Source organism: Lipotes vexillifer, unplaced genomic scaffold, assembly GCF_000442215.2.
Source record: "Lipotes vexillifer unplaced genomic scaffold, Lipotes_vexillifer_v1.1 scaffold593, whole genome shotgun sequence".
Lineage (NCBI taxonomy): Eukaryota > Metazoa > Chordata > Mammalia > Artiodactyla > Lipotidae > Lipotes > Lipotes vexillifer.
In genome coordinates, this window is record NW_006773778.1 from 1,269,468 (window position 1) to 1,341,556 (window position 72,089).

Here is a 72,089-nt window from a genome sequence, read left to right on the forward strand (position 1 = left end):
CAACAAAAATAAAATACCTAGGAATAAACCTACCTAGGGAGACAAAAGACCTGTATGCAGAAAACTATAAGACACTGATGAAAGAAATTAAGGATGATACCAAGAGATGGAGAGATATACCATGTTCTTGGAATGGGAGAATCAACATTGTGAAAATGACTATACTACCCAAAGCAATCTACAGATTCAATGCATTCCCTATCAAATTACCAATGGCACTTTTTACGGAACTAGAACGAATAATTTTTAAATTTGTATGGAGACACAGAAGACCCCTAATAGCCAAAGCAGCCTTGAGGGAAAAAAACGGAGCTGGAGGAATCAGACTCCCTGACTTCACACTATACTACAAAGCTACAGTAATCAAGACAATATGGTACTGGCACAAAAACAGAAACATAGATCAATGGAAAAAGTTAGAAAGCCCAGAGATAAATCCACACACCTCTGGTCAACTAATCTATGACAAATGAGGCAAGGATATAAATGGAGAAAAGACAGTCTCTTCAATAAGTGGTGCTGGGAAAACTGGACAGCTACATGTAAAAGAATGAAATTAGTACACTCGGTGACACCATGCACAAAAATAAACTCAAAATGGATTCGAGACCTAAATGTAAGACCGGACACTATAAAACTCTTAGAGGAAAACATAGGAAGAACACTCTTTGACATAAATGACAGCAAGATCTTTTTTGATCCACCTCCTAGAGTAATGGAAATGAAAACAAAAATAAACAAATGGGACCCAATGAAACTTCAGTGCTTTTGCACAGCAAAGGAAACCATAAACACGACGTAAAGACATCCCTCAGAATGGGAGAAAAGATTTGTAAACGAACTAACAGACAGAGGATTAATCTCCAAAATATATAAACAGCTCATGCAGCTCAATATTAAAGAAACAACCCAATCCAAAAATGGGCAAAAGACCTAAATACATATTTCTCCAAAGAAGACATACAGATGGCCAAGAAGCACCTGCAAAGATGCTCAACATCACTAACCATTAGCAAAATGCAAGTCAAGACTATAATGAGGTATCACCTCACACCAGATAGAATGGGCATCATCAGAAATTCTCCAAACAACAAATGCTGGAGAGGGTTTGGAGAAAAGGGAACCCTCTTGCACTGTTGGTGGCAATGTAAATTGATACAGCCACTGTGGAGGATGGTATGGATGTTCCTTAAAAATCTAAAAGTAGAGTTACCATATGATCCAGCAATCCGACTACTGGGCGTATACCCAGAGAAAACCGTAATTCAAAAAGACACATGCAACCCCAATGTTCATTGCAGCACTATTTACAATAGCCAGGTCATGGAAGCAACCTAAATGCCCATCGACAGGCGAATAGATAAAGAAGATGTGGTACATATATACAATGGAATATTACTCAGCCAGAAAGAGGAATGAAATTGAGTCCTTTGTTGAGACATGGATGGATATAGATACTGTCATACAGAGTGAAGTAAATCAGAAAGAGAAAAACAGATATCGTATATTAATGCATGTATGTGGAACCGAGAAGAATGGTACAGATGAACCGGTTTGCAGGGCAGAAGTTGAGACACAGATGTAGAGAACAAACGTATGGATACCAAGGGGGGAAAACTGCGGGTGGTTGGGGATGGTTGTGTGCTGAATTGGGCAATTGGAATTGACATGTATACACTGATGTGTATAAAATTGATGACTAATAAGAACCTGCTGTATAAAAAAATAAAATAAAATTTTTAAAAAAGTATGTAATGTGACCAATTATGGTTAATTCTTAGGAATGCAAGGAGAAAATTCTATGTGAAAAGAATCTATTAATATAATTTCCCATACTAACAAATTAAAAAAGGAAATACATTTCAGCAGATGCAGAAAAAGCATTGTTTAAGGTTTTATACTTATGTATGATTTAAATTAGAAATAGAAAGGAACTTCCTTAATGTGATAGAAAGGTATTTATCTTTTTACCTGGAGAAACTTGAAAAGCATATGCCTTAAGATTAGGAACAATGCAAGGATATATGCTATCACAATGTTCTGCATAATGCTGGAGGTTCAGGCCAATGTTATAAGATAGGAGATAACACTAAGAAATACAAGATTGGATGGGAAGAGATAAAATTGTCATTTTCAAGTGTCATGATCATTTACATAGAAGACTAAAGAAAATCAACAGACTCTTAGAAGTAATAAGAGAGTTCAGTAAGTTTGCTGATTATAAGATCAGTATACCAAAACCACTAGCTTTCCTCAATACCAGCAATATTAATATCAAGAAGATAGTAGATAGTAAGATATCATCCAAAACAACAACAACAAAACTGGAAAATTTCAAGGACTTACTGGATAAAAACTCACAAGACCATTACAGAAGAACATTTAAAAACTCTACAAAAGGGCCTAAAGAAAGAGTTGAATAGTGAGGTGAATCATCTTCATGAATGAGAATGCAGTATTTAGACATAACAAGTTTCCCCAAATGTAATGCAGTTCCAAGCAAAGTCATAGCTGCCTTTGGGGAGATGCTACTCCTTTCATATTTTGAATGAACCATCAAATGATTCGTGATGGAGGGCAAGACTGTACCTCCCTCTATGAAGTAGAAGGGTCAGACACTCCTTCTCACTCTTTGGAAGCTAGCACATGAGTATGTGATCCCAGCTTGGACATAAAATTCTCCTTCCCAGGACTGAATCTTGAGTGAGTGTTACAGTAGTGCAGGGAGAGTTCAGAAGGCTTTTCATTGTGGTGGCATGGTGGCATCTTAACCAGGTGTCCCCTGCATTGTAGCCTTATCTGTCATGCTACTGCCAGGCCTCCCTTGGTTCTTGCCCATTTTTGAGGCTTCTTCTATAGCCTCCTTCCTGAGAACTTCTGTGAACTCACTGATATCTTCTCCAATAAATTTATTTTGCATTAAACTAGACAGAACCAGTTTCTTTTGCTTGCAATCAAGAACTTGGAACTGGGAAACTTGCCAAAATGATTCTGTAATTTATGTAGAAGAGTTCAAGTCAGTGAGTAACCTAGACCAGGGGTTAGCAAACTTTTTCTGTAAAAAAGCTAGATACTAAATATCTTAGGCTTTGGTGGCAGGATGCAGCTACTCATCTCTGCTGTTGTAGTGCTCAAAAGCAGGCGTAGATGGTATGTAAGCAAATGCATGTAGTTGTGTTCTAATAATGCTTTATTTACTAAAATAGTCAGCGGGCAGGGTTTGGCTCATGGGCTGCAGTTCCCTGATCCCTGATTAAGACAATCATGAAAAAGAAAAGCAAAGAAGAGACAGACTTATTCTACTAGATATTTAGACATATTACCCAGCCATCCTAGGTAAACAATGTGGTACTGGTATAGAAACATACAAATGCACTGTGGAACAGAATAGAACTCAGAAAAATGCACATGGGAATTTGGGTTATTTAGATATTTTGTAGGAAAATTTGGTTCGCTATATGAAAAAAATTGAACGATTCCTGCCTCAGGCAAAATATAAAAATAAACTCCAGAATATAAAAGTAAATAAGGTGCTAAATATGAAAGATTAAAATTGCTAGAAGAAAATATCAATTATCTTTAGGACTTTGGGGTAGGGAAGAATTATGATTGTTAGGCCAGTATTAAACTACTTTGCATTCTCGGAGGACACGTCACCAGTGAAATTGATTGTGTTATTAGGGCAAGTTACCCTGGAGCTGAAATATTCACGGTAAACTCAGGTGAGCATAGGCTCAATCAAAGAACCGAGGACTGGTGATGCGCTGGTGGCTGAACCATTGTCTGTGTTGTGAAAAGAAAGGAATGCCAGGCTGAATAAAGAATGATTGGTTTTTTTTTGGTCGACAGCAATGGTGGGAAAACCTGAAGGGGCAGACTTTGGAGGCAAAAAGCAATATGAGGCTCTGATTGATGATTAAATTGCAGGGACAAGAATAAAACAAGTGACCAAGTCCAGACACAGAATTAGATATACAGTAATTTTGTTTGTTTTTATTTTGTATGTATCCTTAGTGTTATCTTCTTGGAGAGGCAGTAAAAAAAGGCTGGAAATATACAAACATAGCTTCAAATCCAAGTGCCATTATTGGCTATGAGAATTTCCTCTTTTATGAAATGGAGAAAATAATACCTACTTTTCAGGGTTGCTCTAATTGTTAGAATGTAAGTATGTAGGGTGGATTGAAGATGGTTACAAATTTTTTGTTGTGTTCTCCCGTTGAGAAATGGAGTTTATTTTCCTTCACTTTGAATCTGGGCTGACTGGCACTGTGGCTGCTTTAACCAACAGCACTTGGAAGAAGTGATACTTCTACTTCTTCCTCCTTGGAAGTGGTAGGTCCGGGGATTCAGCCACTGCATACAGAAGAGACCATTTGTGGGGAGAGAGGTCCCAGCTCTCCAGCCATCCTGCTAAGGCACCAGACATGTGAATAAAGCCATCTTGGACATTCTAGCCCCGCCACCGTCTGCCTGAAGACTTATGAGAGACCCTAAACAAAACTAGCAGAACTACCTAGTCAAGCCACAGAATTATGTATTAGAAAATGGTTGTAGTAGTTTCAAGACACTAAGTTTGGGATTTATTTGCTATGTAGCAATAGACAACCCAAAGAATATATTCAACAACCACCAGAATGCTTGGAACAGTATTCCAAGTAATTCTTCTAAGCATTTACATGTTAGCAATTATTATTCCGGTAAGCCCGGCACATGGAGAAATCATTCAGGAAAAAGTCAATTTCAAGCCAGTGCTTTTCCAGGCCACTAATATATACATTAATTAATTCCTTCATTCAGAAAATATTAAATGGGTGCCCTACTCTTTGTCACATACTCTTCTGGGTACTAACAAAGCAGCTAAATTCCCTGCCTGAAAGTAATTAAGATGATATCCTTTAGTCTTTGTTTGTGATATTGATATAACCAGAATATTAGGGTTTAGCTAGAAAGGACTAATTATCTGATATGAACATATAAGAAATGAGGTTCAAAGGAAATTTGTCCTAAGGAAATTTGTCCTAGGTAAGTTATAATTAACATCTTCTAAGTATTAATCCTTAATAAGCTGAATAGAAACCATTAAAGTATTTCAAATTTAGCCTCCACCTTACCATTCTTGATTTATACCATCATCTTTTAGAAGATGTCTAAAATGAAAATTTTAATTGAGCAAGTTAATTCAAATACTGTATTCATTCAGTCATTCAACCATTCAACAAATAAATTATCAGACAACCTTTATGTGCCAGTGATGGTGCTAATCCTTAGGCTTCTAATTCAGAACAATGAACTCATAGACTCTGCCTTTTCTGTCAAGAACTACACTTTTCTTATCAATGTCATGGGGGAGAAGAAGTTTTTAAATAGATTAATCATGTTTTTATACCAGAATGATTCCTTAGATAGAGTTTGTAATCTACTTACTTTGAGGTAGATTCATCCCTGAATATGATCTAGTTATAGATAACCAAAAAAATAGGTATTCAGTTTGAATAGAAGTCCAATTCGTTATTTAAGTTTCCCCAAATTTTCTACATAGTTGCTTGTTTTTATTCAGGGCTAGGTGTATTTGCTAATTTGAGAGGCAAGAAAAAGAAGCCTGTCGAATGTATTTGCTCTGCTGCTGAGGTAGTTCTCAAGGCTTCTTCCATGTGAATGTTTAGCCCATACACATGCACGTAAAACAAATGACAATCATTACTATTAAAGTCTAGGAAAGCAAGTCCACCCTTACTTGGGTACTTTATATCCAAGGAGAATCATTGGTTCTTGGCCCTAAAGTCTATAATCCTCAGGAAAATGCTTCAGCAAAAGAAATCAGGGATGAAAGACTGTTGTTCCTTAAAATTTAACCCATTATCCTTTGGTATTCACAACACCATGCTTCTTTCTCACCAATTAAAGTTGCAGTAGTAGCTCACAGCTGTCGTTTAGCTGGAGTCAAGCCAAAGGGCAATTCACCATCCTCCTTATGCTTGCTGTAATGGGAATAACTCTTTCACACACTTAGCATGATCACTGAATAAGTGGGCAGGGGTCATCTTGCAGGACAGCCTTCAATACATGCAGAAAGTAAAAAAAATTAACCCCAAAGAAACAGTTGTGGTCACCAGGGTCATGATCTACAGGTCTACACCTCAAAAGTAAAGCACTCAGAATTCCCTTTTTGTTCATCGGGGTATTGACATCTGGGCTGTGATGGCAAACGAGGGTGCAAACTAAAACTTAATTCTGCTGATACATACAGCATTTTTATTGTAGCAAGTATACTTTCATTTAGAATTAATCTCCCCTGGTTTAAAGGATAGATGGTTTTGTAAGGGGAACGGTGACCCCATGTGGCAGTTTTTTTTTTTTTTTTTCTTGCGTTATGCGGGCCTCTCACTGTTGTGGCCTCTCCCATTTGCGGAGCACAGGCTCCAGACGCGCAGGCTCAGCGGCCATGGCTCACGAGCCCAGCCGCTCCGCGGCATGCGGGATCCCCCCGAAACGGGGCACGAACCCGCGTCTCCTGCATCGGCAGGCGGACTCTCAAGCACTGCGCCACCAGGGAAGCCCTATGTGGCAGTTTTAAAACATGACTGCAAATTCTTTGGCACCTGTATCAAAGTGGGAGGTGTTCCCCCTCATCTTTACTCTGGGTGGCCTGTGATTACTTTGACTACTAGGGTATAGCAGAAGTGATGCTATGTGTCTAAAAGGCTCTACAGCTTCTCTTTGTTTGTGGGAACACTTGCTCTTGGAGCCCTGAGCCACATGTGTGAAGTCTGACCACCTTAAGTTCTCCATGCTGGAGAGGGCACATTTGGGCCATATGGTTGACAGTGCCAGCTGAGCCCAGATTTCTAGCCATTTATACCAAAGTGGCAGACATATGAGTGCACCCATCTTGGACCCTCCAAACCAGCCCATCTGCCTGATGGAACAAAAGAATTACCCCGTGGAGCCTTGCCCGCATTCCTGACACACAAAATCATGAGATTTAATAAAATAATTGTTGTTTAAAGTGACGGTTTAGGGCAGTTTTAAATGCAATGATAGATAAACAGAACACCGCTTGTGTTACTTTGGGTCCTCCAAAGAGCAGATGCTAAGAGAGGATTAGACATGCCAGAGATTTTTTTTTCTTTCAGTATTATTGAAAGTATTATATGATTTCAGTATTATATGATTGACATACAACATTGTATAAATTTAAGATGTACAGCATCACTTGACATACGTATATATTGTGAAATGATTACCACAATAAGTTGACGTCCATCGCCTCATTTAGTTATGAAAAATTTTTTTCTTTGTGATGAGAACTTCAGGATCTACCCTGTTAGCAACTTTCAAATATACCATACAGCATTGTTAACTATAGTCATCATGTTGTACATTACATCCCCAGCACTTATTTATCTTATAATTGGAAGTTTTTACCTTTTGACCACCTTCACCCAATTCTCACACTCCCTACTCACTGCCTCTGGCAACCACAAATCTGATCTCTTTTTCTGTGAGTTTGGTTATTTTTTAGATTACACATGCAAGAGATTTATTCTTAGGTATCCTTCCTAGAGTTAGGAAGGATAAAGTGGGGAGGGAGTGGATTAGGTAGGGAGAGCCTTCAGACCATGATGCAGTTCTGGTATCTGTGAAGTCTTAGGATACATCACAGTTCTAGAAAAGTTTTGACCAGGCTGGTGGGAAGTCCCAGGCCTATCTGAGAAGTCCTACTTATCTGGAATACTTTATGATCAAACTGGAGTTTTGGTCTTGCATGTTATCTGTGGTATGCTAGAATTTGTTGAAAGTAGCTCAGAAATTCATTAAAATAACTCCTGGAATCTCACTATTAGGACTTTCTCCCTCACACATTGTAAAATGCTCTATTATGACACTAAAAATGTTGTATTATAAATATTTCTTGAGTAAATGCTTTATTAATTAGACTGACTTTGAGATTTTTGAAGGCAGGTTTTATGCATTTTTCACCTTTGTATAATTCTTTGACCCCCAAGTTCCTGACTCAATGAGTGTTTTTTGAATGGTTAACTGAGAATAATGGTCAAATCATGGTTTCTGTGTAGTTCTTAGAATAAGTTATAACTATCTGGTAAATACAGGGATTCATTGTTGATGAAATAGGTGAATGTTAATTACCTCTTTTAAAATGTGTTAAAAATTAATAGACTTGTAAATAATCTTGATGAAGAAAATCACATTTGACCTAGGAATATTTTTTTAAATTGTACTTTGCTGTTCCTACCATGGTAAATATTTTTTATAGTCTTGCCAACTAGTACTGGTCTCCTGCCCTTTTTTGACAGGGTTATAGATAGGAGAGTTCATAATTCATAAGGCTGACATTTTAATTGACATCTAGAAAACAAAGCTCATCTTGTGAGTTCCTTACTGAAAACCTTCCCTGTCTTTGTAGCCTGCTACAGTGATTTCCAGATTTTTGGATTTTATGGACTAGTATCATTTAAAAAATTAGGGGCACTGACATGTATTTATTTATTTATTTATTTATTTATTAACATCTTTATTGGAGTATACTTCCTGTACAGTGTTGTGTTAGTTGTACTGTATAACAAAATGAATCAGCTATATGCATACGTGTGTCCCCATATCCCCTCCATCTTGCGTCTCCCTCCCACTCTCCTTATCCCACCCCTCTAGGTGGTCGCAAAGCACCGAGCTGATCTCCCTGTGCCATGCAGCTACTTTCCACTAGCTATCTGTTTTACATTTGGTAGTGTATATATGTCAATGCTACTCTCTCACTTCGTCCCAGCTTACCCTTCCCTCTCCCCATGTCCTCAAATCCATTCTCTGTGTCTTTATTCCTAACCTGCCCCTAGGTTCATCAAAACGTTTTTTTTTTTTTAATTTTTTTAGATTCCATATATATGTGTTAGCCTATGGTATTTGTTTTTCTCTTTCTGACTTACTTTACACTGTATGACAGACTCTGGGTTCCTCCACCTCACTCCAAATAACTCAATTTCATTTCTTTTTATCGCTGAGTAATATTCCATTGTATATATGTGCCACATCTTCTTTATCCATTCATCTGGCTATTGTAAATAGTGCTGCAATGAACACTGTGGTCCATGTCTCCTTTTGAATTATGGTTTTCTCAGGGTATATGCCCAGTAGTGGGATTGCTGGGTCATATGGTAGTTCTATTTTGAGTTTTTTAAGGAACATCCATACTGTTCTCCATAGTGGCTGTATCAATTTACATTCCACCAACAGTGCAAGAAGGTTCCCTTTTCTCCACACCCTCTCCAGCATTTATTGTTTGTAGTTTTTTGATGATGGCCATTCTGACCAGTGTGAGGTTATACCTCATTGTAGTTTTGATTTGCATTTCTCTAATGATTAGTGATGTTGAGCATATTTGCATGTGTTTGTTAGCAATCTGTATATCTTCTTTGTAGAAATGTCTATTTAGGTCTTCTGCCTATTTTTGGATTGGTTTTGTTGTTGTTGTTGTTGTTATTGAGCTGCATGAGCTGCTTGTATATTAGGAGATTAATCCTTTGTCAGTTGCTTCATTTGCAAATATGCAAATATGCAAATATGCAAATTTTGTCAGTTGCTTCATTTGCAAATATGATTCTGAGGGTTGTCTTTTCGTCTTGTTTATGGTTTCCTTTGCTGTGCAAAAGCTTTGAAGTTTCATTAGGTCCCCTTTGTTTATTTTTGTTCTTATTTCCATTACTCTAGGAGGTGGATCAAAAAAGATCTTACTGTCATTTATGTCAAAGAGTGTTCTGCTTATGTTTTCCTCTAAGAGTTTTATAGTGTCTGGCCTTACATTTAGGTCTTTAATCCATTTTGAGTTTATTTTTGTGTATGGTGTTAGGGAGTGTTCTAATTTCATTCTTTTACATGTAGCTGTCCAGTTTTCCCAGTACCACTTATTGAAGAGACTGTCTTTTCTCCATTGTATATTCTTGCCTCCTTTATCAAAGATAAGGTGACCATAAGTGTGTGGGTTTATCTCTGGGCTTTCTATCCTCTTCCACTGATCTATATATTTCTGTTTTTGTGCCAGTACCATACTGTCTTGATTACTATAACTCTGTAGTATAGTCTGAAGTCAGGGAGCCTGATTCCTCCAGCTCCGTTTTTCTTTCTCAAGATTGCTTTAGCTATTTGGGGTCTTTTGTGTTTCCATACAAATTGTGAAATTTTTTGTTCTAGTTCTGTGAAAAATGTCGTTGGTAATTTGATAGGGATTGCATTGAATATGTAGATTGCTTTGGGTAATATAGTCATTTTCACAATGTTGATTCTTCCAATACAAGAACATAGTATATCTCTCCATCTGTTTGTATCATCTTTAATTTCTTTCATTAGTGTCTTGTAGTTTTCTGCATACAGGTCTTTTGTCTCCTTAGGTAGGTTTATTCCTAGGTATTTTATGCTTTTTGTTGCAATGGCAAATGGGAGTGTTTCCTTAATTTCTCTTTCTGATTTTTCATCATTAGTGTATAGGAATTCCAGAGATTTCTGTGAATTAATTTTTTATCCTTCTACTCTATCAAATTATTTGATTAGCTCTAGTAGTTTTCTGGTAGCATCTTTAGGATTCTCTATCAATAGTATCATGTCATCTGCAAACAGTGACAATTTTACTTCTTCTTTTCTGATTTGGATTCCTTTTATTTCTTTTCCTTCTCTGATTGCTGTGGCTAAGAGGTCCAAAACTATGTTGAATAATAGTGGTCAGAGTGGGGAACCTTGTCTTGTTGCTGAGAACAATGTTGGCTTTGGGTTTGTCATATATGGCCTTTATTATGTTGAGGTAGGTTCCCTCTATGCCTACTTTCTGGAGAGTTTTTATCATAAATGGGTATTGAATTTTGTCAAAAGCTTTTTCTGCATCTATTGAAATGATCATATGGTTTCTCTCCTTTAATTTGTTAATATGGTATATCACCTTGTTTGATTTGCATATATTGAAGAATCCTTTCATTCCTGGGATAAAAGCCACTTCATCATGGTGTATGCTCATTTTAATGTGCTGCTGGATTCTGTTTGCTAGTATTTTGTTGAGGATTTTTGCATCTATGTTCATCAGAGATATTGCCCTGTAATTTTGTTTCTTTGTGACATCTTTTTCTGGTTTTGGTATCAGGGTGATGGTGGCCTCGTCGAATAAGTTTGGGGGGTGTTCCTCCCTCTGCTATATTTTGGAAGAGTTTGAGAAGGATAGGTGTTAGCTGTTCTCTACATGTTTGATAGAATTTGCCTGTGAAGCCATCTGGTCCTGAGCTTTTGTTTGTTGGAAAATTTTAAATCACAGTTTCAATTTCAGTGCTTGTGATTGGTCTGTTTATATTTTCTATTTCTTCCTGGCTCAGTCTCCAAAGGTTGTGCTTTTCTAAGAATTTGTCCATTTCTTCCAGGTTTTCCATTGTATTGGCATACAGTTATTTGTAATAATCTCTCATGATCCTTTGTATTTCTTCAGTGTCAGTTGTTACTTCTCTTTTTTGCATTTCTAATTTTGTTGATTTGAGTCTTCTCTCATTTTTTCTTGATGAGTCTGGCTCATGGTTTATCAGTTTTGTTTATCTTCTCAAAGACCAGCTTTTAGTATTATTGATCTTTGCTATCATTTCCTTCACTTCTTTTACATTCATCTCCGATCTGATCTTTATGATTTCTTTCCTTCTGCTAACTTTGAGGTTTTTTGGTTCTTCTCTCTCTAATTGCTTTAGATGTAAGGTTAGGTTGTTGATTTGATGTTTCTTGTTTCTTGAGGTAGGATTCTATTGCTGTAAACTTCCCTCTTAGAACTGCTTTTGCTGCATCCGATAGGTTTTGGGTCATTGTGTTTTCATTGTCATTTGCTTCTAGATATTTTTTGATTTCTTCAGTGATCTCTTGGTTATTTAGTAATGTATTGTTTAGCCTCCATGTGTTTGTATTTCTTACAGTTTTTACCCTGTAATCGATATCTAGTCTCATAGCATTGTGGTCAGAAAAGATACTTGATATGATTTCAGTTCTCTTAAATTTACCAAGGTTTGATTTGTGACCCAAGATATGATCTATTCTGGAGAATATTCCATGAGCACTTGAGAAGAAAGTGTATTCTGTTTTTTTTTGGATGGAATGTCCTATATATATCAATTAAGTACATCTTGTTTAATGTATCATTGTGTTTCCTTATTTGTATTCATTTTGGATGATCTGTCCATTGGTGAAAGTGAGGTGTTAACATCCCCTACTATGATTGTGTTACTGTCTATTTCCCTTTTTATGGCTGTTAGCATTTGCCTTATGTATTGTGGTGCTCTCCTAAGTTGGGTACATAAATATTTACAATTGTTATATCTTCTTCTTGGATTGATCCCTTGATCATTATGTAGTGTCCTTCTTTGTCTCTTGTAATAATCCTTTTTTTAAAGTCTATTTTTTCTGATATGAGGATTGTTACTCCAGCTTTCTTTTGATTTACACTTGCATGGAATATCTTTTTCCATCCCCTCATTTTCAGTCTGTATGTGTCCCTAGGTCTGAAGTACGTCTCTTGTAGACAGCATATACATGGGTATTGTTTTTATAGCAATTCAGCCAGTTGATGTCTTTTGGTTGGAGCATTTAATCCATTTACACTTAAGGTACTTATCGATATATATGTTCCTATTACCATTTTCTTAATTTTGGGAGGTTTGTTATTGTAGGTCTTTTCCTTCTCTTGTATTTCCTGCCTGGAGAACTTCCTTTAGCTTTTGTTGTATAGCTGGTTTAGTGGTGCTGAATTCTCTTAGTTTTTGCTTGTCTGTAAAGGTTTTAATTTCTGCATTGAATCTGAATGAGATCCTTTCTGGGTAGAGTAATATTGGTTGTAGGTTTTTCCCTTTCGTCACTTTAAATATGTCCTGCCACTCCCTTCTGACTTGCAGAGTTTCTGCTGAAAGTTCAGCTGTTAACCTTATGGGGATTCCCTTGTATGTTATTTTTTGTTTTTCCCTTGCTGCTTTTAATATTTTTTCTTTGTATTTAATTTTTGATAGTTTGATTAATATGTGTCTTGGCATGTTTCTCCTTGGATTTATCCTGTATGGGACTCTGTGCACTTCCTGGACTTGACTGACTATTTCCTTTCCCATATTAGGGAAGTTTTCAACAATAATTTCTTCAAATATTTTCTCAGTCCCTTTCTTTTAGAATTCTTCTTCTGGGACCCCTATAATTCGAGTGTTGGTGTGTTTAATATTGTCCCAGAGGTCTCTAAGACTGTCCTCAATTCTTTTCATTCTTTTTTCCTTATTCTGGTCTGTGGTAGTATTTCCACTATTTTATCTTCCAGATCACTTATCCATTCTTCTGCCTCAATTATTCTGCTATTGATTCCTTCTAGAGAATTTAAAATTTTATTTATTTTGTTGTTCATCATTGTTTGTTTGCTCTTTAGTTCTTCTAGGTCCTTGTTAAACGTTTCTTGTATTTTCTCCATTCTATTTCCAAGATTTTGGATCATCTTTACGATCATTACTCTGAACTCTTTTTCAGGTAGACTGCCTATTTCCTCTTCATTTGTTTGGTCTGGTGGGTTTTCACCTTGCTCCTTCATCTGCCGTGTGTTTCTCTGTCTTCTCATTTTACTTAACTTACTGTGTTTGGGGTCTCCTTATCGCAGGCTGCAGGTTTGTAGTTCCCATTGTTTTTGGTGTCTGTCCCCAGTGGCTAAGGTTGGTTCAGTGAGTTGTGTAGACTTCCTGGTAGAGGGGACTAGTTCCTGTGTTGTGGTCAATGAGGCTGTATATTGTCTTTCTGGTGGGCAGGACCGCGTCTGGCGATATGTTTTGGGGTGTCTGTGACCTCTTTCTGATTTTAGGCAGCCTCTCTGCTAATGGATGGGGTTGTGTTCCTGTCTTGCTAGTTGTTTGGCATAGGGTGTCCAGCACTGTAGCTTGCTGTCTGTTGAGTGGAGCTGGGTGTTAATGTTGAGATGGAGATCTCTGGGAGAGCTTTCACCATTTGATATTACCTGGAGCTGGGAGGTCTCTGATGGACCAATATCCTAAGCTTGGCTCTCCCACCTCAGAGGCACAGGCCTGACACCTGGCTTGAGCACTTAGGCCCTGTCAGCCACATGGCTTTTGGGAAGTCTGGGGTATTCTGCCAGCGTTCAGTAGGTGTTCTGTAGGAGTTGTTCCACATGTAGATGTATTTCTGATATATTTGTGGGTAGTAAGGTGATCTCCACATCTTACTCCTCCACCATCTTGAAGGTCTCCCAGAAAGTTACTATTTTAATCATAGTTGTTTCACAAGCTAATGATTCAGGAGAAAGTTTAGATTGAATTAGGCCAAAAATACTTTACATTTCTTTTCCAGAAGGGAAACATTTCACTGAAATATTCCTATTTTATTTTGTAACTCAAAGTCAATGCCTTCGATTAAGGCAATTTATTGTTCTGGGTGTCAGTTTAGCTTGCACGGATATTTGTAAAATCAGCTTGTGGACAAAAATCACTACTTCCTTCTCAACCTCCTTCTGTTATCATAAAACAGAATAAAGGATTAGAGCCATAGCCTTTTGGTAAGTCAGCTCTTTCCCCAGTGTGAAAGGTCTTCCTCGGTTTTTGATTCCCTATTCAAGCAAAGGCAGCAGAGGTAGTTTCTAATTCAGCTCCAATGCTATCTGGGTTTTTAATCACAGCTGCTTTAAAATCCATGTTAGACATCTGTGTCATCTTGGTGTTGGTATCTATTGATTACCTTTTCTCAATCAAGTGGAGATCTTCCTGGTTCTTGGTATAAATTTTTATTGAAACTAGGATATTTTGAGTATTATATTATGAAATTCTGGATCTTATTTAAATCTTTTAGCAGGTCTTCTCTGACACAGCTTTGTAAAGGGAAGGGGGACATATATTACTCTGTCGTTGCTAGGTGGGGATGGAAGTTCAGGTTCTCCTCTTGACCTCAGTGCATACTGAAGGGTTACGGGGATGCCTGGCTCAGGTTTGCTGAAGCATGGACACCGGAGCGAGGTTCATTGTCTAAGGGAGGACCTGTTCCTGTTTCCACAGGAGACAGAAATGTGCTCACCACCCACGGTTTTCAGGATGTTCCGCTGCCCCCAGGACAGCCCTTCAGGGAACCTTGCTCAGGCCTAGGTGACACCCGGGGTGGGAGGGAGGGGTGGGTACAAGTCCCCATGGGTGTGGGTCTTGTGGGTCTCGGGGGTCTTGCGCTGTGGCCGGTGTGCATCTCTGTGGTACATATTTATTGAAAAAATCTGCATATAGCTGTACATTCATATTTGTTGTACAGCCATCTCCACAGTCCATCTCTAGAACTCTTTCATCTTGTAGAACTGAAGCTCTATACTCATTAAATAATAACTCCTCATTTCCTCCTCCTGCCAGCCCTTGGCAACCACTGTTATATTCTGTCTCTGTGATTTTGACTACTCTAAGAACCTCATATAAGTGGACTCATACAGTATTTGTCTTTTTGTGATTGCCTTTTTTCATTTGGCAAAATGGTCTCCATATTGTAGCATTTGTCAGAATTTCCTTCATTTGTAGGCTGAATAATATTCCATTGTGTGTATAGACCATATTTTCCTTATCTATTCATCCATCAATGGGCACTTGGGTTATTTCCATGTTTTAGTTATTATGAATAATGCTGCTATGAATATATGTGTACAAATATCTCTTCAAGACTCTACTTTCTTTTGAATATATACCTAGAAGTGGAGTTGTTGGATCATATGGTAATTCCACTTTAAAATTTTTTTTCTCCTCCTCTTCCTTCTTTTAAGCTAAATTATATAACAGTTGTTTAATTGAAGCAACCATTGGTAGTGGGCAATTTTTATTTTGTTTTTTTTTAAAATTTATTTTTAATTGTTTTATGCAGCAGGTTCTTATTAGTCATCCATTTTATACACATCAGGGTATACATGTCAATTCCAATCGTCCAATTCATCACACCCTCCCCCCCCACCCCATGCTGCTTTCCCCCCTTGGTGTCCATATGTTTGTTCTCTACATCTGTGTCTCAATTTCTGTCCTGCAAACCAGTTCATCTGTACCATTTTTCTAGGTTTCACATATATGCATTAATATACGATATTTGTTTTTCTCTTTCTGACTTACTTCACTCTGTATGACATTCTCTAGATCCAACCACGTCTCTAAAAGTGACCCAAATTTCTTTCTTTTTATGGCTGAGTAACATTCCATTGTATATATGTACCACATCTTCTTTATCCATTCATCTATTGATGGGCATTTAGGTTGCTTCCATGACCTGGCTATTGTAAATAGTGCTGCAATGAACTTTGGGGTGCATGTGTCTTTTTGAATTACGGTTTTCTCTGGGTATATGCCCAGTAGTCGGATTGGTGTGTCATATGGTAGTTCTATTTTTAGTTTTTTAAGGAACATCCATACCATCCTCCATAGTGGCTGTATCAATTTACATTGCCACCAACAGTGCAAGAGAGTTCCCTCCTCTTCACATCCTCACCAGCATTTGTTGTTTGTAGATTTTCTGATGATGCCCATTCTAACTGGTGTGAGGTGATACCTCACTGTAGTTTTGATTTGCATTTCTCTAATAATTAGTGATATTGAGCAGCTTTTCATGTGCTTCTTGGCCATCTGTATGTCTTCTTTGGAGAAATGTCTATTTAGGTCTTTTGCCCATTTTTGGATTGGGTTGTTTGTATTTTTAATATTGAGCTGCATGAGCTGTTTATATATTTTGGAGATTAATCCTTTGTCCGTTGGTTTGTTTGCAAATATTTTCTCCCATTCTGAGAGTTGCCTTTTCATCTTGCTTATGGTTTCCTATGCTGTGCAAAAGCTTTGAAGTTTCATTAGGTTCCATTTGTTTATTTTTGTTTTTATTTCCATTACTCTAGGAGGAGGATCAAAAAAGATCCTGCTGTGATTTATGTCAAAGTGTGTTCTTCCTATGTTTTCCTCTAAGAGTTTTATAGTGTCCAGTCTTACATTTAGGTCTTGAATCCATTTTGAGTTTATTTTTTTGTATGGTGTTACCAAGTGTTCTAATTTCATTCTTTTACATGTAGCTATCCAGTTTTCCCAGAAGCACTTATTGAAGACACTGTGTTTTCTCCGTTCTATATCCTTGTCTGCATTGTCATAGATTAGTTGACCATAGGTGCGTGGGTTTATCTCTGGGCTTTCTATCTTGTTCCGCTGATCTATATTTCTGTTTTTGTGCCAATACCATGCTGTCTTGATTACTGTAGCTTTGTAGTATAGTCTGAAGCCAGGGAGTCTAATTCCTCCAGCTCTGATTTTTTCTCTCAAGACTGCTTTGGCTATTTGGGGTCTTTTGTGTCTCCATACAAATTTTAATATTTTTGTTCTAGTTCTGTAAAAAATGCCATTGGTAATTTGATAGGGAATGCATTGAATCTGTAGATTGCTTTGGGTAGTATAGTCATTTTCACAATATTCTTCCAATCCAAGAACATGGTATATCTCTCCATCTGTTGATATCATCTTTAATTTCTTTCATCAGTGTCTTATAGTTTTCTGCATACAGGTCTTTGGTCTCCCTAGGTAGGTTTATGCTTGGTATTTTATTCTTTTGGTTGCAGTGGTAAATGGGAATGTTTCCTTAATTCTTCTTTCAGATTTTTCATAATTAGTATACAGGAATGCAAGAGATTTCTGTGCATTAATTTTATGTCCTGCCACTTTACCAAATTCATTGATTAGCTCTAGTAGTTTTCTGGTGGCATCTTTAGGATTCTCTATGTATGGTATCATGTCATCTGCAAACAGTGACAGTTTTACTTCTTCTTTTCCAATTTGTGTTCTTTTTATTTCTTTTTCTTCTCTGTTTGCCATGGCTAGGACTTCCAAATCTTTGTTGAATAATGGTGAGAGTGGACATCCTTGTGTTGTTCCTGATCTTAGAGGAAATGCTTTCAGTTTTTCACCATTGAGAATGATGTTTGCTGTGGGTTAGTCGTATATGGCCTTTATTATGTTGAGGTAGGTTCCCTGTATGCCTACTTTCTGGGGAGTTTTTATCATAAATGGGTGCTGAAATTTTTCATAAGCTTTTTCTGCATCTATTGAAATGATCATATGGGTTTTATTCTTCAATTTGTTAATATGCTGTATCACATTGATTGATTTGCATATATTGAAGAATCCTTGTATTCCTGGGATAAATCCCACTTGATCATGGTGTATGATCCTTTTAATGTGTTGTTGGATTCTGTTTGCTAGTATTTTGTTGAGGATTTTTGCATCTATGTTCATCAGTGATATTGGTCTGTAATTTTCTTTTTTTGTTGTATCTTTGTCTGGTTTTGGTATCAGAGTGATGGTGGCCTCATAGAATGAGTTTTGGGACTGTTCCTTTGTCTGAAATTTTTTGAAAGAGTTGTGAAGGATGGGTGTTAGCCCTTCTCTAAGTGTCTGAAAGAATTCACCTCTGAAGCCATCTCATCCTGGACTTTTCTTTGTTGGAAGATTTTTAATCACAGTTTCAATTTCAGTACTTGTCATTGGTCTGTATATATTTTCTATTTCTTCCTGGTTCAGTCTTGGTAGGTTATACCTTTCTAAGAATTTGTCCATTTCTTCCAGGTTGTCCACTTTATGGGCATAGAGTTGCTTAGTAGTCTCCTAGGATGCTTTGTATTTCTGCAGTGTCTGTTGTAACTTCTCCTTTTTCACTTCTAATTTTATTGCTTTGAGTCCTCTCCCTCTTTTTCTTCATGAGTCTGGCTAATGATTTATCAATTTTGTTTATCTTCTCAAAGAACCAGCTTTTAGTTTTATTGATATGGCTATTGTTTTCTTTGTTTCTGTTTCATTTATTTTTGCTCTGATCTTTATGATTTCATTCCTTCTGCTAACTTTGGGTTTTGTTTGTTCTTCTCTCTCTAGTTCCTTTAGGTGTAAGGTTAGATTGTTTATTTGAGATTTTTCTTGTTTCTTGAGGTAGGCTTGTATAGCTCTAAACTTCCCTCTTAGAACTGCTTTTGCTGCATCCCACAGGTTTTGGATCATCATGTTTTCATTGTCATTTGTCTCTAGGTATTTTTTGACTTCCTCTTTGATTTCTTCAGTGATCTCTTGGTTATTTAGTGATGTATTGTTTAGCCTCCATGTGTTTGTATTTGTTACACATTTTTTCCTGTAATTGATATCTAGTCTCATAGTGTTGTGTTTGGAAAAGATGCTTGATATGATTTCAATTTTCTTAAATTTACTGAGGCTTGATTTGTGACCCAAGATATGATCTATCCTGGGGAATGTTCCTTGCGCATGTGGGAAGAAAGTGTAATCTTCTGTTTTTGGATGGAATGTCGTATAAATATCAATTAAATATACCCGGTCTATTGTGTCATTTAAAGCTTGTTGTTCCTTATTAATTTTCTGTTTGGATGATCTGTCGATTGGTGTAAGTGTTGTGTTAAAGGTCCCCCACTATTATTGTGTTACTGTCATTTTCCTCTTTTGTAGCTGTTAGCAGTTGCCTTATGTATTGAGGTGCTCCTGTTTTGGGTGCATATATATTTATAATTGTTATATCTTCTTTTTTTTTTTTTTTTTTTGCGGTACGCGGGCCTCTCACTGTTGTGGCCTCTCCCGTTGCGGAGCACAGGCTCTGGACGCGCAGGCTCAGCAGCCATGGCTCACGGGCCCAGCTGCTCCGCAGCATGTGGGATCCTCCCGGACTGGGGCACGAACCCGCATCCCCTGCATCGGCAGGCGGACTCTCAACCACTGCGCCACCAGGGAAGCCCAGTTGTTATATCTTCTTCTTGGTTTTATCCCTTCATCATTTTATATTGTCCTTTCTTGTCTCTTGTAACATTCTTTATTTTAAAGTCTATTTTTTCTGATATGAGTATTGTTACTCCAGTTTTCTTTTTATTTCCATTTGCATGGAATATCTTTTTCTATCCCCTCACTTTCAGTCTTTATTTGTCCCTAGGTGTGAAGTGGGTCTCTTGTAGACAGCATATATATGGGTCTTGCTTTTGTATCCATGCAGAAAGCCTGTGTCTTTTGGTTGGATCATTTAATCCATTCATGTTTAAGGTAATTATCGATATGTATGTTCCTATGACCATTTTCTTAATTGTTTTGGGTTTGTTTTTGTAGGTCCTTTACTTCTCCTGTGTTTCTCACTTAGAGAAGTTCCTTTAGCATTTGTTATAGAGCTGGTTTGGTGGTGCTGAATTCTCTTAGCTTGTCTGTAAAGCTTTTGATTTCTCCATTGAATCTGAATGAGATCCTTGCTGGGTAGAGTAATCTTAGTTGTAGGTTCTTCCCTTCCATCACTTTAAGTATATCATGCCACTCCCTTCTGACTTGTAGAGTTTCTGCTGAGAAATCAGCTGTTAACCTTATGGGAGTTCCCTTGTATGTTATTTGTCATTTTTCCCTTGCTGCTTTCAATAATTTTTCTTTGTCTTTAATTTTTGTCAATATGATTACTATGTGTCTCAGCGTGTTTCTCCTTGGGTTTATCCAGTATGGGACTCGCTGTGCTTCCTGGACTTAGGTGGCTATTTCCTTTCCCATGTTGTTAGGGAAGTTTTCTACTATAGTCTCTTCAAATATTTTCTCTGGTCCTTTCTCTCTTCTTCTGGGACCTCTTTAATGAGAATGTTTTTGCGTTTAATGTTGTCCCAGAGGTCTCTTAGGCTGTCTTCATTTCTTTTCATTCTTTTTTGTTTATTCTGTTCCACAGCAGTGAATTCCACCATTCTGTCTTCCAAGTCACTTATCTGTTCTTCTACCTTAGTTATTCTGCTCTTGATTCCTTCTAGTGTAGTTTTCATTTCAGTTATTGTATTGTTTATCTCTGTTTGTTTGTTCTTTATTTCTTCTAGGTGTTTGTTCTTTAGTTCTTCTAGGTTTTTTTTAAACATTTGTTGCATCTTCTCAATCTTTGCCTCCATTCTTTTTCCGAGGTCCTGGATCATCTTCACTATCATTTTTATGAATTCTTTTTCTGGAAGGTTGCCTATCTCCACTTCATTTAGTTGTTTTTCTGGGGTTTTATCCTGTTCCTTCATCTGGTACATAGCCTTCTGCCTTTTCATCATGTCTTTCTTTCTGTGAATGTGGTTTTTGTTCCACAGGCTGCAGGATTGTAGTTCTTCTTGCTTCTGCTGTCTGCCCTCTGATGGATGAGACTATCTGAGATGCTTCTGCTAGTTTCCTGATGGGAGGGACTGGTGGTGGGTAGAGCTGGCTGTTGCTCTAGTGGGCAGAGCTCATAAAACTTTAATCTGTTTGACTGCTGTTGTGTGAGACTCGGTTCCCTCCTTTTTGGTTGCTTGGCCTTAGGCGACCCAACACTGGAGACTACCCAGGCTCTTTGCTCGTGCTAATGGCAGACTCTGGGATGGCTCACGCCAAGGAGTATGTCCCAGAACTTCTGCTTCTAGTTTCCTTGTCCTCACAGTGAGACAGAGCCACACCTGCCTCTGCAGGAGGCCCTCCAACACTAGCAGGGAGGTCTGCTTCAGTCTCCTATGGGGTCATTGCTCCTTCCCCTGGGTCCCAAGTCACACACTACTTTGTGTGTGCCCTCCAAAAGTGGAGTCTCTGTTTCCCCTAGTCCTGTCGAAGTTCTGCAATCAAATCCTGCTAGCCTTCGAAGTCTGATTGTCTAGGAATTCCTCCTCCCATTGCCGGACCCCCAGGTTCAGAACCTTCTCTCCAGTGGGTGGACTTCTGTGGTATAAGTATTGTCCAGTTTGTGAGTCACCCACCCAGCAGTTATGGGATTTGATTTTATTGGGATTGTGCCCCTCCTACCATCTTACTGTGACTTCTCCTTTGTCTTTGGATTTGGGGTATCTTTTTTGGTGAGTTCCAGTGTCTTCCTGTCAATGATTGTTCAGCATTTAGTTGTGATTCCAGTTTTCTTGTTGGAGGAAGTGAGAGCATGTCCTTCTAGTCCACCATCTTGAACCAATCTTCCCAATTTTAATTTTTTGAAGGACCACCCTACTGCTTTCCACAACAGCTGTGCCATTTTACATTCCCACCAACAGTGCACCAAGGGTTCCAGTTTCTCTGCATCCTTACCAACACTTGTCGTTCTGTTTTTTTGATAGTAGTCATCCTAAGGGGTGTGAGGTGGTATATCATTGTAGTTTTGATTTGTATTTCCCTAATGATTAGTGATGTTAAGCATCTTTTCAAGTGCTTATTGGCCATTTGTATATCTTCTTTGGAGAAATGTCTGTTCAAGTCCTTTGCCTATTTTTGAATCAGGTTGTTTGTTTTATTATTGAATTTTAGGAGTTCTCTGTGTATTTTGGATATTATTCTTTAATCAGATATGTGATTTGCCAATATTTTCTCCCATTTTGTGGATTGCCCTTTTACTCTGTTTGTAGTCTCTCTCTCTTTTTTTTTTTTGTGGTACCCGGGCCTCTCACTGTTGTGGCCTCTCCCGTTGTGGAGCACAGGCTCCAGACGCGCAGGCTTAGTGGCCATGGCTCACGGGCCTAGCCACTCCACGGCATGTGGGATCTTCCCGGACTGGGGCATGAACCTGTGTCCCCTGCATTGGCAGGAGGACTCTCAACCACTGTGCCACCAGGGAAGCCCGGTAGTCTCTTTTAATGCACAACATTTAAAATTTTTCATGAAGCCTAATTTGTTTATTTTGTTGTTTTTGTCTGTGTCTTTCATGTCATATTCAAAAAATCATTGCCAAATCCTGTGTTGTGAAACTTCTGTCCTTATGTTTTCTTCTAAAAGTTTTATATTTTAGGTCTTAACATTTAAACCATGGATCCATTTTGAGTTAATTTTTGTATATGATGTTAAGAAAGGGTCCAGCTTCATTCTTTTGCATGTGGATATTCAGTTTTACCAACATCATTTGTTGAGAACTGTATTCTTTCCATTGAATCATTTTGACACCCTTGTTGAAAATCATTTGATCACGTATGTGAAGGTTTATTTTTGGACTCTTTATTCTATTCCATTGGTCTCAATGGCTGTCTATATGCCAATGTCGCAGTTTTGATGACTGTAGCTTTGTAGTAAGTTTTTAAAAAAAATTTATTTATTTATTTTTTATACATCTTTATTGGAGTATAATTTCTTTACAATATTGTGTTAGTTTCTGCTGTACAACAAAAAGAATCAGCTATATGCATATATATATATCCCCATATCCCCTCCATCTTGAGCCTACCTCCCACTCTCCCTATCCCAACCCTCTAAGTCATCACAAAGCACCAAGCTGATCTCCCTGTGCTATGCAGCAGCTTCCCAGTAGATATCTGTTTTACATTTGGTAGTGTATATATGTCAATGCCACTCTCTCACTACATCCAGCCTCCCCTTCCCCCACTGTATCCTCTATCTAGTAAGTTTTGAAATTAGGAAATATGAGTTCCCTAGCTTTGTTATTCTTTTTCAGGATTGTTTTGGCTATTCAGAGTACCTTGAAATTTTATATGAATTTTAGGATGAGTTTTTCTATTCTTGCAAAAAATGTCATTGGAATTTTAATTGGGATTGTATTAAATATGTGGATCACTTTGGGTAGTACTGACATCTTAATATTAAGTCTTCCAATTCATGAACATGGGATCTTCCCATTTATTTATTTCTCTTCTTTAATTTCTTTCAGAAATTGTTTATAATTCTTATTGTACAACCCTTTCACTTCCTTGTTAATTCCCAAGTATTTTATCCTTTTTTAAAAAAATTAATTAATTTATTTATGTTTGGCTGTGTTGGGTCTTCGTTTCTGTGCGAGGGCTTTCTCTAGTTGTGGCAAACGGGGGCCACTCTTCATCTCGGTGCACGGGCCTCTCACTATCGCAGCCTCTCTTGTTGTGGAGCACAAGCTCCAGATGCGCAGGCTCAGTAGTTGTGGTTCATGAGCCTAGTTGCTCCGTGGCATGTGGGATCCTCCCAGACCAGGGCTTGAACCCTTGTCCCCTGCATTGGCAGGCAGACTCTCAATGACTGCACCACCGGGGAAGCCCTATTTTATCCTTTTTGATATTATTATTAAGGGAATTGTTTTCTTAATTTCGTTTTGGAATTGTTTATTGTTAATGTACAGAAATGCAACTGATTTTTGTGTGTTGACTTTGTATCCTGCTACTTTTCTGAATTTGTTTATTAGTTCTAACAGGTTTTTTTGGTGTGTGTGTGCATGTGTGTGTATATAAGCTTTAGGGTTTTTTGTATATAAGATTATATTATCTGTGAATAGAGATAATTCTGCTTATTCCTTTCCAATTTGATGGCTTTTATTTCTTTTTCTTGTCTAATTGCTCTGCTTAGGACTTCTAGTACCATTTGAATAGAAGTGGCAATAGCAGGAATTCTTACCTTGTTCTTGATTTTAGAGGAAAAGATCTAGGTCTTTCGCCATTGAGTATGACATTCACTGTGGATTTTTCATATATGGCTTTTATTATGTTGAGGTAGTTTCCTTCTATCCCTAGTGTGTTGAGTGCTTTTATCATAAAAATGTGTTAAATTTTTGTCATGTGCTTTTCATCGATTGAGATGATTATGTAGTTTTTTTCCTTTTTTCTGTTAATGTGGTGTATTACACTGATTTTCATATTGTTGCACCATCTTTGCATTCCAGAAATAAATCACACTTGGTCATGGTATATAATCCTTTTAATATGCTGCTAAATTTGGTTTATTAGTATTTTGCTGATAATTTTTGCATCAGTTTTATAAGGAATATTGGTCTGTAGTTTTTTTTTTTTTTTTTCTTGTAGTGTCTTTGTCTAGCTTTGATAGAAGGATAATGCTGATTTTATATAATGAGTTAAGGAGTGTTCCTTTTTCTTCAATTTTTGGAAAAGTTTGAGAAGGATCGATGTTAGTTCTTCTTTAAATGTTTGATAGAATTCACTGGTGAAGCCCTCAGGTCCAAGGCTTTTCTGTATCAGGAGATTTTTGATTAGTGATTTAATCTCCTTACTAGTTATAGTCTATCCAGATTTTCTATTTCTTCATGGTTTAATCTTGGTATGTTTTGCATTTCTAGGAATTTGTCCCTTTAGTCTAGGTTATACATTTTTTTTTGGTGTAGAATTACTTATAGCACTCTCTTATAATCCTTTTTATTTTTCTAGGATCAGTAGTAATGCCCCCACTTTTATTGCTCATTTTAGTAATTTGAGGCTTATTCCTTTTTTTCTTAGTCCATCTAGCTAAAGGTTTGTCAATTTTTTTATTTTAAACAGTCCAGATTGAATGTTATTTTATTTTCTTTTTGTAATGTTATTTTTAATCTATAGTTTTTTTTAATTAAGACTATTTTTAAGAGACATCTTAAGATCACAGCAAAATTGAGTGGAAGGTACAGAGATTTCCCACATACCTCTTATCCCCTTACACACATAGCATCCGCTGTTATCAACATCACCCACCAGAGTGGCACATTTGTTACGATTGATGAACTTTAACTGACACATCAAGATTACCCAGAGTCTATAGTTTACATTACAGTTAACATTACTTTAGTTGTTGTACATTCTATGGGTTTGGACAAGTATATAATTACATGTATCCATCATTATGGCATCGCACAAAGTATTTTCACTGCTCTAAAAAATCCCCTGTGCTCCACCAACATCTCTTGTCCTCCCCACATTCCTGGGAACCATTGATCTTTTTACTGTCTCCATAGTTTTGCCTTTTCCAGAATGTCATATAGCTGGAATAATACAGTATGTAGCCTTTTCATATTGACTTCTTTCACTTAGTAATAGGCATTTACATTTTCTCCATGTCTTTTCATGACTTGGTAGCTCATTTCTTTTTAGTGCTGAATAATATTCCATTGTCTGGATAAATCACAGTATATTCATTCACCCACTGAAGGACACCTTGGTTGCTTCTACATTTTGGCAATTATGAATAAAGCTGTTTTGAACATCCATATGCAAGTTTTCAGCTTTTTGGAGTAAATACCAAGGAGTGTGACTCCTGGATCGTATGGTAAGATTATGTTTAGTTTTGTAAGAAACCACGAAACTGTCTTCCAAGATGGCTCTACCACTTTACATTTGTTGATCATTTTCAAGAACCAACTTTTGGCTTCACTGATTTTCTGTATTATTCTTCTATTCTCTGTTTCACTTATCTCTGCTCTAACCTTTATTATATCTTTCATCCTGCTAGCTTTGGTTTAGTTCATTCTTCTTTATCTAGTTCCTTAAGTTGTAAAGTTAAGTTTTTGACTTGAGATATTTGTTGTTTTTTAATGTAAGCATTTATAGTTATAAATTTCCCCCTTAACACTCCTTTGGCTGCATCCCATAAGTTTTGGTATACTGTGTTTTCACTTTCATTAATATTTAAATATTTTCTAATTTCTCTTGTGATTTTGTCTTTGATTCATTGGCTTTTTAAAGGTGTGTTGCTTTATTTCCACAAATTTGTAAATTTTCCAGTTTTATTTCTGTTATTGATTTCTAACTGCATCCTGTTGTGGTCTGAGAAGATACTTTATATGATATCTATCTTTTAAAATTTGTTGAGACTTATTGTGACCTAGCATATGGTCACATGTCCTGGAAAATATCTCATGGCTCTTGAGAAGAATGCATCTTCTGTTGTTGTTTAGAGTGTTCTGAATATTTCTCTTAGATCTAGCTTTTTTATTGTGTTGTTCAAGTTCTGTCTCCTTACTTATCTTCTGCCTGGTTGTTTTATCCATTGTTGAGAGTGAGACATTAAAGTTTTCAACTATTATCGTAGAACTATCTATTTCTCCCTTCAATTCTGTCAATTTTTGTTTTGTATATTTTGATGATCTGTTATTAGATGTACAATATTTATAATTGTTATATAATCTTTTTTTTTTTTTTTGGCTGTGCCTTGTGGCTTGTGGGATCTTAGTTCCCCGACTAGGGATTGAACCTAGGCCATGGCAGTGAAAGTGTCGAATCCTAACCACTGGACCACTGGGGAACTCCCAAAGAATTTGGGTTTTTTTGGCTGTGCCACGTGGCTTGTGGGATCTCAGTTCCCTGACTAGGGATTGAACCCAGGCCATAGCAGTGAAAACTCCAAATCCTAACCACTAGACCACCAGGGAACTCCCTGTTATATAATCTTGCTGTATCAAACTTTTGTTAATATATAATATCCTTCTTTGACTCTTGTAAACTTTTTTTTTTTTTTTGCAGTGTGTGGGCCTCTCACTGTTGTGGCCTCTCCCGTTGCGGAGCACAGGCTCCGGATGCACAGGCTCAGCGGCCATGGCTCACGGGCCCAGCTGCTCCGCGGCATGTAGGATCTTCCCGCACCGGGGCACGAACCCGTGTCCACTGCATCGGCAGGCGGACTCTCAACCACTGCGCCACCAGGGAAGCCCTCTTGTAAACTTTTTTCATTTAAAGTATATTTTATCTGCTACTAGTATAGCCACCCCTGCTCTCTTTTGGTTAGTATTTGTGTAGAATATACTTTTCTATCTTTTCACTTTCAACATATTTGTGTCGTTGGATCTAAAGTGAGTCTCCTGTAGACAGTACATAGTTGTATCATATTTTTAAAAATCCATTCGGCTAATCTCTGTTTTTGATTGGAGAATTTGATCTGTTTACATTTAAAGTAATTACTGATGAGGAACTTACTTCTGCCATTTTGCTATTTTTTTTCTATATGCCTTATAATTTTTTGTCCCTCATTTCTTGCATTACTGTCTTCTTTTATGTTTAGTTGCTTTTTAGTAGTGAAATATTTAAATTCTCTTTTCATTTCCTTTGTGTGTATTATTGAGCTATTTTCTTTGTGGTTATCATGGGGATTACATTTAACATCCTAAAGTTATAACACTCTAATTTTAATTTATACTTGCTTAATTTCAATAACATACAAAAACTTTTCTCCTTTAACAGTTTTATCTCCACCGCTTTCAGTTGTTGATGTCACAATATTACATCTTTATACAATTGTGTGTCCTAAAATATAAACTAGTAATTTTAAAAATCTCTTAAGTTATGTAGAAAACAATGTGGAGTTACAAACCAAAGTTACAATAATCCTAGTTTTAGACTAATAATTAAAAAAAAAATTAGTCTCTTAAATCATGTAGAAAAAAAAAGTGGAGTTATACGTCATTATTACAATATATAATTGGCCATATATTTACATTACTGAGATCTCTATTTATCCATATGGCTTTGAATTACTGTCCTTTCACTTCAACCTATGGGACTCCTATAAGCATTTCTTGCAGGCAGGTCTAGTGGTTATGAATGCCTTCTGCTTTCATTTGGTAATGTCTTAATTTTTCCCTCACTTTTTTTTCTTTTGGCTGCACTGTGCAGCTTGCAGGATCTTAGTTCCCCGACCAGGGATTGAACCCGGGCCCACAGCAGTGAAAGAACTGACTCCTAATTACTGGACCTCCAGAGAATTCCCTTCCCTCATTTTTGAAGGACAGTTTCACCAGATATACAGTTCTTGGTTGACAGTATTTTTTCTTTTAGCACTTTGAATATATCAGGTTAATACATCTGATCTCCAAAATTTCTGATGAGAAATTTGCTTATAATCTGATTGAGGATCCCTTGTATGTGATGAGTTGCTTCTCTCTTGTTGCTTTCAAGAGTCCCTCTTTGTCTTTGCCTTTCAGTTTGATTGAAATGTGTCTTGGTGTGGGTTTCTTTAAATTTATCTACTTGGAATTTGTTGAATTTATTTGATATTTATATTCATGTCTTTCATCAAATTTGGGAAGTTGTTGGCCATTATTTCTTCAAGTATTTCCTACGTCCTTTTCTCTTGTCTCCTTCTGGGACTCCCACAGTGTGTATGTTGGTCTGCTTGATGGTCACTTTTCCTCAGTCTTTTTTCTTTCTGTTCCTATAATTTAATAATTTCCATTGTCCTATTTTCAAGTTTGCTGGTTCTTTCTTCTGCCTACTCAAATCTCTTTGAACTCCTTTAGTGAATTTTAAAATTTTAGTGATTTTACTTTACAGCTCCAGAATTTCTTTTTGGTTTCTTTTCAACATTTCTTTATTGATATTTCCATTTTGTTCATACATTGTTTTCTTGATTTTCCCCATGTCTTCTTTTGGTTGTTTGATCATCTTAAGATAGTTGCTTTAAAGATTTTTGTAGTAAGTCCACCATCAGGTATTTCTCAGGGATAGATTTTTTTTTTCCTTTGAATGAGTCATACTTTGTGGTTTCTTTGATTGCCTTGTGATTTTTTCTTTTTTCTTTGTTGTTGTTGAAAACTGGACAGCTGAATCTAATAATGTGGTAACTGGAAATCTGATTCTCTGTCTTTCACAGTGTTGGCTAATTCTTTGTTTTTGTTTATTTATTTTTTATTGTTATAGACTGTCTCTGTTCCAAGGATCTGCCTGTGGTGCAATATAAGATTTTCTTATGTCTTTTCTGAGCCTGCACCTTCTCCGGGGCATGTGTGGTAACTTTCTAATATTCCCTAGATATACAGTTGCTTTTGAATTTCCTAGTCTTCTATCTGACTCCCAATAGGGAAAAAAGACAAAAATGAGGGAGAAAAAAATTACTGATCCTTTAAAGCAGCTGGAAGTCACTTTGGCAGGAGTGAGAGGGACTTGCAATGATGGGAGGAATTGCAACCACAATGGCTGTTGCCTTTTTGTCTGCACCTGTGTGATGAGAAGCAGCAGTCAGTGATAAGATATCAGATCTCTAGTACTTGGAGGACACCCTCACTCCCACAGCTGTGTGCAAGCTGTGTACAGGCTGCTCCAGGAGGATGTGCACAGCTCCCTGCCATGGGGCTGAGAGGTGGGCAGCTACCAATATACTAAGAGCTGAAATTGACCAATATTGACTGTAATTTACTGTCCAAGCCTTCCCCTGGAAGTTTCACGCCTTCAATAGACTCCACAGTTCCAAACGAGTTGCATCAAACAGAGTTTGCCAGTGCATTTTTTTGTCTAGGTGGGGAGATACATTTCTGATGCTTCCTACTCCACCATCTTCCCAGAATCCTCCTCTGTGTTTCTTTGTAAAGTTTTGTTTTCTTTTTCATAATTTCTAGGGCATCAATCCAATTACATTCTAATGTATAGCTTGATCTTATGTCTTTTAGAAGTGTTTGAATGATTTATTAATTTGGACACAACCTAAATGAGAGGTTTCTGTGAGTGAACCTTTCATTGTGTTTCAGGAATAATTTTTCTTTACACAAAAACATATTCAGTTTCATCAAGGAGCTTCCAATCTAGTGGATATTGTCATAATTCATCAGAAGATTATAATTCAGTGAGATAAAAGATGACTGTGAGGGGTACCTGTTTGGTACCATGGAAAATCATAAGAGGGGAAGCTAGGCAGGTGTAGGGGAGTGTGAGGTCAAGTGGAGGTCTTTTGGGGATGGGAATGTCAAGGTTGAGGTGTGAAAAACTGTAGGATTGCCAGGTGAAGAAAAGGAGATGCCTATATATATATATATATATATATATATATGCAGTTCAGTTAACTACTTGATTTTGCTTGTGTATTTTAAAGTGATATATACATATATATATATATATTTGTATCTTCTTTGAGTGCTGTAAACTAGGGTTGTTTCCCTTGTAGAGCCTCAGTGAGTGATTCTGATGGCACACGTTTACCTTCATATCCTTGTTTTTCCTGATCAAATTGATAGGTAAATTTAGTCAAGAGTGAAACCTTAGTTGATCATTGAATTCTAGATCTTAAGTCCTGCTTTATGAAGTGAGAGAATTAAAACAAAGGATAGCACATAGCCAAGAGAAGATAAGGAAGCCCAAGGCTTCCTTACTATCTGTTAGAACATAGCCAGGATCAAAACAGAACTTCAGATACAGTTCAATACTCTTTTCATTACATATCATTATTTTTACATTATCAGCAATGGCAATGACAACAAAGTAAGAGAAGCTTTGGTTAGCTTCACACTGGGCTGGCACAGTCTACACCACTTCAGTCACTTTGATCTGATCTTTGTTCTGTATTGTTGGTGTCCATTTATCTGGAAGGTTTCATGGCAAAAAAGGTAGATGATGATAGTGAAGGGAGGAAGAAGATGCCTATATTATACTATTTCTCTTAATTGTTGGACTTGTTTGTTTTGGTATTAGCTTAGTTAAAAAGGAGATTTATTGGGAGGACATTAGACTGCCTATGGAATCCAGAAAACTATTGAACAACAAGGCCTTGGGAAATGAAAGCACTTCAGAATTTCTGACATCTTTAGCCACAGGAATTTATGGATCTTTCCTATAGAATCTCACCAGTAACAAGGCTCAGCTCAGAAATCCCAGTCTCTGGGTCTCTCTGTTCATTGTTTTTGGTGAGTTTGTGGGATCCATGGGCATAGTGATTTTCTTTGTTTGGAATTATATCCTCAAGGTTAAACAGTGCCTGGAACATGGTAAACACTCAATAAATATTATTGAATAAATAAGTGAGTGGAATCACAGTCCCCCTGGAGAAGATACCTAAAGGGCCTTACCTGAGGTGGGTGTCTGCCCTTGTTCCAGACACCTGTGGCAGGAGGTGGGATAGTACACACTTGCCGCCTGAGGTCCACTGTGGGTCGGTGGCACTTCTCAGAGAATAAGGACTGTCAGGGGAAGCAGTCAACATCCTGAAGGTGACTGTTATTTGTGTTTATCCCTAAAAAGACTGACAAGAAATCAACAGTTCTGGAAAAGTGACATTTAAAATAAGGGAAGATTACTGTACAAAGTTTTGTGTCTTTTCACATACTACATCTAAACTTCGTATTTCAATTAGCACATTTTGATGAATTAAAATGTCATCTATTGTAGGATGAAACCACCTCTTTGTGTACTATGAAAAAAGAAAAGATGTTCAAGAAGCAGATTCTAACAGGGGATCCTGACTTAAAGCTGGGAGACCAAATGGCTGGTCTTTCAGTGCAAGGATAAAAGAGAAATAAACCTGCAACACCAACAAGGCAGCAAGGGCACATGGCTTCCTCAGTCATAGTACTGAGAGGAAAAAGACATACTTTCTGAATATGTGGTCTCCAAGCTGGTACTCCTACAGATTTGCTGACTGAATTCACATGAACAGTGTAATCTGAACAACCCCAAGCAAATGATGTAATATAAAGTGATCTCAGGTTGATAGGGCTCCATGTGATTGGCAGAAGCAAACCCAAATCTTCTGGAGAACTGCCAGCCCCAGCTGCAAGATGTCATCTTATTTTTAACAATGTTAATATGTAAACATGTATGTTTTATAATATGTGAAATTGGCAATGTACTCCAACTTCCTACATTTTTACCTTGTCATGATTGATCAAATTTACATTTCATCCTGTAACCATAGTTAACTCCCATTTCCACCTGAGACCTCTTCATATATCCCAGGCTAAGTCTGATATGTTTCACCTATCAGCTGTGTTAGGTCGTCAGAAATTTATTGAAATTCCTTGTATATGGATAGACTTCTTCCGCCTATTCTGTTTTATTGCCCTACTACCAATTAAATGGAGACTCAGAGGGGAGTGAAGACAAATTCATGTGCTCAGCCCTTTATCTTAAACTGAAGTTTGACATTAAAATTAGAAAAGATAACAATATAAATAATTGACAGAATACAAACAAGTTTTGTGAACTTCTATAAATATACATCATCTTGGCTTTGGCATACAGTTGGTTTTATTCCTTAAATTATGACAGTCCTTTCCTCAAATAAGTGTCAAAAACAGACAAAGCCACATTAATCTTTTATTGGTTTTCCTTTCCCATGGGATGACACAGGATTACCAGATGGTAGGGATAAAGAAAGGTAAAAAGGGACATTGAGTATAATGCAGTGAAATAGGAATTTATTTTCTTTAGCTCCATGGATCTCAACTGGGGGCTATTTTGCCCCTCAGGGTTCATTTGGCAATGTCTGAAGACATCTTTGGTTTCCACAACTGAGGATGTTTTACTGGCATCTAGTGGGGAGAGGCCAGGGGATGCTGCTGAGCATCCTACAATGCACGGAATAGCCTCTAACAAAGAATTATTCAGTTGAACATGCTAATAATGCTAATGGTAAGAACATTTACCCTTGTACAACAATGTGAATATACTTAATACTGAACTATATACTTAAAAATGGTTAAGTTGATAAATTTTACGTTATGTGTATTTTACCACAATTTTAAAAAAAAGAACATGGTTCCTTATTTTCTAGGCAAAATTTCTCTTTAGAAGTCAGCTTTATGGTTTTTGGATAGGAATAAGAAAATTCAACTTCTATGCTCAGTTAGTGCTTAACTTCATAGAGTTAATATTGGAGTATGTGGTGAGATATATAACAGAGTCCATATATCAGATACCATAGGAGAGCCATTCAAGCTACTGTATCAGGGATTTGCAAGCAACAGATATAAACTGACTCTTGCTAACATAGCAAAAGACAAAATTTATTAGAAGGCAATGCAGTCAGCTGCAAAACCTGGAAGAGACGCCCTGTACCTAAGCTGTTTGTAGGACAGGACCCAAGGCAGCTTCAGAGATTTATCTGGGTGCAGGAATGAATAGGTGGTGTTTCCAAAACCCACTACCAGGGTGAATCAGTGTCTGTCTGGTGTTTTAAGAGGGAGTGTCTGATAGGCCAAACTTGGGTCCTGTACTCCCTTCCTTGGCAGCATGTGGCATATTAAAGTATGTCTCACTAAGATAATATGCAAAGGGGAAAGACTGTCCCTGTCCCAAAAATTAGGGTGAAGGGATGCTGGGCAGGTAAAAACAATATCCATTTCAGCTACAAGATAGATATTGCCTTCTGCTGCCCAAACCAAAATGCAAACAGGCAAACAAACAAAATGCTTTAATCACAGGACACGTTTGTTTACTGCAAAATTTATGGAAATTTAACCTCTCTTGATCTGTTTTATCATCTACAAAATGAAGAAATTAAAGTTAATGACTTCTTCCTTTTCATTTTTATTATAGACCTATTCCCTTATGTTTTAAGAGAGTCTTTAAATATATAACTCATTTTGCCTAGGTTGTAGATTCCCCCCTCATTTTATCTGTCCCTGGAATGGCTCCTTAATGGTTTTGGTGGTATTTCTGAGTTTTGGATTATTGATCCATTTTGGGTGAAAAAAAATCCTTAAATGAAATTTTTAAAAATGAATACATCTTTTCAGTGTGCTTATGTGTGGCATAATTTGTATCAGTAAGAAAGTAAATTACAATTATTTATCCCTCTATTTGTAGAGAAACCCATGCATGGGTGCAGGGAATATGGAGGAGGAACAGCTGAAATGGAAAAGCCTTTGCCAGCTCTGTGTCCTGCTAAAGGGTTAAGCCCCGCATAGAGAGTGTTTTTCCCACAGAAACACAGTAGCGAGTCTCTGTGCACGGAGAGGGAGAGCTACCTGAACCTCAGGAAATGAGTTTCTGAGGGAAGTCAGAAGGACTGGGGTTTAGAGATTTGAGGATTAGGGAGAGATGTGGTAGGAGGTTGGAGCCTGCAGAGGTAGGTGGCCAGTGGGAAATTCCTGGTGCTGGGATGGGTAAAGGATTTGAAGTGTGAGAATAATATCCAATTTGAGTTTAGTTCAGTTTCATTGTCCTTGTGCAGTGTAAAATCTCACCATTGATGCAAATCTTCAGCAGTGTCAACAATCTCACAAAAGCCTTGTAGGACTGGTTTGGAGAAAGTAAAAGAGAAGAGGGTGAGATTGATATTTGGGTTGTGATGGGGCAGAGGAAAGGGAACACAGAGCAGCTGTGGTCGGAGAGATGCCATGAAGTCAGTTCAGGGGCAGGAACTTGGTGCCAGAAGGGATTGTGAGAATGTAAATCCCTGGGAATTCACACACATTTTGTGGGAAGATTTGGACTTCCCAGAATACTCAGAGTGAGGGATTGGACCAAAGGATGAGAGGAATTTAAGGTACCTTTGGGTTATACTATCTTGGTTTATACTATACTGTACTATACTATACTATACTATACTATACTATACTATACCTTACCCAACTGGTGATAGGGTGAGGTGCAGCTGAAGTCCCAAAATAATGTGGTGGAGTTATTTAATTATTTTTTCTGGTCTTAGTCTTAGCATATCTTCTCTTGCCACAGAAACAGTACTTCCAAATAGAAATCATTTTACCATGGAATAAAAATTTTATTTATCTATGTATTTAACATTTATTGACATCCACCAAGTGCATGTTGCTTGAGGAGAGTCATAGATGAGTAAGACATAGTAATGTCATAGTAGGGTTTATCCCCGGAGGGGGAGAGAGATGTACAAAAACCAACCACAATACAAGGGTGGAGGCAGCAAGGGGTAAATGGAGTGCAGCAACAGTGTTCTTTAATTCTGGTTGGGAACAACTATATAGAATCCAATGAATGAATGTGTGTTCTCCCTGAAGTTTCTAATTTTTTCTTGAAACATTTCTCTTTCCTGTGAAGAGACAAAATAAGAACATTCTGACAACGTATAAAACATATTTAAAAATCCTAAGACTATAAAAACACAAGAAATGTCACTGCATGTACAGTCCGTCATTCACCCAGCCCAGTTTCTGTGCCTGGGACAACGGTTCTGAAGAACAACATCCAAAGGCTAAAAAGGCAACACTGTATGGAGTGTAGTCCCTGGGTGGTCAGATATCTTTGCACCCTGTCTTTTCACTCTATAATTTTACCAGCCATGTGATCTTGGGTAAGTTATTACTTAGCTTCTCTTCATGTTAGATTACTAGCCTGTAAAATGAGGACAGTAACAACTCATTGGATTGTTGAATTAAATAAGCTATTGCACATGAAATGCCTGGTACACTATAAAAACTTGATGCATTTTAGCTATTATTTTTATTATTCTGAAAGGAACATTGGGAATTTTATATCCATGAGTTTAACCACATTCTTTTGAATTTATATTTTCTGCTCACATCACTTCTTGTATTAATAAACTACCTACATTAAAAACCTATGTAGGGCTTCCCTGGTGGTGCAGTGGTTGAGAGTCCGCCTGCCGATGCAGGGGACACGGGTTCGTGCCCCGGTCTGAGAGGATCCCACGTGCCGCGGAGCGGCTGGGCCCATGAGCCATGGCCGCTGGGCCTGCGCGTTCAGAGCCTGTCTCTGCAGCGGGAGAGGCCACAACAGTGAGCAGGCCCGCGTACCGCAAAAAACAAAAAAAACAAAAAAAACAAAAAAAAACCTATGTAATTAAATCTTACTTTCATTTGTCCAGAAGCTACCTCTTTCCAACTTTGACTAGAGGCACTTCACTGTCTAATACTTAAGGATTTAATGCACTAATCCATCTTCTTTATGTTAAATCTAATCAGTCTGCCGAAGAACATTTTTCAGGCCCTTTCTAATTTTCTTAAGGTTCAAAGATAGTTATACATGCCATAGAGTATTCTGTAAGTTCCATAGTTTTATATAAGGGGAGGTACTATTTTCTGTTTTGTTGGTGTTGACTTTACCAACAATTGTCAGTGTTCCGTGAACTTTTTTGGACAGCAGCAGCTCCTTAAGTCAGAACTTTGTGGTACAGTTAATGGTATTTTCCAAATTTCTCTGAAATGCTATTCTGAGAGGGCTCAATGGGTGTGCCACAAAAAGGATTATAATTTGGGAAGCACTGAGTTAAATGACAGTTTGTTAGATCCCTTTTAACATCCTGTGCACTTTAAATACAGTAGGTAGTGGTTTTTGAACTTGTATCTCCAAAGCATCTTTTTTTGGGGAATTGTCTGGTAGGACCAGTGTTCTGGGAACACAGTTTGGGAGATGCTGATGGATAGTAAGTTATAGGTTCAACGGACAGCTTAAATCCATTATCCTACAGGAGTAATTTCCCCCTGAGGACATTACATTATTTATTATGTGGAAGCACTTTCATTGCTCTTCTGAACATTCAGAGACTCTTATGTTATCTTTTTGCCTAATATTCTTATCATCCTGGTAATTTGCTGGAAAGGTTTAATTATATCTGTGTACTTAAAGATATCATTCTGTATGTATTTTCTTTTCCAAATTGCTTTTAGAAGCATATTAAGTAGTGATAGGCTGAAATATGAAGTAGAAAGAATGTGAAATCATGCAGCCCTGGCTTGGAATCTTTGTTCAAGAACTCAGCAGCCTCTTGTCCTTGGACGATTTATTTAGCTTCTTTGACTCTTACTATTCTCATATTTATCTAGAGACATGGCTTTTTATCCTTGTCCTTTGATTCCTTTCTCACATTACTCTTTCTGACTTGATCAAGCAAATACAAATCAGTTTATTCTTTTAAACTGAATTTGGAACTTGATTAAAACAAAAAAGTGTAGATTGGGACATGGTATATTCATACCCGTCATGACCAGCAATAATAAGAAGTCACTGTCTATGGTTAACCCATTTCCCTATGCATATATACAGGCAGGAAAAATTGGGTAACTTTTAAGCACTTAGGGCCAAACCCTTGGGAGCGGGAAGCTACGGGGGAAGGTGTTATGTTCCTCTGTCCGTCCCTATGGGGGAGGCTCCCTAAAATATTTGAACCAAGTAAGAAAGAAGAGTGAGTGGCAGCTTACAAAAAACGTTTGAAAGCGTCATTTTCATGATTTCACCAAATGATACTGTATTACTTAAAACTTAAGATCAATATCCTCATAGTATAAAATAGCATGATTAAATTTCAAGTATCTAATGTCTCAAATTTCTCCCCTCAATAGGCTTTTAGATATAAAAATTCCAGTGTGTTTTTCCAAGTAAATACCTATTTCCCAGCCTTTCTCATTCAAGCCTACCCAAAGGAGGCAATGTCTTAAGGAGACATTGGAAATATGGAAATCATAAATATTACCATATAATTTCTGAATTCCATTGATATCATCCTGTGAAAGTTTGAAATTCTTGTAATCGCCTTCTCCATAAGTTGGATACATCACAGCATTAGGATCAGATGAATGATCCAGACCCAAGGAATGGCCAAGTTCATGAGTTGCAGCATACAGGAAATTAATTCCTGCAGCAAAAGAGACATACAGTAACTGTAAAAAAAATAGCTATATATATAATAAAATCAAAATAGATAATAATAAAAATAACTATAAAATACCTAACTGTTTAAATTCTCCATAGTTTGCTTATTTGTTTCCAGGCCTTCACAAGGGCGGAAGGTTTAGAAGAGGAATCAGAATAGTAGTGCTTTCCTCAATACATAAGGCAAATGCTAACAGCCATGAAAGGGGAAATCAACAGTAACACAGTCATGGTAGGGGACTTTAACACCTCACTTTCACCAATGGACAGATCATCCAAAATGAAAATAAATAAGGAAACACAAGCTTTCAATGATACATTAAACAAGATGGACTTAATTGATATTTATAGGACATTCCATCCAAAAAAAAACAGAATACACTTTCTTCTCAAGTGCTCATGGAACATTCTCTAGGTAAGATCATATCTTGGGTCACAAATCAAGCCTTGGTAAATTTAAGAAAATTGAAATCATATCAAGTATCTTTTCCAACCACAACATTATGAGACTAGATATCAATTTCAGGAAAAAATCTGTAAAAAATACAAACACATGGAGGCTAAACAATACACTACTAAATAACCAAGAGATCACTGAAGAAATCAAAGAGGAAATCAAAAAATACCTAGAAACATATGAAAATGAAAACACGATGACCCAGAACCTATGGGATGCAGCAAAAGCAGTTCTAAGAGGGAAGTTTATAGGAATACAATCCTACCTCAAGAAACAAGAAACATCTCAAATCGACAACCTAACCTTACACCTAAAGCAATTAGAGAAAGAAGAACAAAAAAAACCCCAAAGTTAGCAGAAGGAAAGAAATCATAAAGATCAGATCAGAAATAAATGAAGGAAACAATAGCAAAGATCAATAAAACTAACAGCTGGTTCTTTGAGAGATAAACAAAATTGATAAACCATGAGCCAGACTCATCAAGACAAAAGGGAAGACTCAAATCAACAGAATTAGAAATGAAAAAGTAACAACTGAAACTGAAGAAATGCAAAAGATCATGAGAGATTACTACAAGCAACTCTATGCCAATACAGTGGACAACCTGGAAGAAATGGACAAATTCTTAGAAAAGCACAACCTTCTGGGACTGAACCAGGAAGAAATAGAAAATATAAACAGACCAATCACAAGCACTGAAATTGAAATTATGATTAAAAATCTTCCAACAAACAAAAGCTCAGGACCAGATGGCTTCATAAGCAAATTCTATCAAACATTTAGAGAAGAGCTAGCACCTATCCTTCTCAAACTATTCCAAAATATAGCAGAGGGAGGAACACTCCTAAACTCATTCTACGAGGCCACCATCATCTTGATACCAAAACCAGACAAGGATATCACAAAGAAAGAAAACTACAGGCCAATATCACTGATGAACATAGATGCAAAAATCCTCAACAAAATACTAGCAAACAAAATCCAACAGCACATTAAAAGGATCATACACCATGATTGAGTGGGGTTTATCCCAGGAATGCAAGGATTCTTCAATATACTCAAATCAATCAGTGAGATACACCATATTAACAATCTGAAGAATAAAAACCATATGATCATCTCAATAGATGCAGAAAAAGCTTTTGACAAACTTCAACACCCATTTATGATAAAAACCCTCCAGAAGGTAGTCATAGAGGGAACTTATGTCAACATTATAAAGGCCATATATGACAAACCCACAGCCAACATCGTTCTCAATGGTGAAAAACTGAACCCATTTCCACTAAGATCAGGAAGAAGACAAGGTTGCCCACTCTCACCACTATTATTCAACATAGTTTTGGAAGTTTTAGCCACAGCAATCAGAGAAGAAAAAGAAATAAAAAGAATCTAAATTGGAAAAGAAGAAGTAAAACTGTCACTGTTTGCAGATGACATAATACTATACATAGAGAATCCTAACGATGCTACCAGAAAACTACTAATGCTAATCAATGAATGTGGTAGAGTAGCAAGATACAAAATTAATGCACAGAAATCTCTTGCATTCCTATACAATAATGAAGAAAAATCTGAAAGAGAAATTGAGGAAACACTCCCATTTACTGCTGCAACAGAAAGAATAAAATATCTAGGAATAAACCTACCTAAGAAGACAAAAGACCTGTATGCAGAAAACTATAGGACCCTTATGAAAGAAATGAAAAAGGATACAAGCAGATGGAGGGATATACAATGTTCTTGGATTGGAAGAATCAACATTGTGAAAATGACTATACTCCCCAAAGCAATCTACAGATTCAATGCAATCCCTATCAAATTACCAATGACATTTTTCACAAACTAGAACAAATAATTTCACATTTTTACGGAAACACAAAAGACCCCAAATAGCCAAAGCAATATTGAGAAAGAAAAATGGAGCTGGAGAAATCAGCCTCCTTGACTTCAGACTACAGTACAAAGCTATAGTAATCAAGACAGTATGGTACTGGCACAAAAATAGAAATATAGACCAATAGAACAGGATAGAAAGCCCAGAGATAAACCCACGCACCTATGGTCGCCTTATCTTTGACAAAGGAGGTAAGAATATACAATGGAGAAAAGACATCCTCTTCAATAAGTGGTGCTGGGAAAACTGGACAACTACATGTAAAAGAATGAAATTAGAACACTCCATAACACCATACACAAAAATAAACTCCAAATGGATTAAAGACCTAAATGTAAGGCCAGAAACTATAAAACTCTTAGAGGAAAACCTAGAGGCAGAACACTCTATGACATACATCACAGCAAGATCCTTTTTGACCCACCTCCTAGAGAAATGGAAATAAAAACGAAAATAAACAAGTGGGACATAATGAAACTTAAAAGCTTTTGCACAGCAAAGGAAACCATAAACAAGACCAAAAGACAACCCTCAGAATGGGAGAAAATATTTGCAAATGAAGCAACTGACAAAAGATTAATCTCCAAAATATACAAGCAGCTCATGCAGCTCAATATCAAAAAATCAAACAACCCAGTACAAAAATGGGCAGAAGACCTAAACAGACATTTCTCCAAAGAAGATATACAGATTGCCAACAAACACATAAAAGGATGTTCAACATCACTAATCATTAGAGAAATGCAAATCAAAACTACAATGATGTATCACCTCACACCAGTCAGAATGACCATCATCAAAAAATCTGGAAACAATAAATGCTGGAGAGGGTGTGGAGAAAAGGGAACACTCTTGCACTGTTGACGGGAATGTAAATTGATACAGCCACTACAGAGAACACTATGGAGGTTCCTTAAACAACTAAAAATAGAACTACCCACTGCTGGGCATCCCACTGCTGGGCATATATCCAGAGAGCCGTAATTCAAAAAGAGCCATGTACCCAGTATTCATTGCAGCACTATTTACAGTAGCCAGGAAGCAACCTAAGTGTCCATCGACAGATGAATGGGTAAAAAGATGTGGCACTTATATACAATGGAATATTACTCAGCCATAAAAAGAAACGAAATTGAGTTATTTGTAGCGAGGTGGATGGACCTATATTCTGTCATACAGAATGAAATAAGTCAGAAAGAGAAAAACAAATACCGTATGCTAACACATATATATGGAATCTTAAAAAAAAAAAAGTGTTCTGAAGAACCTCGGAGTAGGACAGGAATAAAGATGCAGACATAGAGAATGGACTTGAGGACATGGGGGGGAGGACAAGGGTAAGTGAGAGAGTGGCATGGCCATATATACCCTACCAAATGTAAAATAGAGAGCTATTGGAAAGCAGCCACATAGAACAGGGAGATCAGCTCAGTGCTTTTAACCACCTAGAGGGGTGAGATAGGGAGGGTAGGAGGGAGACGCAAGAAGGAGGAGATATGGGGTTATATGTATATGTATAGCTGATTCATTTTGTTATACATCAGAAACTAGCACACCATTGTAAAGCAATTATACTCCAATAAAGATGTTAAAAAAACCCCACAGATGTGGTACATTTATATGATGGAATACTACTCAGCCATAGAAAATAACGAAATAATGCCATTAGCAGCAACATGGATGGACCTGAGATATCATACTAAGTGAAATAAGAAAAAGACAAATGCCATCTGATATCACTTATATGTGGAATCTAAAATATGACACAAATGAACATATCTATGAAACAAAAACAGACTCACAGACATTGAGAGCAGACTCATGGTTGCCAAGGGGGTGGGGCTGTGGAAGGGAAGGATTGGGAGTTTGGGATTAGCAGATGCAAACCATTATATATAGAATGGATAAACAACAAGCTCCTACTGTAAAGCACAGGGAACTCTATTCAATACCCTGTGATAAACCATAATGGAAAAGTATATGAAAAAGAATATGTGTATAACTGAATGACTTTGCAGTACAGCAGAAATTAACACAACACTGTAAATCAACTATACTTCAATAAAGTTTTAAAGAAAAGAACAGTAGTGCTTTAATCTCATCACCTTTTTTTTTTTTAATATGTTTTTCTGCCTATTTGCTTCTTATGTAATCACTCAGATAGCAGTATTCTGTAGAGGAAAGCAAAGGCTTATAAGTATTATATAAAGACCTGGTTTTGAAACCCAGCTCTGATACTTACTAGCTGGACAACTTTGCACAAATTAATGGGTATTTCTGAGTCTCAGTTCCTCATCTGTTAAATGGAGATAATAATTCCTACCTTGTCGATTTGTCATAATGAGTTTCCCAATATCTGGAAAATAATAATGGCTATTCAATAAATGATAGTGACTTTGACTAGCAGGAGAGAGAAAGTTGGCTTTGAGAAAGCATGACCATAAGGCAGGAACTCCAGGTGATGCTGGGATGTGCTTTTGATTTGTTAAAGTGTATTATGTATGAGCTCTCTCTCCCTCAGACTCATAGAAAGTCTTTGCAAATAAGGGGGAAGGTGTGAATGTGTTTGAGTGGCCAGAGTTCCAATTGTGGTGCATTAGATTGAAGGACGCTGTCTTTAGCTTACCTTGAGTGGGAAGAAGGAAGAATGAAAAAGGTATGCAAGATGTGAAACGGAAACAGTGTCATAATTTTACATAGGTTAGATTTTCATGGCAAGGCATCACTGTAGTGGTGAATTCCCATTGCCAAACACAAGTACTCATTTCACTTTCAGGGCCAGTAACCAGTAGCCACCTTTTAAAAAATGTACAGTGGAGAAAGGACAGCCTCTTCAATAAGTGGTACTGGGAAAACTGGACAGGTATATGTAAAAGTATGAGATTAGCTCACTCCCTAACACCATACACAAAAATAAACTCAAAATGGATTAAAGACCTAAATGCAAGTCCAGAAACTATAAAACTCTTAGAGGAAAACATAGGCAGAACACTCTATGACATAAATCACAGCAAGATCCTTTTTGACCCACCTCCGAGAGAAATGGAAATAAAAACAAAAATAAACAAATAGGACCTAATGAAACTTCAAAGCTTTTGCACAGCAAAGGAAACCATAAACAAGACCAAAAGACAACCCTCAAAATGGGAGAAGATATTTGCAAATGAAGCAGCTGACAAAGGATTAATCTCCAAAATTTACAAGCAGCTCATGCAGCTCAATAACAAAAAACAAACAACCCAGTCCCAAAATGGGCAGAAGACCTAAATAGACATTTCTCCAAAGAAGATATACAGACTGCCAACAAACACATGAAAGAATGCTCAACATCATTAATCATTAGAGAAATGCAAATCAAAACTACAATGAGATATCATCTCACACCAGTCAGAATGGCCATCATCAAAAAATCTGGAAACAATAAATGCTGGAGAGGGTGTGGAGAAAAGGGAACACTCTTGCACTGCTGGTGGGAATGTGAGTTGGTACAGTCACTATGGAGAACAGTATGGAGGTTCCTTAAAAAACTACAAATAGAACTACCATATGACTCAGCAATCCCACTACTGGGCATATACCCTGAGAAAACCATAATTCAAAAAGAGTCATGTACCAAAATGTTCATTGCAGCTCTATTTACAATAGCCCGGAGATGGAAACAACCTAAGTGTCCATCATCGGATGAATGTGTAAAGAAGATGTGGCACGTATATACAATGGAATAATAGCCATAAAAAGAAACAAAATTGAGCTATTTGTAATGAGGTGGATGGACCTAGAGTCTGTCATACAGAGTGAAGTAAGTCAGAAAGAGAAAGACAAATACCGTATGTATGCTAACACATATATATGGAATTTAAGAAAAAAAAATGTTATGAAGAACCTAGGGGTAAAACAGGAATAAAGACAGAGACCTACTGGAGAACAGACTTGAGGATATGGGGAGGGGGAAGGGTGAGCTGTGTTAGGGCGAGAGAGAGACATGGACATATATATACTAACAAACGTAAGGTAGATAGCCAGTGGGAAGCAGCCGCATGGCACAGGGAAACCGGCTCGGTTCTTTGTGGCTGTCTGGAGGGGTGGGATTTGATTCACTTTTATAAAGCAGAAACTAACACACCATTGTAAAACAATTATACTCCAATAAAGATGTAAAAAAAAAAGAAAAAAAGCATTGTCTCCAGTTAGGATTATTTCTCTAGAGCTCCTCTTCATTAGTTTTTTGTTTTGTCTATGATCTTCTACTTTGTAAAGTGATGAATATGATAGGCTGGGTTATGGTGTGGGTTCTTTCTGAAAAACAGTGAATAATATCAGAACTGTATATACTTCTCAAATATCATAGTCTCTGCTCCTCTTTCACCTTCAATTAAAAAACTTATTTTGGAGTTATATATAGAAGAGCTATAATTTATTGAATTATTAATATATACCAAGCACTGTGCTAAGCACTGCATAAGCATTATCTCATTTAATTCCAACAGCAATCCTGTGAGGTAGGAATTATTTATAGTCCCATTTCATAGATAAGGAAACTGAGGCTCAGAGAAATTAAATAACTTGCCCAAAGACACAAAGTGAGTAATTGGTAGAGGTAAAGCAAATTGAACCCAACATTTGTTGACTCTGTAGCCTGAGTGTCTGTCTTCTATATATGGAGCATTATGAGCATATTAAATGCAATAATGCATTTAAAGCACAGAGGTGGCAGTTAGAAAGCGCTCAATAACTATTATTAATTGCTTTCAATTGTCAAATTAAAGATAGTTAAATATAAAAAGTTCAGGATTTTAAAAAGGATATGTAGTGGAAGAGATTTAGGATGCTGTACCTATATTGCTAGCATCAGTCCAGCGTTCATCCTCATCAAAGTGAGCATCTCCTCCCAGGCCTGGCCCAGGTGCAAAGGCATGAGCCAGTGTGTTTCCTGGCCCATCAAATGGGTCGGGGTCCCCGTGAGCTGAAAGAAAAAGTGGTAATTGCCTTTAGTGACTGAATTTATCTCCAGTCATTTCATCTTTTAGTTTACAGTACATGATTATCGAGGTTAGAAAGATTAGCCCCAAGCAGTCAGCTGCATACACAGGGTAGTTTGGGTGTTTATTTGTCACAGGGACTTTTTCTTTCACAGAACCACTGCTCATCCCTGATAACCACCACATGTTGAAAGCTTACTGATATGGACTTTAAATACATTCACATCCTACTTATGGTGGCATCTAAGTGTTATATTTGATCATTTTCCTTAGCTGGATGGTGGCAGAGTGGACAATGAGTTTGAGTACTGGATTCAGCAGGTAATTGCATACCATTTAATATACATTTTCTTAAAAACCCAGCTTTTTCTTTGTGGATGTAGTAGACGGTCTCTTGAAGAACTGTGCTCAAGGTGTCTTAAAATAGATTTTGATAGTGCTTTTATTTGTGATGCAGAGACATTTATTTTCAAATTGGTGTCAGGCCATATCCAGTTTATCCTGTTCTTGAAAAACATGGAGTGCCATGATCAGTGCTTTTCTGTAAGGTTTTCTTCAGTCTTGTTGATATTGTGGTTGAAGCTCAAATTTCGGCTAAATTCACAGCACCCAGGAAGTTTAACATTAAAGCAGGCCAAAAAGACCAACATTTTCCTCTAAATTTGCATCATGAAACACCAGCAATTAATAGCAGTTCATGTATATGGGTTATATCTCCTTAAGCCCTTTAATGTGAAAATTCTCTATTTTCTACTTTTTACTACATGAAGGGTGTTGGCAATAAGCCACAGGGACTGTTCACTTCTTGGAGACCACTTAAGGCCTTTGGAAGTTGTAACCTCTTCTTTTGGTTTAATGTTGATGTTAGTTAGATATATTTTAAACTGTCCCATAAATATATATGTATATCATGGTTCATGTTACAAAACAGAGGTTGGCAAACATTTTCTGTGAAGGACCAGATTTGTGGGCTTGAAGACCTCTGTCGGAATTGCTGAAGTCTGCCGTTGTAGCCCCAAAGCTCTCATAGACAATAGGTAAATGAAGGACCATGGCTGTGTTCTAATAACTACTTACAGATTTGGCTCATGGGCCATAGTTTGCCATCTTCTGCTATAAAAAGTGGCTCTAAGTTAATGGACTAGAAAAAGTGTAAGAACATTGATCTTTAGTGAGATGATCTATCTATCATCTATCTATCTATCTATCTATCATCTATCATCTATCTATATCTCTTTAAAGATTTTATATCCCAGAAAGAGGAGGGCACTGGTATAAACAACAAGCAAAATAGCACACAGGATCAGCCTGCAGGAATCTTCCTTACCTCCTCTTGCAAAGCCAATCATGATATCAGCAATTCCCCAGCTAACTCTCTTGAAGCTCAGTGGGATCTCTTTGCTCCACACGTTGAAGGCCTTTGCCACTAATTAATTCACTATGACATGTGGTAAGTCTCGAGTATATGACACGATCCTGGTAGAAAACAAGAAAACAATGTTTGACCTTTTAGGAAATAGGCTTTACTGTTTTTGCTAAAATGAGCCAAAGCAAAACAAACCTGTAGGTGACTACTTTGGAAGTCCATTTTGGGCGATCTGGAAATAGGGAATATTCTGCAACATCTGGCACTCCACATCTGGGCTTCCGTATGATTTCTATAATATGGGAGCTTAATGTTGCAGTTATGGGCAGGTGAAAGAATTTTTGCATCTGCTTGAGTTCGACTTCTAAACAATTGGGGTCCCTTATTTTTGACTCAGATGGATAAAATCTCTTCAGATAGTCCTATTGGAAAGAGAGTAATTGATCTATAATTCTTGTTTATTTTCTTCTTTTAGTTCAGAAGTCTGCATATCTTTGCTTCTGACTCCTGTGGACCCAAATAGTAGTGTGAAGGCAGAATACTTACATAGTAACCAAGTAAAACAAGAGTGCATTAATGAAAAGAAAACTTAATATTGATGATGAAGCACTGCCATTTCATTTCATGAGCAAGAGTCCCTCCACTTTTCTTTTATCCCATTAAATGTTTTGAAGAGAAACACACTGTATACTTTATAAAACATAGACTTGTTTGTAATAGCCAATCAGGAAAAGTGCCCAGTGTGCCCTCAAGAGGCACAGCTGAGACCTCCCCTTGGCATCAGAGACCCTATGGGGCGAATCAAAGTCACCCAGCCCTTTCTAAAATTCTCTGGAGATCAGGTCCCAGCTGAGGTTAAAGGTCTTAACATTTTAGTCCTGGGAAAGGTTATTATGACATTATTTTGTTTTATATACGTATTCTCCAGGTGAAGAAATCAGAACTCTTAGTAACTAAATGATTTGCCCTGGGGTCACATGTTAAGTTAGTATAAGAACTGGCTCTGAGTTTCTTGACTACCAGGCCAGTGCTCTTTCCATGGCTAACTCCTTAGTAAAACCCTCTTTGTGAGACTGCAGGATAAAGCAGGTCTCTCAGGTGTATTCCATGGGCAATCGGGTCCCTGGGAATTTCTTAAAGGACACTAGTGAATGGGTATGAGGATGGCAGTCCAGCAGCCTAAATAGGAAAAAATAGAAAGTGAATGAAATAACAACAGCAGCAAAGGACTTATATTAAGCACTTACTAGTGCCAGGGACTATACCAGGAGCTTTACATTACTTACCTCATTTAAACCTCATAACCACCCTGTGAAGTAAGGTATGGCATTATTTTCCTATATCACATTTGAAGAATCATGGCTCAGAAGAGTGAAATAAGATGCATGAGGTCACCCCATGAGTAACCAAAGGAGCTGGTATTTGAACTTGTGTTCTGATTCCAAAGCCCATTTCATCAAAAAAATGTATAGTGTTATATAATGTGTGATAATATCTTTGAAATGATTTAAACATTGGATCACTCATTTGCAATCTAATTTGGAGTAGGTGGTAATATTTACTTGTCTGAGAACGCTTAGGAGTATGCACTTTATATAAGTAACCTTAGCAATATTGTGCTCTGTCTTCCTGTTACCAATGACTGTATTTCATTCAATACAACAAACACTTATTATTCACCCATGACAATTAGCAATTAATCCCTGATTTGAAAACAAATAGCTCATTTTTTTCCCTTCCAGGGCTACAGGCTTTACAAAGACACCCTTTGTAAGAAATCTCTCTGCATCCTTAAGATGAATTTTCCTGCCTTCCTTTAAACCTAGAGAACCTCCCTCTGGTTTATTGACAACGTGCACCATGCGTAAAGGGACTCAATACTCTTGCAAGTGTACTCCTCCTGTAGAGTCCATTAGGTGGACCCATATGAAATTGCTCCTTTGGAGAAAAAAAAAAAACTGTCAAATATCACTGATTTCATATGGTTCAGTCCAATGTATTACATGGACTTATAAAAAGTCAAAGTTAGTGTGAAATAAAACACAACTTTTCTTATGCTTAAGGCTTAAATTTATAAACAATACTTAGGAGTAGATGTCCCATTATTTTACCAGGTAATAATTACTTACACTTATTAGGCTACTTATTAAGTAGTATATTGGAAAGAACATGATTTTTGAACCAGAACTTGTCCTTGACTCTTTTTTTTTTTTTAACATCTTTATTGGGGTATAATTGCTTTACAATGGTGTGTTAGTTTCTGCTTTATAACAGAGTGAATCAGTTATACATATACATATGTTCCCATATCTCTTCCCTCTTTGTCTCCCTCCCTCCCACCCTCCCTATCCCACCCCTCCAGACAGCCACAAAGAACCGAGCCGGTTTCCCTGTGCCATGCGGCTGCTTCCCACTGGCTATCTACCTTACGTTTGTTAGTATATATATGTCCATGTCTCTCTCTCGCCCTAACACACCTCACCCTTCCCCCTCCCCATATCCTCAAGTCTGTTCTCCAGTAGGTCTCTGTCTTTATTCCTGTTTTACCCCTAGGTTCTTCATAACATTTTTTTTTCTTAAATTCCATATATATGTGTTAGCATACGGTATTTGTCCTTCTCTTTCTGACTTACTTCACTCTGTATGACAGACTCTAGATCTATCCACCTCATTACAAATAGCTCAATTTCGTTTCTTTTTATGGCTGAGTAATATTCCATTGTATATATGTGCCACATCTTCTTTATCCATTCATCCGACGACGGGCACTTAGGTTGTTTCCATCTCCGGGCTATTGTAAATAGAGCTGCAATGAACATTTTGGTACATGACTCTTTCTGAATTCTGGTTTCCTCAGGGTATATACCTAGTAGTGGGATTGCTGGGTCATATGGTAGTTCTATTTGTAGTTTTTTAAGGAACCTCCATACTGTTCTCCATAGTGGCTGAACCAATTCACATTCCCACCAGCAGTGCAAGAGTGTTCCCTTTTCTCCACACCCTCTCCAGCATTTATTGTTTCTAGATTTTTTGATGATGGCCATTCTGACTGGTGTGAGATGATATCTCATTGTAGTTTTGATTTGCATTTCTCTAATGATTAATGATGTTGAGCATTCTTTCATGTGTTTGTTGGCAGTCTGTATATCTTCTTTGGAGAAATGTCTATTTAGGTCTTCTGCCCATTTTTGGATTGGGTTGTTTATTTTTTTGTTATTGAGCTGCATGAGCTGCCTGTAAATTTTAGAGATTAATCCTTTGTCAGTTGATTCATTTGCAAATATTTTCTCCCATTCTGAGGGCTGTCTTTTGGTCTTGTTTATGGTTTCCTTTGCTGTGCAAAAGCTTTGAAGTTTCATTAGGTCCCATTTGTTTATTTTTGTTTTTATCTCCATTACTCTAGGAGATGGGTCAAGAAGGATCTTGCTGTGATTTATGTCATGGAGTGTTCTGCCTATGTTTTCCTCTAAGAGTTTGATAGTTTCTGGCCTTACATTTAGGTCTTTAATCCATTTTGAGCTTATTTTTGTGTATGGTGTTAGGGAGTGATCTAATCTCATACTTTTACATGTACCTGTCCAGTTTTCCCAGCACCACTTATTGAAGAAGCTGTCCTTTCTCCACTGTATGTTCCTGCCACCTTTATCAAAGATAAGGTGTCCATATGTGCGTGGGTTTATCTCTGGGCTTTCTATCCTATTCCATTGTCCTTGACTCTTATATCTACAGTTAGTAAGTATGTGAATTTATCTTACTTTGGTTTCTTCTTTTTCCCAGAATAGAGCTAAGGATTCAATGACACAATGTATATGAAGTACTTTATAGTCTGTAATTGTTACATACATGATAATTGCTATTGTTACCACTTCCTTTATTCACTAGAATAATCCTGTGAGGTATAAAACACAGTATTATTGTCTCTATTAGATATATGAGATAACAAAGTCAGAAGTTCATGCCTTGCCCATCATCACTGGCTTGTTAGTGGGAGGACTGTGACTTATACCCTCATTTTTTCTTTTCAAGTCTCTCCATCACAAGCAGTCCTCATCTTAAGAGGCAACACTTTGCTCTTTATGAGAAAAATCTCGAGTTACAATAAATAATAGTAGCAATAAGGACTTCAATTTATTGAATATGTCTCAGGTACTCTGTGAAGTGCTTCACAACACCCCCATTTGGTTGATATCATTATATTATCCAACTTCCAAATTAGAAAACTGAAGGTCAGAGAAGTTTAATAACATTCCTGTGTTCATCTACACAGTTGAGTGGAGGAGTTGGAACTTGAATCCGCTTTGGGCAGGCTCCAAAGCTTGCTCTTAACAGCTACTTGATTAAAACATATATTACCTATATAATCAGAAAAATTATTAAAATTGAAAAACATACTTCCTAATGCTGATGGTGAGCCTGTGGAGGCCCAGGTGAGTGGGCCAGTGACCTACCTGAGCCTGTTCCCACGGCAGCTCACTCATGCCTCCTGCCTTCTGGGGAAGCTGCAGGGCCAGGGTGCCAGGCAGCATACTCACAGCGTACAGCACAGTCAGCACGGCCAGCTGCATAGCTGCTGTCCAGAGATGATTGCTCTCGGACTTATGGTTGGTTTGGTGTTTTCTGCCAGAGGCTGGAGGAATTTATATAGCTTCTTAGACTTGAATATGGAAATAGGTGACGCATTTGAGTGTTTTCTTTCTTTTTAGTGTCTACAGAACTTTGAAAGTGTGTATTATCTTTTATTAATGACAATGAGGAAGTATTACATTCTTATTGGCAAGAAGCACACAATGTGTTTGTCTTTCAAAGAATTTTTCTCCCACCTGTCTTCTGTATAAATTTGACCCATGAAATTTTAAATTTAACACACTTTATTTGCCAGAATCAAATTGCTACTTAGACATGTCTTCTCAGTTTAAAAATTTGGGGAGCATTATTCAGGACATATTTTATCTTAACATAATTTTTGAAAAATTTGAAATGCTTGGAAAAGTACATAAAAGATACAAATACTCAAATAACTATTAAGCAAACATTTTGTAACAGTCTCCAAAGTCATAGAGGGGACTGATGGGAGGAGTGGCAAGTGGAAATGCTCTGCTGTGATTGGGTCAGTGACCACCATAAAGCCTGTGCTCCACTCCCTCACCTTCCAGGCACCTTAGTGGAGCCCTGAGAATTCCCTCTTCAAATCTCCCTTTAATCAGATTATTTCTCTTCTTAGTGGTCAACATCACTTGCATTCCTCTTGAATTACATGAAAAAATATTAAACAAAAAAAACCTTCAGGCATGGGCTTGCCTGTTCATCTACCATACTTACCATGCTTCACCTTCTGTAGTTGCAGGTTTCTCCAAAGCTGGCCTTCAACTTGGAAATCACTTTCTCCAATCTTTCTCTTCCAATCACCCTGACATTGGCTGCTGACCAGCCACCACTTGGGCTAGTTTGGTCCTCAGCACACATAATGGTTATTCTACATATAGCAATTAAAGACCCATGACCTAGAGATTCTAGTCCATTTACTTCAATTTTCCTGAAGATGAAACTGAAGCCAAGACAACAGGTTCACTTATTTCTCCAAGGCTCACACAGCCAGTTAATAGTAGTCCTGACTCCCAGTCCAGTGCTTTTTGTGTCATATTACACTACCTATTCATTTGTCATTATATAGAATACACATTTCTTGAGAGAGCACGTGGCTTTTTTACTATAATAAGTCATGGGAAACTCCCTAAATATGCTGGAGCTGAAAAATATAATAGAGGTCTTTGGCCTACTTAGGTAGGTTTATTCCAGGTATTTTATTCTTTTTGTTGCAGTGGTAAATGGGAGTGTTTCCTTAATTTCTCTTTCAGATTTTTCATCATTAGTGTATAGGAATGCAAGAGATTTCTGTGCATTAACTTTGTATCCTGCTACTTTACCAAATTCATTGATTAGCTCTAGTAGTTTTCTGTTAGCATCTTTAGGATTCTCTATGTATAGTATGATGTTATCTGCAAACAGTGACAGTTTCACTTCTTTTCCGATTTGGATTGCTTTTACTTCTTTTTATTCTCTGATTGCTGTGGCTAAAACTTCCAAAACTATGTTGAATAAGTGGTGAGAGTGGGCAACCTTGTCTTGTTCCTGATCTTAGTGGAGATGGTTTGAGTTTTTCACCATTGAGAACGATGTTGGCTGTGCGTTTGTCATATATGGTCTTTATTATGTTGATGTAATTTCCCTCTATGTCTACTTTCTGGAGAGTTTTTGTCATAAATGAGTGTTGAATTTTGCTAAAAGCTTTTCCTGCATTATTGAGATGATCATATGGTTTTTCTCCTTCAATTTGTTAATATGGTTTATCACATTGATTGATTTGCATATAGTGAAGAATCCTTGCATTCCTGGGAAAAAATCCCCTCGATCATGCTGTATGATCCTTTTAATGTGCTGTTGGATTCTGTTTGTTAGTATTTTGTTGAACATTTTCGCGTCTATGTTCATCAGTGATATTGGCCTGTAGTTTTCTTTTTTTGTGACCTCTTTGCCTGGTTTTGGTATCAGGGTGATGGTGGTCTCTTAGAATGAGTTTAGGAGTGTTCCTCCCTTTGCTATATTTTGGAAGAGTTTGAGAAAGATAGGTGTTAGCTCTTCTCTAAATGTTTGCTAGAATTCGCCTGTGAAGCCATCTGGTCCTGGGCTTTTGTTTGTTGGAAGGTTTTTAATCATGTTTCAATTTCAGTTCTTGTGATTGGTCTGTTTATATTTTCTATTTCTTCCTGGTTCAGTCTTGGAAGCTTGTGCTTTTCTAAGAATTTGTCCATTTCTTCCAGGTTATCCATTGTATTGACATATAGTTGCTTGTAGTAATCTCTCATGATCGTTTGTATTTCTGCAGTGTCAGTTGTTACTTCTCCTTTTTCATTTCTAATTCTGTTGATTTGAGTCTTCTCCCTTTTTTTCATGGTAAGTCTGGCTAATGGTTTATCAATTTTGTTTATCTTCTCAAAGAACCAGATTTTAGTTTTATTGATCTTTGCTATCATTTCCTTCATTTCTTTTCCATTTATTTCTGATCTGATCTTTATGATTTCTTTCCTTCTGCTAATTTTGGGGATTTTTTTGTTCTTTTTTCTCTAATAGCTTTAGGTGTAAGGTTAGGTTGTTTATTTCAGATATTTCTTATTTCTTGAGTTAGGATTTTCTTGCTATAAACTTCCCTCTTAGAACTGCTTTTGCTGCATCCCATAGGTTTTGGGTCATCGTGTTTTCATTGTCATATGTTTCTAGGTATTTTTTGATTTCCTCTTTGATTTCTTCAGTGACCTCTTGGTTATTTAGTAGCATATTGTTTAGCCTCCATGGTTTTTTTGTGTTTTTTACAGTTTATTTTCCTGTAATTTATATCTATTCTCATAGCGTTGTGGTCAGAAAAGATACTTGATACGATTTCAATTTTATTAAATTTACCAAGGCTTGATTTCTGACCCAAGATATGATCTATCCTGGAGAATGTTCCATGAGCACTTGAGAAGAAAGAGTATTCTGTTGGTTTTGGATGGGATGTCCTATAGATATCAATTAAGTCCATCTTGTTTAATGTGTCATTTAAAGGATGTGTTTCCTTATTTATTTTCATTTTTGTTGATCTGTCCATTGGTGAAAGTGGGGTGTTAAAGTACCCTGCTATGATTGTGTTACTGTTGATTTCCCCTTTTATGGCTGTTAGCAATTGCCTTATGTATTGAGGTGCTCCTATGTTGGGTGCATAAATATTTACAATTGTTATATCTTCTTCTTGGATTGATCCCTTGACCATTATGTAGTGTCCTTCTTTGTCCTTTGTAATAGTCTTTATTTTAAAGTTTATTTTGTCTGATATGAGTATTGCTACTCCAGCTTTCTTTTGATCTCCATTTGCATGGAATATCTTTTTCCATCCCCTCACTTTCAGTCTGTATGTGTCACTAGGTCTCAAGTGGGTTTCTTGTAGACAGCATATATATGGATCTTGTTTTTGTATCCATTCAGCAAGCCTCTGTCTTTTGGTTGGAGTATTTAATCTATTTATATTTAAGGTAATTATTGATATGTGTGTTCCTATTACCATTTTTGTAATTGTTTTGGTTTTGTTATTGTAGGTCTTTTCCTTCTCTTGTATTTCCTGCCTAGAGAAGTTCCTTTTGCACTTGTTGTAAAGCTGGTTTAGTGGTGCTGAATTCTCTTAGCTTTTACTTGTTTGTAAAGGTTTTAATTTCTCTGTCAAATCTGAATGATATCCTTGCTGGGTAGAGTAATCTTGGTTGTAGGTTTTTCCCTTTCATCACTTTAAAGATGTCCTGCCACTCCCTTCTGGCTTGCAGAGTTTCTGCTGAAAGATCAGCTGTTAACCTTATGGGGATTCCCTTATATGTTATTTGCTGCTTTTCCCTTGCTGCTTTTAATTTTTTTCTTTGTATTTAATTTTTGATAATTTGATTAATATGTGTCTTGGTGTGTTTCTCCTTGGATTTATGCTGTATGGGACTCTCTGTGCTTCCTGTACTTGATTGACTATTTCCTTTCTCATATTAGGGAAGTTTTCAACTGTAATCTCTTCAAATATTTTCTCATACTCTTTCTTTTTCTCTTCCTTTGGGGACTCCTATAATTAGAATGTTGGTGTGTTTAATATTATCCCAGAGGTCTCTGAGACTGTCCTCTATTCTTTTCATTCTTTTTCCTTTATTCTGGTCTGTGGTAGTTATTTCCAGTATTTTATCTTCCAAGTCACTTGTCTGTTCTTCTGCCTCAGTTATTCTGCTATTGATTCCTTCTAGAGAATTTTTAATTTCATTTATTGTGTTGTTTAGCATAGTTTGTTTGCTCTTTAGTTCTTCTAGGTCCTTGTTAAATGTTTCTTGTATTTTCTCCATTCTATTTCTAAGGTTTTGGATCATCTTTACTATCATTACTCTGAATTCTTTTTCAGGTAGATTACCTAGTTCCTCTTCATTTGTTTGGTCTGGTGGGTTTTTACCTTGCTCCTTCAACAGCTGTGTATTTCTCTGTCTCTCATTTTGCTTAACTTACTGTGTTTGGTGTCTCCTTGTCACAGGCTTCAGGTTTGTAGTTCCTGTTGTTTTTGGTGTCTGCCCCCAGTGGCTAAGGTTGGTTCAGTGGGTTGGGCTGAACCCCCAGTGGAGGGGACTAGTGCCTGTGTTCTGGTGGATGAGGCTGGATCTTGTTTTCTGGTAGGCAGGACCAAGTCTGGTGGTGTGTTTTGGGGTGTCTGTGCACTTGTTATGCTTTTAGACAGCCTCTCTGCTAATTGGTGGGGTTGTGTTCCTTTCTTGCTAGTTGTTTGGCATGGGGTGTCCAGCACTGGAGCTTTCTGGTTGGAGTGGAGCTGGGTCTTAGTGTTGAGACGTATATCTCTGGGAGAGGTCTTGCTGATTGATATTATGTGGGGCCAGGAGGTCTCTGGTGATCCAATGTCCTGAACTCTGCTCTTCCATCTCTAAGGCTCAGGCTTGACACCCGGCTGGAGCACCAGGTCCCTGTCAGCCACACAGTTCAGAAGAAAAGGGAGAGTAAAAATAAATTTAAAAAATAAAGTTATTAAGTTAAAACATTAAAAAATAATTATTAAAATTAAAAAATAATTAAAAAAATAAAAAGAAGAGAGCAACCAAACCAGTAAACAAATCTACCAATGATAATGTTATAAATACTGAACTAAGATAAACATAAAACCAGAAACAAATCAGTTGCAGTCAGCAAACCCCAAGTCTACAGTTTCTCCCAAAGTCCACTGCCTCAATTTGGGGATGATTCATTGTCTATTCAGGTATTCCACAGATGCAGGATACATCAAGTTGATTGTGGAAATTTAATCTGCTGCTCCTGAGGCTACACGGGGAAATTTCCATTTCTTTTCTCTGCATAGCTCCTGGGGTTCAGCTTTGGATTTGGCCCCGCCTCTGCATGTAGGTCACCTGAGGGCGTCTGTTTCCCGCCCAAACAGGGTGGGGTTAAAGTAGCAGCTGATTTCGGGGGCTCTGGCTCACTTCGGCCAGGTGGAGGGAGGGGTACCAAATCTGGGTGAGCCTGCGGAGGCAGAGGCCTGCATGAAGTTGCAACAGCCTGAGCCATGCTGTGTGTTCTCCTGCGGAAGTGGTGCCTGGATCACTGGACCCTGGCAGTGGCGGGCTGCACAGGCTGCTGGGAGGGGAGGTGTGGGTAGTGACCTGTGCTTGCACACAGGCTTCTTGGTGGCTGCAGCAGCAGCGTTAGTGTTTTATGCCTGTCTCTGGTGTCCACGCTGATAGCCATGACTCGCTCCTGCCTCTGAAACTCATTTAGGCGGTGCTCTGAATCTCCTCTCTTCGCGCACCCTGAAACAATGGTCTCTTGCCTCTTAGGCAGGTCCAGAATTTTTCCTGGACTCGCTCCCGGCTAGCTGTGGCACACTAGTCCCCTTCAGGCTGTGTTCATGCAGCCAACCCCAGTCCTCTCCCTGGGATCTGACCTCTGAAGCCCGAGCCTCAGCTCCCAGCTCCCACCCACTCTGGCGGGTGAGCAGACAAGCCTCTCGGGCTGGTGAGTGCTGGTCGGCACCGACCCTCTGTGCGGGAATCTGTCTGCTTTGTCCTCTGCACCCCTATTGCTGCGCTCTCCTCTGTGGCTCCGAAGCTTCCCCCCACCCCCACCCCCCATCTCCACCAGTGAAGGGCCTTCCTAGTGTGTGGAAACTTTTCCTTCACATCTCCATCCCAGAAGTGCAGCTCCCATCCCTATTCTTTTGTCTCTGTTTTTGCTTTTTTCTTTTGTCCTACCCAGGTACATGGGGAGTTTCTTGCCTTTTGGGAAGTCTGAGGTCTTCTGCCAGCATTCAGTAGGTGTTCTGTAGGAGTTGTTTCACATGTAGATGTATTTTTGATGTATTTGTGGGAAGGAAGGTGATCTCCATGTCTTAAGCCTCCGCCTTCTTGAAGGTCCTTCTGAGGCTATATTATTTTAAATTCCCACCAGCAATGTATGAGGATTTCTATTTCTACATGTTCTTATCAACATTTGTTATGTTATGTTAAATTTTTTAAAATTATAGCCATCCTAGTAGGTGTGAAGTGATATCTCATTATGGTTTTGATTTGTATTTCTAGTGAGTAGTGACTCATGTTGAGCATCTTTTCATGTGCTTGTTATCCATTTGTAAATCTTTGGATAAATGTCTATTCAAGTCTTCTACCCATTTTAAGAAATTGGGTTGTTTGTCTTTTTGCTGTTGAGTTGTAAGAATTCCTTATATATTCTGGTTGCTAAGCCCTTATCAGATATATGATTTGCAACTATTTTCTCCCTTTCTGCAGGTCGTCTTTTCACTCTTTTGATAATGTCCTTTGATGTGCAAAGTTTCTAGTTTTGATAAAGTCCAATTTATCTATTTTTTCTTTGGTTGTTCATGCTTTCGGTGTTGTATCTATCTAAGAATCTACCATGAAGTCCAAAGTCATGATTATTTATGCCTATGTTTTCTTCTAAGAGTTTTATGGTTTTAGTTCTTATATTTTGTGACGAAAGAAACGGAAGAAGAGCTTCAGGGCTAACAGCACATTTTGGCTTCTCTAAGAAACTTGCTTGCTTGCTTGGGGTGGGAAGAACCGGGTTCCTGATTGGCTGATTCAAAAATAAAACAGCTCCCTCCCACCTTGGGGACTTCCCGCCCTGTGAAGTGTATAAAAGCCTCACCCGACTGTTAGTCGGGGTCTCACTCACTTCCCTCCGAGTGGGACCCTGTCCGGACAGTTTGTGTAAGCTTCTATACTTGTATAAATCCTTTGCTAATCTTTCTACTTGGTGTTGGTGATTCTCGGGTGTCCTTGGTTGGGACACGGGTCGCATTTACCGGGGAACTCGACTCCAGGCGTGTGGCTCCCGGACCGCAACATTTGGGGGCTCGTCTGGGATCGGACAGTGGAGGTTAAAGACCTGAAACAGGGTCCCTACTGTCTTTGGACTACTCGAAGTGGAGGTTAAAGATCTGAAACAGGGTCCCGCCTCCGAAGCCACCACCTGCTCCTTCTTCGGGTAAGTTTGCGACCCCTGGCTTGCCGGCAAGAAACTAGGAGACTCCATTAAGGCTTGTCGGAGTCAGGAGTCGTCACGGGACGCCGCGATTCCTCCTTGGGAATTCAAAGTCGGTTTCGATATTCTTTTGTCCCGACTTTGAACTGGGATTGTGTCAAAACTTGTTGTTCTCTCCTTCTGTCTTTTGTCACTCGTGTGTGCGCTCTTGCATTTGCTTGCACACTTTGGCTTTGTGCTTGTGCTAAAACCTTTAGCTCAACAGAAATTTAACAATGGGACAAGGTATGTCCCGGATGCAGACCCCCCTGAGCCTAGTTCTGGACCACTTCAGAGACTTCTGCCAGGGATCGCCAGGGAATTCAGGGCCTCTGTATCCCCGGAAACCCTCCGCACCTTTTGTGAATTGGAATGGCCGACATTTGAGGTGGGATGGCCATCCGAAGGTACGTTCTCTATTCCGGTTATAGCTGCGGTGGAAGATATTGTCTTTAAGGTACATGATGATCAGATGCCTTAGATTGAGTGTTGGCGGGGTCTCGTGGAGACACCACCTGACTGGCTGAAGCCCTGGTTGCCCCCGCCGGTAGCTACCAACAGAAAGGAAACAAGATCTAAAGATAACATATGTGCTGCCAAGATGGCGGACGGGGAAAAAACCTAATGTTAAAAGCTCTAAGTCCCTTCTCTCTCCTCTTGTAGAGGAGGGAGAGGAAGAAGAAACCCCTCCTCCCGCGGTGTCTGCACCTCCCCCTCCCTATGTCCCTCCCTCGGCGAATACCGGCCCCGATGACGACATCCTCCCAGGTCGGCCCAGGAGACCGCATACCCAGTCTAGAGATCACTTGATTGAACCGCGGCCCACTGCTCTGCCTCTGCGGCAACAAGCACCTAGACCTGGGGAGGCACAGCCTTTTCTTACTTACGGCCCATTCTATAATTGGAAATTACAAAATCCTCCATTTTCTGAGAAACCACAAGCGTTAATATCACTGTTAGAAACTATATTTGTAACTCACCAGCCGACCTGGGATGATTGTCAGCAATTGTTACAGGTTTTGTTTACCACGGAAGAAAGAGAAAAAAATCATGTGGGGGGCCCGTAAACAGGTATTTGGTCCAGATGGACGGCCCACTGATAACCCCAACCTAATTGAAACCGTGCTCCTTTAGTACCCGACCGGAATGGAATCCTAACACGGAGGAGGGACGAGGGGCTTTGGCCCGTTTTCACCAGGCTCTGTTACCAGGACTTCGGGCGGCAGCACGAAGGCCAACTACTATGTCCAAGGTTACAGAGGTGACCCAGGGAGCCACAGAGTCGCCTTCCTGGAAAGGCTGATGGAGACTTATAGGCTATGGACCCCCATAGACCCTGAGGCACCAGAAAACAGGCGGGCAATTAACTTGGCCTTTGTGACACAGTCGGCCCCAGATATCCGAAGGAAATTACAAAAATTAGATGGTTTTGAAGGGAAGAACTTATCTGATTTGGTAGAGATAGCATTAAAAATTTATAATAATAGAGATGAAACTGAGAAGAGACAGTTAAGGCAGGTATTAAAAGAGAAAGTATTCTCAATCACTAGGCAATGTGTGACTTGTGCACAAGTAAACCAAGGGGCCAACTCGCAACACCAGGAACTGCATCGGTATCGAGGCAACGAGGCAGGCCGCTTTTGGGAAATGGACTTTAGCCTGATAGGAATTTTGAAAGAGGCCTTCTCCCGCAAGCTAAATGAGGAAAAGTAAAACTTTCCAACACAGGTGAATGGGTATGTCAGTCCTTCAATGTCATTGAGATAACACCCCAATTCTTTGAAAAACAAAACAAAACTGTCCTTGTTTTACAAAGGTAGTCTTTACAGGACCAGAGGTTTGGCTCCAAAAATAATCCAAAGCCCACCAATCCTTTTACCACTCCCCAAACCCCTATTTATCTTAAGAGACTTGTAAGTATTAAACAAAGGGGAAACAAAGTCATCCTAGGAGGAACTTGCCTGTACCTTTGAGATACAAATGTCCTATCTGGTCTTCTAAGAAACCCTTATCTCTGCCATCTTTTTAAATGCAAATTTAAAAAAAGAGGGTAAAGTAACTTAGCACTTGACTTGTCAAGGATAAATAGAAATCCTAAGTGTCTTTTCTATAAGCACTAGCAAAAAGGGTTTAGCCATCTAGATTGGTGATCTTGATTTGTTCCATCTGCCAGAAGCCCAATTTGAATCCAACCCCTTGTAACTGATGGATTTTATGTTGTACTTGACTCAGGACTGAAATTTTGGAATGGGAACAATGAGACCTCTGTGTTTGTATTTTCATACGTATCTATATGTGTGTTGTAGGTGTCAGGTTCATGTCATCTGGAAAATATTCAGTACTAAACTGATATCTGGTATTAAAGGTGGCTTAAACTTGTTGGTTTAATATAGACATGTCTTTAGAGTACAAACTTCCCAAATATCAAATTTTAATTGTTTCTTTTGATTTCCGGTTAACTTTGTGATACTTTAGAGGTCCCCTGAGGTATCTTAAAAAAAATATTTAAGATTACTTGGTATGTTAAACGTAATCATTCATAATTCTGGTTATTGTAACCAAGTTTCTTTATTGATTCCAAGGATTTGGACTGGATACAAAAGAAAAAAAGCGGGGGGTATTAGATAATGAGAAGGAAGGAAAGATATGGATTACAGGGGGCCACTGGGACTCAACGCTGTTTTTGGACCACAGACAGGAAGGTCAACTTGGGCAAACAAACAGTCACCCACTCCTTCCTGGTCATGCCTGACTGCCCCTATGAAGGACTCTTAGGACTCCTAGGTGAGAAACCCAGCCACCCTTCTGCCCACTGATGTTACTGAGAACGCAATACCAGAACTTCATGACGGCTCTGCAAACCTATACCACTCTTTGGCCGGATCTAACTGACATCCCGCTACAGAATCCCCAACTAACTCTCTATACAGATGACAGCAGCCTTGTGGAAGGGGGGATTCGAAAAGCGGGAGCAGCAGTTACGACGGAATCTGAGATTCTTTGGCAACAGTCCTTACCGGCCGGAACGTCAGTGCAGCGAGCTGAGCTTATAGCGCTGACTAAGGCCCTACACCTGGCAAAAGACAAATCTGCTAACATCTACACTGACAGCCACTATGCTTTTGCTACGGCCCATGTACACGGACAGATATATCAAGAAAGGGACCTCCTAATGGCAGAAGGAAAGACTATAAAAGATAAACAAGAAATTCTATATCTTTTAACAGCCATCTGGAAACCAAAAAAAAAAAAAAACTTGCCATCATACATAGTTTGGGACATAAAAGGGGTGCCTCCCCAATAATAAAAGGAAACCAACTTGCTGACCAAGCGGCAAGACAAGCCACTCGAAATTTAACCTTGGCACTGGAAACCTTTTGTACAAAAACTGAAAATAAAATTTCCGGAACCCACATTGCCGCCTGGAGACTTAGTCTTGGTAAAGAAGCATAACCCCCAGACACTGGAGACTGGGTGGACTGGACCTCATCTGATTGTGTTGAGTACCCCGACTGCTGTTAAAGTCGACGGTGTCCAGACTTGGATTGAGAATAAGGAGAGACTCCACAGAATGGAAAGCACAGGCTCACCCGCAGGACCCCCTAAAGCTGCGCATTATTCGCAAGTGATTTTGGGCTGGGTTCCTATGTTGCTCTGGGTGGGACAACTGGGGCAAATGGGAGGATATCCTTTTACGTGGACACTAACAGACAGATTGACTGGGCAAACTTTAGCCCAAAACGAAACATACCTCCTGAACACGGAAGACCAGGAATCAAGGATTTGATTAGTTCCCAGAAAAAGGGGGGAATGTGACGAAAGAAACGGAAGAAGAGCTTCAGGGCTAACAGCACATTTTGGCTTCTGTAAGAAACTTGCTTGCTTGCTTGGGGCGGGAAGAACCGGGTTCCTGATTGGCTGATTCAAAATTAAACAGCTCCCTCCCGCCTTGGGGACTTCCCGCCCTGTGAAGGGTATAAAAGCCTCACCCGACTGTTAGTCGGGGTCTCACTCACTTCTCTCCGAGTGGGACCCTGTCCGGACAGTTTGTGTAAGCTTCTATACTTGTATAAATCCTTTGCTAATCTTTCTACTTGGTGTTGGTGATTCTCGGGTGTCCTTGGTTGGGACACGGGTCGCATTTACCGGGGAACTCGACTCCAGGCTCCCGGACCGCAACAATTTAGGTCACTGATCTGCATGCTTTATTTTTGATAGTTTTCCTTTTTATACCTTTAGTTTTCCCCTGCTGTACTGTGATTTTCTGCTTTGGTGTTCTGATCACACTGACTGAACTTGTTTTCATGTTAAAGGAGTCAGTTTCCTTTTGTGTCATAGTGACAAAGTACTTAACCTCTCTGTGCTTCAGAGTCCTCATCTAAAAATGGGGATAGTACCTTTTTCTTTGGATTGTGTTGGCAATTAAATGAGAGGATTAAGTGTATAAAAGACGTAGCAGTATTTATGGAGCATGGTGTGGTAAGAGTTCTATAAATGCTAGCTAGTATTGTTGTCATTGTCGTTATATGTTAGGGGTTTTATATATCATAATGCCCTTTTTCTTTCACCTCTATAAACATAGCATGGTGATCAGATTAAGTATAAAAGAAAAACAGGAGGTTTAAATAGTTTTGTTCTAGAAGTTTTATTGATGCTGATAATGCCAATGTCTTTTGAGACACAAGGAAGTAACTACTTTAAATATTACAATGTGGTGTATTACAGTAACCAAATAAATCTTATCATAGATGTTACTTACTTTTTAAACAAGAAAAGCATTTGTGGTATTTATCAATAAAATTTTTGGGTGGAGAATATGAGCAAAAAAACAGAAAGGCACAAAGAAGAAAAAGGCACAAAGATTGAAATAGAGTAAGTCAGATGTTAGGACTAGTGACACAAATTTAATTTTTAAATGCATGGAAGCAGTTCACATTCAGGAGAAGATGGGTTTATACAGAGGAAAGGAAGGCAGTGAAATACCTTAATGGATGCAGCTGATGATACATACAGCCCTCCCATTCCATCTGGGTGAGAGGCGACCGAACAAAGTGACATTTAAGCCTGTTCTGAGTGGAGTGTGAGCTGCTGCAGCAATGTTGCCTCTCACTGCAGCGCCCCCCTCAACCTGCAGCCCCATGCATCAGCTGATGGAAAGTTCTAGAATTGGGAAACAGGAGGAAGAAGTAGCACACAGAGGGAAGGGAAGTAGAAGAAAGTGAAAGACAGGATGAGCGGAGTGACCACAGTCTCTGCTTAGGTTCCATTCTTCTTGAAGCTTCCTTCCTCTACCACCAAAGGGAGAAAGTGAAAACAAAGCCATTTACTCTTCCTTTCTGTCTATCCCTTTCTTTCCTCTCAAACCATAACCTGCAATGATCTAGACTGTGTGTAACCAAGCCCACCTCCCTTGCTTGCAAGAGGAAGGGCAGGGAAACTTCTGAATGGAGCTAGACATTTTTTCCATCAGTGCCAATTTTTACAAGTTATACCTCAGGAAGGAAGGGAAGTGATTGTCCTTGTCTCAGCCCAACCCTGAAGTAGGATACAACTTTGTGTGCTTGACCTCCTCCAGATGGACTTGCAAGCAGCAGTTCTGTGTAACAGATTTGACTGAAGAGTAAGGGGTAAGGGAAGGAGAAAGTAATTCTCCTTACCCAGCACGGTACCATAGATAATTTAAAATTTAGTGATAAGCTTCCCTGTTCTAAAACAAAAAACAAAATCTGTCACCATCTAGATCTGCTTCCTGCCCTGCTGCTGGGCTTTTTCTATTTCTACTGGTTTCCAACCCTAAACTTTTGTTTTATTATTGTTTTTAATTAGGGACCCGTTAGTAATCCTTATAATGCAAGCACTCCCTTTCTATTACCAAACAGCTCATCAAGGTATTTTTCTCAACAAAGGCAGTTATTTTTCTAGGGGGACTCTATGCCTACTGGTAAAACAAAAACTTAGCTCCTCAGCTACATCAGATTACATGACCTACACTTTGTAGAAGTAATTCATATTCATGTTTATATTGCTTTTTGTGGTTTTAAAAAAAGAGGGAGAAGCAAATAATTTACTTCAGATTGTGTCTATAACTGCCATGGCAGTCCATCACTCTGGGAATATTTACTCTACTCTGTCCCCTCTTCTCCCATATTTTGATTGACTTTGAAAACAACTGGATTGTTTTAGAGACAAAACAGTTATTGGGACTTTTTATTGTGTGTGTGTGTTTTCTAAGGGCATAAGATTTTCTTTAATGTATCAGAGAGGAACACAGATTTTAAAAGGTAACAAGTATCATTTAAAATCATTAAAAGAATCAAGATCAAAAAGAAATCACAGGATCCAAATAGTTATCAAGGAATAGAACACAAAATAAAGGTCAAGGAATAGAACATGTATAAGTAAGGAAAATTATATATTATAGCCTAGTTATATATCATTTCTATTATAATATATAACTAAGTGACAAATGATAACAAAGCTTGCAAAATTCAAAGGTCTCTATTATAGAAAGAAAACTATAAACCTAGATTAAAGTAAGAACTAAGACATAAGACTACTAAGAACCTGTAACTAATTATAATAAAGAGTAATTTAGAAGATTTCCCATGAAAAAATAGAGACAAAATGAAAATTTTGATAAACATAAATACAGTACTATATTTTAAACCCTTATATCTAATCCTCCTTCCCTGCCTGACTGTCTCTCACATACACAACTAACAAATGCTGGAAACAGTGCAGCCAAACAGGAACCTCATTCACAACTGGTAGACATGAAAGCAATGAAAACCCCTTTTAATAAATATGTGCAGTGGAAAAGAACCCCAAATTACTTATGTCTAAAGGAAGCTCTCACAAAGTTATACTACTCAAAGAAACTAAAGACTTCTTAACTCAAAACACCTTTTAAAGCAATATTAGTGGCAAAATTGGTCATTTCTACATCCTGGAAACAAAGGATAATGCTATCTATATTTTTAAAAAATTGAAGTATACTTGATTTACAATATTAAATCAAGTTAGTGTTAGTTTCAGGTGTACAGCATAATAATCAGTATTTTTGCAGATTATGCTCCATTGTAGGTTATTACAAGATAATGGCTATAATTCCCTGTGCTATATACTATATCCTTGTTGCTTATCTATTTTATATACAGTAGTTTGTATATGGTAATCCCATACCCCTAATTTGTCCCTCCTCCCTTCCCTTTCGTCTTTGGTAACCACAAGTTTGTTTTTTGTATCTATGACTATGTTTCAGTTTTGTGTGTACATTCATTTGTATTATTTTTTAGATTCCACATATAAGAGATAACATACAGTATTTGTCTTTGTCTGACTTATTTTACTGAGCATATTCTCTAGGTCCATCCATGTTGCTGCAAATGGCAGTATTTAATTCTTTTTTATGGCTGAGTAATATTCCATTATATATAAAGTAATATTCCATGTGTATATACCATGTCTTCTTAATCCAGTCATCTGTTGATGGGCTCTTGAGTTGCTTCCATGTCTTGGCTATCATAAATAGTGCTGCTGTGAACATTGGGGTGCAAGTATATTTTTGAATTAGTGTTTTCATTTTTTCCAGATATCTAACCAAGAGTATTTCAACTTTTAGTTTTTTGAGGAACCTCCATACTGTTTACCATAGTGACTGCATCACTTTACATTCCCACCAACAGTGTATAAGGATTCCCTTTTCTCCACATCCTTCCAACATTTGTTATTTGTAGACTTTTTGATGATAGCCATTGTGACAGGTGTGAGGTGATACCTCATTGTGGTTTTGATTTACATTTCTCTAATAATTAGGGATGTTAAGCATCTTTTCATATGCCTGTTGGCCATCTGTATGTCTCCTTTGGAGAAGTGTCTATTCAAGTCTTCTACCCATTGTTTGACATGGTTGTTTGTTCTTTTGATGTTGAGTTGTAAGAGCTGTTTCTATATTTTGGATATTAACCCCTTATCGATCATATTATTTGCAAATATTTTCTTGCATTCCATAGGTTGTCTTTTCATTTTGTCGATGGTTTCCTTTGCTGTGCAAAAACTTCTAAGTTCTATTTGTTTATTTTTGCTTTTTTCCCCTTTGCTTTAGGAGACAGATCCAGGAACATATTTCTACAATTTATATCAAAGAGTGTTCCATCTATGTTTTCAACCAGGAGTTTTAGGGATTCAGGTCTTACATTTAGGGCTTTAATCAATTTTGAGTTTATTTTTATATATGGTGTTAGAAAATGTTCTAATTTCATTCCTTTACATGTTGCTGTCCAGTTTCCCCAGCACCACTTATTGAAGAGACTCTCTTTTCTCCATTGTATATTATTACCCACTTTGTCACAGATTAATGGACCATTAGTATGTGGATTTATTTCTGGGCCTTCTATTCTGCTCCATTGATCTGTGTGTCTATTTTTGTGCCAGTACTCTACTGTTTTGAATACTGTAACTTTGTAGTATAATCTGAAGTCAGGGAGCATGATACCTCCAGCTTTGGTTTTGTTTGTTTGTTTTCCTCCAGATAGCTTTGGGAATTCAGGGTCTTTTGTGGTTCCATATAAGTTTTAGGATTATTTGTTCTAGTTCTATGTAAAATGTAATGGGTATTTTAATAGGAATTGCATTAAATCTGTAGATTACCTTGGGTAGTATGGTCATTTTAAGAATATTAAGTCTTCCAATACAAGAACATGGTAAATATTTCCATCTGTTTTTGTCATCTTCAGTTTCTTTCATCAGTTTCTTTCATCACAGTTTTCAGAGTATAGGTCTTTTGCCTCCTTAGGTAGGTTTATTCCTAGGTATTTTATTCTTTTCAATGCAATTGTAAATTAGATTATTTCCTTAATTTCTCTTTCTTATAGTTCATTGTTAGTGTATAGAAATGCAACAGATTTCTATATATTAATTTTGTATCCTGGAATTTACTGAATTCACTGATGAGCTCTAGTAGTTTTTTAGCGATGTCTTTAGGATTTTCTATGTATAGTATCATGTTATCTGCAAACAGTGACAGTTTTACTTCTGGCTTTCCAGTTTGGAAATGCTGTTTATTTTTGTACTTTATAATATAAGCATAATAGCAAACATTATTATAAAGTTTACCATGTACTCTGCTCTAAGTGTTTTACATGTTGTTAAATCCTCAAACCAACCCTGTGGTAGATGCTATTATTATCATCCCCTTTTACGGATGAAGAAACTGAGGTGTAGAGTTTAAGTAACTTACCCAGTATCACACAGCTATTAAGTGGCAGAAACAGGCAGTCTGTCGTCTTCATCAGTGTGTAACACTGCCTGTATCATGGGATGAAATATTGTTTCATAAATTATTTCAAGGTCATTTCCTGCCTCAATAGGACTACAAGGTCCTTGAGAGCAGGAACTTGTCTATTTTTGCTGTGTGCTCCACTTTGCGTGTCCTCCAAGTACTTTTCTCTTTTGATATTTGCCTTAAAAAAACTTTTTAGTTTAAAATAATTTTAGATTTGTAGAAAGTTTTCAAAGATAACATAAGGAGTTCCTAAATACCCTTTACCCAGCTTCCTCTAATATTAACATCTTATATAACCATGATTCATTTATCAAAATGAAATTAACATTGTAATATCACTTAACTAATTTACAGACTTTATTTAGATTTCACCAGTTTTTGCAGTAATATTCTTTTCTGTTCCAGCGTCCAATTCTGTATACCAAATTGCATTTGGAGTCCTTTTTTTTTCTTTCTTTAAATCAGCAAATAAGCAAGAGAGGAAAGCTGACTATATGAGCCAATTTGATAATGATATCAAATGGCCTAACTCTAAATATTCAGAATTTTTAACCACCAGGTTCTCTTCCTTAGTTTTCAATGATACCAATAATTTTCTGTTTTTTAAATTAGGGCAGTATGACACACAAAATTCAACATTTAAAAATAAGTGGGTTTTTGTTGTATTCAAATAAGGAGAAAATTCAAATTGAATGTATAATTCTTGTAATTATATTGAACTCCATTCCCCTAAAAGCTTTGTTATTAATAAAGCTGCTATTTGTTGAGTGTTTATTACTATTTAGTAAGTGCTTTACATGGGATTTTGCTGTTAATCATCACATCAATGCTGAAAGATAATTATAGTGCAAATATGTTACTCTTTGTCTGCTTCGAAAGTTTTCCTTTAGTGAACTGTCTCTCCCCAACCTTAAGTAATTCTTCATGTGCTTTCACTGGCCTCCACACCCTTTTCCAAGGTTTGGATACAATGATTAGTCGAATGGGCAGGTATACCAGAAGTACCAGAGAGAACCTTTTCTGGGTTTGATGTAGACAACTGCTGAGAAAGGGAACATTTTTGTTGCTGTTCTTTTTTTTGGAACATGAGCTATATGAACCATGCAAGCTTGGAGCATCTAGCAGCCATCTTGCTACCACGTGGAGAAAAGTTGTCTGAGGATAAAACTAAGCAGAGGTTGGTCTTCAGATTTTCAGTCATATCATTTGATTCCTTGGGTGCAAAGAGAGCTGAAGAGATTTCCACTACTTGAATTTCCCAATTATGCAAGCCAATGAAATTCCCCATGTATTTGTTTGTTTTTGATTGTGATTGTTTGGGATGGTTTTCTGATGCTTTCAACCAAGTAATTCAGAAGGTATTATTATTTATATTTTAGCTTCAAAGTTACATAGATATTAAATGGTAGAGCTGGGAATAAAATCCAGGCCCACCTGTCTGTGAAGCCCATAGTACTTTCAATATTCCATGCTACCTTTCATTCATTAATTTGGACATTGAGTCATTCATTCTACAGACATATATAGAGTGTTTGTCTCATGCCAGGCACTCTGCTAGGTGCTAGTGCTATAGAGACATATGACAGATTTTTTATTTTTATATCTTTATTGGAGTATAATTGCTTTACAATGTGTGTTAGTTTCTGCTGTACAACAAAGTGAATCAGCTATATGTATACATATATCCCCATATCACCTCCCTCTTGAGCCTCCCTCCCACCCTCCCTATCCCACCCCTCTAGGTCATCACAAAGCATCGAGCTGATCTCCTTGTGCTAGGCAGCAGCTTCCCTCTAGCTATCCATTTTACATTTGGTAGTGTATATATGTCGATGCCATGCTCTCACTTCATCCCAGCTTCGCCTTCCAGCCCTGTGTCCTCAAGTCCGTTCTCTATGTCTGCGTCCTTATTCTTGCCTTGCCACTAGGTTTATCAGTACCATTGTTTTAGATTCCATATATGTGCATTAGCATACGGTATTTTTCTCTTTCTGACTTACTTCACTCTGTATGACAGACACAAGGTCCATCCACCTTACTACAAATAACTCAATTTTGTTCCTTTTTATGGCAATATTCCACTGTATATATGTGCCACATCTTCTTAATCCATTTATCTGTTGATGAACACTTAGGTTGCTTCCATATCCTGGCTATTGTAAATAATGCTGCAATGAACATTGTGGTATGTGTAACTTTTTGAATTATGGTTTTCTCAGGGTATATGTCCAGTAATGGGATAGCTGGGTCATATTGTAGTTTTATTTTTAGTTTTTTAAGGAACCTCCCTACTGTTCTCCGTAGTAGCTGTATCAATTTACATTCCCATCAACAGTGCAAGAGGGTTCCCTTTTCTCCACACCCTCTCTAGCATTTATTGTTTGTAGATTTTTTGATGATGGCCATTCTGACCGGTGTGAGGTGATACCTCATAGTGGTTTTGATTTGCATTTCTCTAATGATTAGTGATGTTGAGCATCTTTTCATGTGTTTGTTGGCAATCTGTATATCTTCTTTGGAGAAATGTCTGTTTAGGTCTTCTGCCCATTTTTGGATTGGGTTGTTTGTTTTTTTGATATTGAGCTGCATGAGCTGCTTGTATATTTTGGAGATTAATCCTTTGTCAGTTGCTTCATTTGCAAATATTTTCTCCCATTCTGAGGGTTGTCTTTTCATCTTGTTTATGGTTTCCTTTGCTGTGCAAAAGCTTTGAAGTTTCATTAGGTCCCATTTGTTTTTTTTTGTTTTTATTTCCATTTCTCTAGGAGGTGGGTCAAAAAGGATCTTGCTGTGATTTATGTCATAGAGTGTTCTGCCTATGTTTTCCTCTAAGAGTTTGATAGTTTCTGGCCTTACATTTAGGTCTTTAATCCATTTTGAGCTTATTTTTGTGTATGGTGTTAGGGAGTGATCTAATCTCATACTTTTACATGTACCTGTCCAATTTTCCCAGCACCACTTATTGAAGAGGCTGTCCTTTCTCCACTGTATATTCCTGCCACCTTTATCAAAGATAAGGTGACCATATGTGCATGGGTTTATCTCTGGGCTTTCTATCCTTCCACTGATCTATATATTTCTGTTTTTGTGCCAGTACCATACTGTCTTGATTACTATAACTCTGTAGTATAGTCTGAAGTCAGGGGAAGTCAGGCAGCCTGATTCCTCCAGCTCCATTTTTTGTTCTCAAGATTGCTTTGGCTATTCGGGGTCTTTTGTGTTTCCATACAAATTGTGAAATTTTTTGTTCTAGTTCTGTGAAAAATGCCAGTGGTAGTTTGATAGGGATTGCATTGAATCTATAGATTGCTTTGGGAAGTAGAGTCATTTTCACAATGTTGATTCTTCCTATCCAAGAACATGATATATCTTTCCATCTGTTTGTATCATCTTTGATTTCTCTCATCAGTGTCTTATAGTTTTCTGCATACAGGTCTTTTGCCTCCTTAGGTAGATTTATTCCTAGATATTTTATTCTTTTTGTTGCAGTGGTAAATGGGAGTGTTTCCTTAATTTCTCTTTCTGATTTTTCATTGTTAGTGTATAGGAATGCAAGAGATTTCTGTGCATTAATTTTGCATCCTGCTACTTTACCAAATTCATTGATTAGCTCTAGTAGTTTTCTGGTGGCATCTTTAGGATTTTCTGTGTATAGTATCAGACACATGACAGATTTTTTGCATTATGCAGGCCTCTCACTGTTGTGGCCTCTCCCGTTGTGGAGCACAGGCTCCAGACGCGCAGGCAAAACTTCCAAAACTATGTTGAATAAGAGTGGTGAGAGTGGGCAACCTTGTCTTGTTCCTGACCTTAGTGGAAATGCTTTCAGTTTTTCGCCATTGAGGATGATGTTGGCTGTGGGCTTGTCATATACGGCCTTTATTATAATTTTAATAGTAGGGTTTTGTGTCATTTTGATAATCATGGTGATTAATAACAAATAAATAATAAAATAGTTTCACCAACCAAATTACTGTCTGGTCTGATTCTCTTTCTACCCTGATGCTAGTA

General features: G+C 37.9%; 1 protein-coding gene and 1 non-coding gene across 2 annotated transcripts; both read right to left on the reverse strand.

Annotated features, from left to right (window-relative positions):
- Positions 1-26,894: 26,894 nt before the first annotated feature.
- TRNAE-UUC (transfer RNA glutamic acid (anticodon UUC)) lies at positions 26,895-26,966 on the reverse strand. The gene has a single exon. It is a non-coding gene; the product is annotated as a tRNA-Glu (tRNA).
- An 8,431-nt stretch (positions 26,967-35,397) lies between these two features.
- MMP7 (matrix metallopeptidase 7) lies at positions 35,398-51,270 on the reverse strand. Its single transcript, XM_007448565.1, is given in 6 exon segments — positions 35,398-35,426; positions 37,827-37,988; positions 45,195-45,323; positions 46,667-46,815; positions 46,901-47,127; positions 51,154-51,270. Coding segments are annotated over 6 exon segments (813 nt in total).
- Between the last annotated feature and the right edge of the window lie 20,819 nt (positions 51,271-72,089).